The sequence below is a fragment of the Triticum urartu genome, chromosome 3, assembly GCF_003073215.2.
Source record: "Triticum urartu cultivar G1812 chromosome 3, Tu2.1, whole genome shotgun sequence".
NCBI lineage: Eukaryota > Viridiplantae > Streptophyta > Magnoliopsida > Poales > Poaceae > Triticum > Triticum urartu.
The window spans coordinates 453,200,058-453,272,146 of NC_053024.1; the positions used below are offsets into that span (position 1 = coordinate 453,200,058).

Below are 72,089 nucleotides of genomic sequence, written 5' to 3' on the forward strand. Positions count from 1 at the left end.
GGAGAATAATGGTTGTTCTATTTATATGAGTAATATCTTTTATGGTCATGCACCCTTGATGAGTGGTCTATTTTTGTTGAATCTCGATAGTATTAAAGCCAAAAGATACAAGTTTAATAATGATAGTGCAACTTATTTGTGGCACTGCCGTTTAGGTCATATTGGTATAAGCACATGAAGAAACTCCATGCTGATGGGCTTTTAGAATCACTTGATTATGAATCACTTGATGCTTGTGAACCATGCCTCATGGGCAAGATGACTAAGACTCCGTTATCCGGAACAATGGAGCGAGCAACAGACTTATTGGAAATAATACATACTGATGTATGCGGTCCGATGAGTGTTGAGGCTCGCGGCGGGTATCATTATTTTATGACCTTCACAGATGATTTGAGCATATATGGGTATATCTACTTGATGAAACATAAGTCTGAAACATTTGAAAAGTTCAAAGAATTTCAGAGTGAAGTGGAAAATCATCGTAACAAGAAAATAAAATTTCTACGATCTGATCATGGAGGTGAATATTTGATTTATGAGTTTGGTCTTCATTTGAAACAATGCAGAATAGTTTCGCAACTCACGCCACCTGGAACACCATAGCGTAATGGTGTGTCTGAATGTTGTAACCGCACATTATTAGATATGGTGCAATATATGATGTCTCTTACTGATTTACCGCTATCGTTTTGGGGTTATGCTTTAGAGACGGTTGCATTCACGTTAAATAGGGCACCATCGAAATCTGTTGAGACGGCACCATATGAACTGTGGTTTGACACGATACCCAAATTGTCGTTTCTTAAAGTTTGGGGCTGCGATGCTTATGTGAAAAAGCTTCAACCTGATAAGCTCGAACCGAAATCAGAGAAATGTGTCTTCATAGGATACCCAAAGGAGACTATTAGGTACACCTTCTATCACAGATCCGAAGGCAAGATATTCGTTGCTAAGAATGGATCCTTTATAGAAAAAGAGTTTCTCTCGAAAGAAGTGAGTGGGAGGAAAGTAGAACTTGATGAGGTAATTGTACCTTCTCCCTTATTGGAAAGTAGTTCATCACAGAAATCAGTTCCAGTGATTCCTACACCAATTAGTGAGGAAGCTAATGATGATGATCATGAAACTTCTGATCAAGTTACTACCGAACCTCATAGGTCAACCAAAGTAAGATCCGCACCAGAGTGGTACAGTGATCCTGTTTTGGAGGTCATGTTACTTGACCATGACGAACCTACGAACTATGAGGAAGCGATGATGAGCCCAGATTCCGTGAAATGGCTTAAGGCCATGAAATTTGAGATGGCATCCATGTATGAGAAAAAAGTACGGACTTTGGTTGACTTGCTCGATGATCGGCAAGCAATAGAGAATAAATTGATCTTCAAGAAGAAGACTGACGCTGACGGTAATGTTACTGTCTACAAAGCTCAACTTGTTGCGAAAGGTTTTCGACAAGTTCAAAGAGTTGACTACGCCGAGACCTTCTCACCCGTAGCGATGCTTAAGTCTGTCCGAATCATGTTAGCAATTGCCGCATTTTATGATTATGTAATTAGGCAAATAGATGTCAAAACTGCATTCCTTAATGGATATCTTAAAGAAGAGTTGTATATGATGCAACCAGAAGGTTTTGTCGATCCGAAAAGTGCTAACAAAGTGTGAAAGCTCCAGCGATCCATTTATGGACTGGTGCAAGCCTCTCGGAGTTGGAATATACGCTTTGATAGTGTAATCAAAGCATATGGTTTTATAAAAACATTTGAAGAAGCCTGTATTTACAAGAAAGTGAGTGGGAGCTCTGTAGCATTTCTGATATTATATGTGGATGACATATTATTGATCGGAAATGATACTGAATTTCTAAATAGCATAAAAGGATACTTGAATAAGAATTTTTCAATGAAAGACCTTGGTGAAGCTGCTTATATATTGGGCATCAAGATCTATAGAGATAGATCAAGACGCTTAATTGGACTTTCACAAAGCACATACCTTGATAAAGTTCTGAAAAAGTTCAAAATGGATTAGCCAAAGAAAGGGTTCTTGCCTGTGTTGCAAGGTGCGAAGTTGAGTCAGACTCAATGCCCGACCACTGCAGAAGATAGAGAGAAAATGAAAGGCATTTCCTATGCCTCAGCCATAGGTTCTATCATGTATGCAATGTTGTGTACCAGACCTGATGTGTGCCTTGCTATTAGTTTAGCAGGGAGGTACCAAAGTAATCCAAGAGTGGATCACTGGACAGCGGTCAAGAACATCCTGAAATACCTGAAAAGGACTAAGGATATGTTTCTTGTTTATGGAGGTGATAAAGAGCTCGTCGTAAACGGTTACATCGATGCAAGCTTTGACACTGATCCGGATGACTCTAAGTCACAAACTGGTTACATATTTATATTGAAAGGTGGAGCTATCAGTTGGTGCATTTCCAAGCAGAGCGTCATGGCGGGATCTACGTGTGAAGCGGAGTACAAAGCTGCTTCGGAAGCAGCAAATGAAGGACTCTGGATGAAGGAGTTCATAGCCGATCTAGGTGTAATACCTGTTGGAAATATGCCCTAGAGGCAATAATAAATTGGTTATTATTATATTTCCTTGTTCATGATAATCGTTTATTATCCATGCTAGAATTGTATTGATAGGAAACTCAGATACATGTGTGGATACATAGACAACACCATGTCCCTAGTAAGCCTCTAGTTGACTAGCTCGTTGATCAATAGATGGTTACGGTTTCCTAACCATGGACATTGGATGTCGTTGATAACGGGATCACATCATTAGGAGAATGATGTGATGGACAAGACCCAATCCTAAGCCTAGCACAAAGATCGTGTAGTTCGTTTGCTAAAGCTTTTCTGATGTCAAGTATCATTTCCTTAGACCATGAGATTGTGCAACTCCCGGATACTGTAGGAGTGCTTTGGGTGTGCCAAACGTCACAACGTAACTAGGTGGCTATAAAGGTACACTACAGGTATCTCTGAAATTGTCTGTTGGGTTGGCACGAATCGAGACTGGGATTTGTCACTCCGTGTAAACGAAGAGGTATCTCTGGGCCCACTCGGTAGGACATCATCATAATGTGCACAATGTGACCAAGGAGTTGATCACGGGATGATGTGTTACGGAACGAGTAAAGAGACTTGCCGGTAATGAGATTGAACAAGGTATCGGGATACCAACGATCGAATCTCGGGCAAGTATCGTACCGCTAGACAAAGGGAATTGAATACGGGATTGATTAAGTCCTTGACATCATGGTTCATCCGATGAGATCATCGTGGAACATGTGGGAGCCAACATGGGTATCCAGATCCCGCTATTGGTTATTGACCGAAGAGTTGTCTTGGTCATGTCTGCATGGTTCCCGAACCCGTAGGGTCTACACACTTAAGGTTCGATGACGCTAGGGTTATAGGGAATAGATATACGTGGTTACCGAATGTTGTTCGGAGTCCCGGATGAGATCCCGGACATCACGAGGAGTTCCGGAATGGTCCGGAGGTAAAGATTTATATATGGGAAGTCCTGTTTTGATCACCGGAAAAGTTTCAGATGCTATCGGTAACGTACCGGGACCACCGAGAGGGTCCCAGGGGTGCACCAGGTGGGGCTACCTGTCCCGGAGGCCTACATGGGCCAATAGTGGGAAGGGACCAGCCCCTAGGTGGGCTGGGGCGCCTCCCACCAAGGCCCAAGGCGCCTCCAAGAGGGGAAGGGGGCAAACCCTAGGGCAGATGGGCCCTAAGGCCCACCCTAGGTGCGCCTCCCCCTCTCCCCCTTGTGGCCGCCACCCTAGATGGGATCTAGGGCTGCCGCACCCCTTGGAGTGGGAACCCTAGGTGGGGGCGCAGCCCTCCCTCTCCCCCTATATATAGTGGAGGCAAAGGGGCAGCCCAACACGCGATTCAATCTCCTGGTTGGCGCAGCCCTACCCCTCTCCCTCCTCGTCTCTCGTAGTGCTTGGCGAAGCCCTGCTGGAGTCCTGCGCTCCTCCAGCACCACCACGCCGTCGTGCTGCTGCTGGATGGAGTCTTCCCCAACCTCTCCTTCTTCCCTTGCTGGATCAAGGCGTAGGAGACGTCGTCGGGCTGTACGTGTGTTGAACGCGGAGGTGTCGTCCGTTCGGCACTAGGATCATCGGTGATTTGGATCACGACGAGTACGACTCCATCAACCCCGTTCACTTGAACGCTTCCGCTTTGCGATCTACAAGGGTATGTAGATGCACTCTCCTTCCCTCGTTGCTAGATTACTCCATAGATTGATCTTGGTGATGCGTAGAAAATTTTGAATTTCTGCTACGTTCCCCAACAGTGGTATCAGAAGCCAGGTTTATGCGTAGTTTCTATGCACGAGTAGAACACAAGTTGTTGTGGGCGTCGATTTTGTCAATTTGCTTGTCATTACTAGTCTTATCTTGATTCGGCGGCATCGTGGGATGAAGCGGCCCGGACCGACCTTACACGTACTCTTACGTGAGACTGGTTCCACCGACTGACATGCACTAGTTGCATAAGGTGGCTAGTGGGTGTCTGTCTCTCCCACTTTAGTCGGATCGGATTCGATGAAAAGGGTCCTTATGAAGGGTAAATAGAAATTGGCATATCACGTTGTGGTTTTCGCGTAGGTAAGAAACGTTCTTGCTAGAAACCTATAGCAGCCACGTAAAAACTTGCAACAACAATTAGAGGACGTCTAACTTGTTTTTGCAGCATATGCCTTGTGATGTGATATGGCCAAAAGGATGTGATGAATGATATATGTGATGTATGAGATTGATCATGTTCTTGTAATAGGAATCACGACTTGCATGTCGATGAGTATGACAACCGGCAGGAGCCATAAGAGTTGTCTTTATTTATTTATGACCTGCGTGTCAACATAAACGTCATGTAATTACTTTACTTTATTGCTAAAGCGTTAGCCATAGTAGTAGAAGTAATAGATGACAAGACAACTTCAAGAAGACACGATGATGGAGATCATGATGATGGAGATCATGGTGTCATGCCGGTGACAACGATGATCATGGAGCCCCGAAGATGGAGATCGAGAGGAGCAAAATGATATTGGTCGTGTCATGTCACTATTTGATTGCATGTGATGTTTATCATGTTTTACGTCTTATTTGCTTAGAACGACGGTAGCTTAAATAAGATGATCCCTCACTAAAATTTCAAGAAAGGTGTTCCCCCTAACTGTGCACCGTTGTGAAGGTTCGTTGTTTCGAAGCACCACGCGATGATCGGGTGTGATAGATTCTAACGTTCGAATACAACGGGTGTAAGCCAGATTTACACAGCAAAAACACTTAGGTTGACTTGACGAGCCTAGCATGTACAGACATGGCCTCGGAACACGGAAGACCGAAAGGTCGAGCATGAGTCGTATAGAAGATACGATCAACATGAAGATGTTCACCGATGTTAACTAGTCCGTCTCACGTGATGATCGGACACGGCCTAGTTGACTCGGATCATGTTTCACTTAGATGACTAGAGGGATGTCTATCTGAGTGGGAGTTCATTAAATGAACTCAATTATCATGAACATAATCTAAATTGTCTTTGCAAATATGTTGTAGATAAATAGCTCACGTTGTAGCTCCCTGTTTCAATACGTTCCTAGAGAAAGACCAAGTTGAAAGATATTGTAAGCAATGATGCGGACTGGGTCCGTAGTCCAAGGAGTGTCCTCACTGCTACATAGAAGGCTTACATCTTTGATGCACCGCTCGATGTGCAAACCCCTACAACATCGTCTGTGGATGTTGTGAACACCTGACAGACACATCATGATGACTATTTGATAGTTTAGTGCACCATACTTTACGGCTTAGAATCGGGATTCCAATGACGTTTTAAACGCCATAGAACATATGAGATGTTCCAAGAGCTGAAATTGGGATTTCAGGCTCATGCCCGTGTTGAGAGGTGTGAGACCTTTGACAAGTTCTTTTTGCCAACAAGATGGAGGAGAATAGCTCAGCTAGTGAGCATGTGCTCAGAATGTCTGGGTGCTACAATCACTTAAATCAAGTGGGAGTTAAACTTCCAGATAAGATAGTGATTGATAGAGTTCTCTAGCCACTATCACTAAGCTACTAGATCTTCGTGATGAACTATGACATGCAAGGGATGGAGTTGATCCCGGAGCTGTTCGCGGTGCTTAAGACCGCAAAAGGTAGAAATCAAGAAGGAGCATCAAGTGTTGATGGTTTAACAAGACCACTGGTTTCAAGAAGGGCAAGGGCTAAAAGGGAAACTTCATGGATGGCAAACCAGTTGTCGCTCCAGTGAAGGAACCCAAGGTTGAACCCAAACCCGAGACTAAGTGCTTCTATTGTAAGGGGAACGGTCACTGGTAGCGGAATTACCCCAAATGCATGGTAGATAAGAAGGCTGGCAACTTCAACAAAGTATATACATGTTATTAATGTGTACCTCACTAGTACTCCTGGTAGCACCTGGGTATTGGATACCGGTTCAGTTGCTATTATTGGTGACTTGAAGCAAAAGCTACGGACTAAACGGAGACTGGCTAAGGGCGAGGTGACGATGTGTGTTGGAAGTGTTTCCAAAGTTGATGAGATCACCATCGCACTCTCCATCTGCCTTCGGGATTAGTATTGAACCTAGATAAAATGTTATCAGGTGTCTACGTTGAGCATGAATATGATTAGATCATGTTCATTGCAATACGGTCATTCATTTTAAGTTAGAGAATAATGGTTATTCTGTTTTACATGAATGATACCTTTCATGGTCATGCACCCTATGTGAATGGTTCATTGAATCTCGGTCGTGGTAATACACATGTTCACGCCAAAAGATGTAGAGTTAATAATGATAGTACCACTTTCTCGTGGCACTGCCGCTTAAGTCATATTGGCGTAAGATGCATGAAGAAACTCCATGTCGATGGATGTTTGGAGTCACTTGATTTTGAATCGCTTGACACATGCGAGCCATGCCTCATGGGCAGGATGACTAAGACCCCGCTTTCAGGTACAATGAAATGGGCAAGTGACTTGTTGGAAATCATACATGCTGATGCGTGTGATCCAATGAGAATTGAAGCGTGCAATGGATATCGCTATTTTCTCATCTTCACTGGCGATTTGAGTAGATATAGGTATATTTACTTAATGAAGCACAAGTCTGAAACGTTTGAAAAGTTCATGCGATTTTAGAGTGAAGTTAAGAATCATCATAACAAAGAAGATCATGTTCCTACGATCTGATCAAAAGGGGATTTTCTGAGTTATGAGTTTGGCAATCACTTAAGACATTGTGGAATTGTTTCACAGTTGAAGCCACCTGGAACACCACAAGGTAATGGTGTGTCCGGACGTCGTAATCGAACCTTATGAGATATGGTGCGATCTATGATGTCTCTTATCAATCTACCGTTTTCATTTTGAGGTTGTGCGTTAGAGACAGCTGCATTCACTTTAGATAGGACACCATCTAAGTCCGTTGAGACGACGTCGTATGAACATTGGTTTGGCAAGAAACCAAAGTTGTCGTTTCTTAATGTTTGGGGCTGCGATGCTTAAGGCTTCAGCCAGAGAAGCTCGAACCCAAAGCGGACAAACACATCTTCATAGGATACCCAAAGGTGACAGTAGGGTATACCTTCTATCTCAGATCCGAGGGCAAATTGTTTGTCACTAAGAACGGGTCCTTTCTCGAGAAGGAGTTTCTCTCGAAAGAATTGAGTGGGAGGAAGATAGAACTTGATGAGGTTGTCAAACCTTTACTTCAACCAGAGAGTGATGCAACACAGAAAGATGTTTTCTGCGGTGCCTACGTCTGTTGAATAGGAAGTTAATGATAGTGATCATGAAGCTTCAGATCAAGTTGCTATCGAACATGGTAGGTCGACAAGGATATATACTACTCCTGAGTGGTACGGTAATCCTATCTTAGATATCATGTTGTTAGACAACAATGAACCTATGAGCTATGGAGAAGCGATGGTGGGCCCGTATTCCGATAAATGGTTAGAAGCCATGAAATCCGAGATAGGATCCATATATCAGAACAAAGTATGGACTTTGGTGGACTTGCCCGATGATCGGCAAGCCATTGAGATAAATGGATCTTTAAGAAGAAGACGGACGTGGGCGGTAATGTTACCGTCTATGAAGCTTGACTTATGGGAAAGAGTCTTTTCACAAGTTCAAGGAGTTGACTACGATGAGAATTTCTCACCCGTAGCGATGCTTAAGTCCGTCGGAATCATGATAACATTAGCTGTATTTTTCGATTATGAAATCTTACAGATGGATGTCAGAACAAGTTTTCTTACCAGTTTTTGTAAGAAAAGTTGTATGTGATACAATAAAAGGTTTTGTCGATCCTAAGGATGCTAAAAGGTATGCTTGCTCCAGCAATCCTTATATGGACTAGAGCAAGCATCTCGGAGTCAGAATACATGCTTTGATGGAGTGATCAAAGCTTTTAGGTTTATACAATGTTTGCTAGAAACTTGTATTTACAAGAAAGTGAGTCGGAGCACTACAACATTTCTGATAAGTATATGTGGATGACATATTGTAAGATCCGAAATAATGTAGAATTTATGGAAAGCATAAACGGTTGTTTGAAGAGTGTTTTTCAAAGGAAGACCTGGATAAAGCTGCTTACAAATTGGGCATCAAGATCTATAGAGATAGATCAAGACGCCTGATGATACTTTCAAAGAACGCACACCTTGACATGTTTTTGAAGGAGTTCAAAATAGATCAGTCAAAGAAGGGGTTCTTACCTGAGTTGTATGGTGAGAAGTTGAGTTAGACTCAAAGATTGACCACGGCAGAAGAAAGAGGAAGGACAAAGGCCGTCCCCTATGCTCTTGTCATAGGCTCTATACGGTATGCCATGCTGAGTACCGCACCTGATGTGTGCCTTGCCACATGTCTGGCAAGAAGGTACAAAGGTGATCTAGGACTGGATCACTAGATAGCAGTCAAAATTATCCTTAGAGGAATAAGGAAATGTTTCTCGGTTATGGAGGTGATAAAGAGTTTGACATAAAGAGTTACGTCGATGCAAGCTTAACACCTATCCGGATAGCTCTGAGTAGAGATACCGGATACGTATAATGGAGCAACAATTTGGAATAGCTCCAAGTGGAACGTGGTAGCAGCATCTATGATATGACATAAAGTAATGCGAAATACATAGGGATCTGAATATGGCAAGACCCGTTGACTACAACCTCTCTCACAAGCATAACATGATCAAACCCAGAACTCTTTGAGTGTTTATCACATAGTGATGTGAACTAGATCATTGAGTCTAGTAGACTCTTGGATGTTGGTCACATGGCGATGTGACCTGTGAGTGTTAATCACATGGCGATGTGAACTAGATTATTGACTCTAGTGCAAGTGGGAGACTATTGGAAATATGCCCTAGAGGCAATAATAAATTGTTATTATTATATTTCCTTGTTCATGATAATCGTTTATTATCCATGCTAGAATTGTATTGATAGGAAACTCAGATACATGTGTGGATACATAGACAACACCATGTCCCTAGTAAGCCTCTAGTTGACTAGCTCGTTGATCAATAGATGGTTACGGTTTCCTAACCATGGACATTGGATGTCGTTGATAACGGGATCACATCATTAGGAGAATGATGTGATGGACAAGACCCAATCCTAAGCCTAGCACAAAGATCGTGTAGTTCGTTTGCTAAAGCTTTTCTAATGTCAAGTATCATTTCCTTAGGCCATGAGATTGTGCAACTCCTGGATACCGTAGGAGTGCTTTGGGTGTGCCAAACATCACAACGTAACTTGGTGGCTATAAAGGTACACTACAGGTATCTCCGAAAGTGCCTGTTGGGTTGGCACGAATCGAGACTGGGATTTGTCACTCCGTGTAAACGGAGAGGTATCTCTGGGCCCACTCGGTAGGACATCATCATAATGTGCACAATGTGACCAAGGAGTTGATCACGGGATGATGTGTTACGGAACGAGTAAAGAGACTTGCCGGTAACGAGATTGAACAAGGTATCGGGATACTGACGATCGAATCTCGGGCAAGTATCGTACCGCTAGACAAAGGGAATTGAATACGGGATTGATTAAGTCCTTGACGTCGTGGTTCATCCGATGAGATCATCGTGGAACATGTGGGAGCCAACATGGGTATCCAGATCCCGCTGTTGGTTATTGACCGGAGAGTTGTCTCGGTCATGTCTGCATGGTTCCCGAACCCATAGGGTCTACACACTTAAGGTTCGATGACGCTAGGGTTATAGGGAATAGATATACGTGGTTACCGAATGTTGTTTGGAGTCTCGGATGAGATCCCGGACATCACGAGGAGTTCCAGAATGGTCCGGGGGTAAAGATTTATATATGGGAAGTCCTATTTTGGTCACCGGAAAAGTTTCGGATGCTATCGGTAACGTACCGGGACCACCAGGAGGGTCCCGGGGGTCCACCAGGTGGGGCTACCTGCCCTGGAGGCCTACATGAGCCAATAGTGGGAAGGGACCAGCCCCTAGGTGGGCTGGGGTGCCTCCCATCAAGGCCCAAGGTGCCTCCAAGAGGGGAAGGGGGCAAACCCTAGGGCAGATGGGCCCTAAGGCCCACCCTAGGTGCGCCTCCCCCTCTCCCCCTTGTGGCCGCCACCCTAGATGGGATCTAGGGCTGCCGCACCCCTTGGGGTGGGAACCCTAGGTGGGGGCGCAGCCCTCCCTCTCCCCCTATATATAGTGGAGGTAAAGGGGCAGCCCAACACGCGATTCAATCTCCCGGTTGGCGCAGCCCTACCCCTCTCCCTCCTCGTCTCTCGTAGTGCTTGGCGAAGCCCTGCTGGAGTCCCGCGCTCCTCCACCACCACCACGCTGTCGTGCTGCTGCTGGATGGAGTCTTCCCCAACCTCTCCTTCTCCTCTTGCTGGATCAAGGCGTAGGAGATGTCGCCGGGCTGTACGTGTGTTGAACGCGGAGGTGCCGTCCGTTCGGCACTAGGATCATCAGTGATTTGGATCACGACGAGTAGGACTCCATCAACCCCGTTCACTTGAACGCTTCCGCTTTGCGATCTACAAGGGTATGTAGATGCACTCTCCTTCCCTCGTTGCTAGATTACTCCATAGATTGATCTTGGTGATGCGTAGAAAATTTTGAATTTCTGCTACGTTCCCCAACAATACCTATTGCATCGGGTCCAATGAAAAACTTTTGTGACAATACTGGTGCAATTTCCTTGGCAAAGGAATCCAGATTTCACAAGAGAACCAAGCACATCAAGAGACGCTTCAATTCCATCCATGATCAAGTCAAGGAGGGAGACATAGAGATTTGCAAGATACATACGGATCTGAATGTTGCAGACCCATTGACTAAGTCTCTCTCACGAGCAAAACACGATCACCACCAAGACTCCATGGGTGTTAGAATAATTACTATGTAATCTAGATTATTGACTCTAGTGAAAGTGGGAAACTGAAGAAAATATGCCCTAGAGGCAATAATAAAGTTGTTATTTATATTTCCTTATATCATGATAAATGTTTATTATTCATGCTAGAATTGTATTAACTGGAAACTTAGTGCATGTGTGGATACATAGACAAACAGAGTGTCCCTAGTATGCCTCTACCTGACTAGCTTGTTAATCAAAGATGGTTAAGTTTCCTAGCCATAGACATGTGTTGTCATTTGATGAAACGGATCACATCATTAGAGAATGATGTGATGGACAAGACCCATCCGTTAGCTTAGCATAATGATCGTTTAGTTTTTCTGCTATTGCTTTCTTCATGACTTATACATGTTCCTCAGACTATGAGATTATGCAACTCCCGAATACCGGAGGAACACCTTGTGTGCTATCAAACGTCACAACGTAACTGGGTGATTATAAAGATGCTCTACAGGTGTCTCCGATGGTGTTTGTTGAGTTGGCATAGATCGAGATTAGGATTTGTCACTCCGTATATCGGAGATGAATCTCTGGGCCCTCTCAGTAATGCACATCACTATGAGCCTTGCAAGCAATGTGTCTAATGAGTTAGCCACAGGATGATGCATTACGGAACGAGTAAAGAGACTTGCCAGTGACGAGTTTGAACTAGGTACGACGATACCGATGATCGAATCTCGGACAAGTAACATACCGATGATAAAGGGAACAATGTGTTTTGTTATGCGGTTTGACCGATAAAGATCTTCATAGAATATGTAGGAGGCAATATGAGCATCCAGGTTCCGCTATTGGTTATTGACCGGACATGTGTCTCGGTCATGTCTACATAGTTCTCGAACCCGTAGGGTTCGCACGCTTAACGTTAGATGAAGATTTGTATTATGAGTTTCATGTTTTGATGAACCGAAGTTTGTTCGGAGTCCCGGATGAGATCACGGACATGACGAGGAGTCTCGAAATGGTCGATACATAAAGATTCATATATTGGAAGGCTACATTCGGACACCGGAATGGTTCGGGAAGTTTCGGATAAGTTTCGAAGTACCGGGGGTTACCGGAACCCCCCCCCCCTCGGGAGGTTAATGGGCCACCATGGGCCTTAGTGGAGAAGAGAGAGGGCCGGCTAGGAGGTGGCGCGCGCCCCCCTTTCCCAGTCCGAATTGGACAAGGGGTGGGGGCGGAGCCCCCCTCCTTCCTTCTCTCCTCTTCCTCCTTCCCTTCTTCTCCTACTTGGAATAGGAAAGGGGGGACCGAATCCTACTTGGACCATGAGTCCAAGTAGGACTCCCCCCATGGCGCGCCCCCTAGGGTCGGACACCTCTCCTTCCCCTTTATATATGTGGGAGGGGGCACCCCAAACACACACCAAGTCTTCTCTTAGCCGTGTGCGGTGCCCCCCTCCATAGTTACACACCTCGGTCATATCGTCGTAGTGCTTATGCAAAGCCTTGCGCCAGTAACTTCATCATCACCGTCATCACACCATCGTGCTGACGGAACTCTCCCTCGTCCTCAACTGGATCAAGAGATCGAGGGACATCATCAAGCTGAACGTGTGCTGAACGCGGAGGTGTCGTACGTTCGCTGCTTGGATCGGTTGGATCGCGAAGAAGTTCAATTACATCAACCGCGTTACTAAACGCTTCCACTTTCGGTCTACGAGGGTACGTGGACACACTCTCCCCTCTCGTTGCTATGCATCTCCTAGATAGATCTTGCATGATCGTAGGAATTTTTTTGAAATACTGCGTTCCCCAACAGCGCTTGCGTTCCCTCTTTGGGATGTGTGTAACATATATCATGTTCACTGTTTTCACCTCGGGGGGAAACTTCTTTTGTCCCCCTGTGTTCGGAGGGTAGGGCTCATCATCGTCCTCGCTTTGAGGCCCTTTCCCCTTGTGTTCGGTATTTAATTTACTGGCATGTTTAAAAACCCAGCAGTTTTTGTTGGAGTGGTTGGTAGGCTTGTCAGGGGTGCCATGAATCTGGCAAGGCCTATCTAGTATTTTGTCCAAGTTAGATGGACCATCTCTATTTACGTTGAATGGCTTCTTCCACTGACCGAGTTTGGAACCACTGAATCCAGCGTTTATCGCTGTATCCTCGGTTTCTTTGTTATTATTCCGACGCTTGTTTTTGTTATGTCCTGGCCTTCCATTGCCATCCCTGGCCTCAGAGGTGTCGGGGTCACTGGTGCTATTGCTTCTACGAACCAACCAGTTGTCTTCTCCCGCGCAAAAGCGGATCATAAGTGCAGTAAGAGCTGCCATAGGTTTTGGCTTTTCCTGACCGAGGTGTCGAGTGAGCTATTCATCTCGGACGATGTGCTTAAAGGCCTCTAAGGCTTCTGCGTCCGGACAGTCAATAATTTGGTTCTTTCTAATTAAGAACCGAGTCCAGAGTTTGCGGGCTGACTCTCCGGGTTGCTGGACTATGTGACTGAGATCGTAGCGTCCGGTGGCCGGACATAGGTGCCTTGAAAGTTATCTCGAAAAGCATCCTCCAAGTCCTCCAAACTACCAATGGAGTTCTCTGTGAGGCTATTCAGCCAGTGCCGTGCTGGTCCTTTTAATTTTAGGGGAAGGTATTTGATGGCGTGGAGATCATTGCCACGAGCCATATGAATGTGGAGAAGAAAATCTTCAATCCATACGGCGGGATCTGTAGTTCCATCATATGCCTCGATGTTTACGGGTTTAAACCCTTCTGGGAATTGGTGCTGCATTACCTCATCAGTAAAGCACATGGGGTGTGCGGCGCCTCTATAGCGGGCCACATCACGATGGAGTTCGGATGATGTCTGTATTCGGTTCTCGGCCCGAACTTGGTTATGATTGTCGCGCCAGGCTTGATGGTCGTTGTCTCGTGTCGGAGCATGTCCCCTTGATCTGTAGATTGATCTGGTATGGCCGGCTCTATTGTCCAGGTCCTGATGTAAGTCATATGTGTAACCCGGAGCCGATGCCTCTTTGCCTCTACGGCGGGGTGGCACGGGCTGGTATTCAGCATAATTAGTCGTTTTGTCCCGTCCACGTGGTGGTCGTCTTGGTTCATCTGCATTGTGGTATCGTGACGGATTTGGCTGAAGGGCCACGTCGTCGAATTGTGGTAGTAGCCTACGTTTTGGGTAGCTCTTTGTTGGGCGCTCAAGGTCGTATTCTTCGGCGGCCAGGACCTTGGTCCATCTGTCGTTGAGCGTACCCTGTTCGGCTTGAAGTTGTTGGTGTTTCTTTTTTAGGCTCCTTGAAGTGGTGATAAGTTGTCGCTTGAGGCATTCTTGTTTGAGGGGTTCCTCTGGCATGATGAAATCTTCGTTACCGAGGCTAACGTCCTCCTGGGAGGCCGGTAGATGATTGCTATCTTCTGAATCCTCATGATCAGCAAGTTTGTCGGGGTTAACTTGTCCCTCCTCCCACTCATCCTGCTCGGACGCAGGCTCGACGGGGTGGTCGGGGTGTTCGGCATCATCCGGGGTGTTGTTATCTCCGGTGCCAGTATTGCTATCCTTTTCACGACAAGATCATGAGCGGCGCCGCTGACGTCGGTGTTTAGGTGGCCCTCGACGGGCTTGTCCTTAATGGATCTTGAGTGCCATCATCGTCCTTCTTTTCGGGCGTATCCACCATGTACACATCATAAGTAGAAGTGGCCGTCCAATGCCCGGTGATGGGCGGGTTTTGGCCTTGTTCGGCTCCAGCATTGTCGTCCATACCGTTGATGTCTTCGGAGGCGTAGTATAGCATGTCGGTTAGGTCCTCGACAGTGGCTATTAAGTGGGTGGTGGGTGGGACGTAAAATTCCCCGCTCTCAGCCCCTAGTTTAGGCTAGGCGTAGTTCGAAAGAGACGCCTCCGTAATGGTGAGAGATCACATTAGGTCCAGAGCCTTGTTTAGGAGCGAAAGCTGGATAGGTGGTTGAGGATCTGCGGAGCTGGGTCCGGTAATCCCCTCTTGGCTGAGCTCGGTTGACGTAGACCTCAAGAGTTTGGAGTTGACATCCATAGATGAGTCTGGCTTTCCGATGACAAGGCGAGTCATGTTGGACTCAGGGCCCGCTGACAGCATGGTCACCTCTAGGTCTCCGGCATGTAACTCCATAAAAGGGGAGAGTCCGGCGGGGTCTATGCTCCCCTCTTCAGACAGGGTGGCCCGCTTTGGGTTTAAGGCCAGGGCGGGTATGAGGGTCGATCCCTGAGCGGACTCTGATGGTGGATCCGACGGGCTTCCTTCATGTAGATGAGGAGCGGCGACCGAGGATGAGAATCCTTCGAAGATCAAGTCTCCTCAGATATCAACGATGTAATTCAGGTTTCCAAACCTGAACTGGTGACCAGCGCGTAGCTGTCAATCTTCTCAAGGTGACCAGTTGAATTGGCACGCGGAGAGAAGCCGCCAAATATGAAAAGTTGACCAGGGAGAAAGGTCTCCCCGGAAACAACATTGTTACTGGTGACAGGATGAGCCCTCGATCCTTCTGTCGACGACGTAGTGGATCTCTCAATGAAAGCACCAATGTCGGTGTCAAAACTGGCCAATCTCGGGTAGGGGGTCCCGAACTATGCATCTGAAGATCGAGGGTAACAAAGGACAAGGGAGACACAATGGTTACCCAGGTTCGGGCCCTCTTAATGGAGGTAAAACCCTACGTCCTGCTTGATTGTATTTGATGAGTATATGGGTTACAAGAGTTGATCTGCCTTGAGATCGTAATGGCTAAACCCTAGTTGTCTAGCCTCTACGGACTAAACCTCCAGTTTATATACACACCGGAGGGGCCTAGGGTTGTACAGACTCGGTTTGTGGGGGAAGTAAATAACATATCCGGACACTAATCTTGCCATACACGCATAGGGGAGTCCTATGCACACATGGGCGAAAGTCTTCTGCTTGTATCTTCACGGCCCATCAGTCCGGCCCATATCCAATAGTCCAGGCACCCGAGGACCCCCTAATCCAGGACTCCCTCAATGATCTCTTTGTAGCAAGAGCAGGATGGAGACCTTTCGAAGCTTTTTCCCCAATGGAGTCACCAAAAAGTGTGTCAGCACACAAACACGTCATCATGTACCCTCGACGCCGGGGGTCATGCACCACAGTGATACGTCTCCGTCGTATCTACTTTTCCAAACACTTTTGCCCTTGTTTTGGACTCTAACTTGCATGATTTGAATGGAACTAACCCGGACTGACGCTTTTTTCAGCAGAATTACCATGGTGTTATTTATGTGCAGAAACAAATGTTCTCGAAATGACCTGAAACTTCACGGAGCAACTTTTTGGAAAATATAAAAAATACCTGCAAAAGATGAAGGCCAGGGGGCCCACCACCTGTCCACGAGTGTGGGGGGCGCTCCTGCCCCCCTAGGGCGCGCCCCTACCTCGTGGGCCCCCTGGAGCTCCTCCGACTCCAACTCCAACTCTATATATTGTGTTTCGGGGAGAAAAAAATCAGAGAGAAGAATTCATCGCGTTTTACGATACGGAGCCGCCGCCAAGCCCTAAAACCTCTCGGGAGGGCTGATCTGGAGTCCGTTCGGGGCTCCAGAGAGGGGAATTCGTCGCCATCATCATCATCAACCATCCTCCATCACCAATTTCATGATGCTCACCGCCGTGCGTGAGTAATTCCATCGTAGGCTTGCTGGACGGTGATGGGTTGGATGGGATCTATCATGTAATCGAGTTAGTTTTGTTAGGGTTTGATCCCTAGTGTCCACTATGTTCTGAGATTGATGTTGCTATGACTTTGCTATGCTTAATGCTTGTCACTAGGGCTCGAGTGCCATGATTTCAGATCTGAACCTATTATGTTTTCATCAATATATGAGAGTTCTTGATCCTTTCTTGCAAGTCTATAGTCACCTATTATGTGTTATGATTCGTTAACCCCGAAGTGACAATAATCGGGATACTTACCAGTGATGACCGTAGTTTGAGGAGTTCATGTATTCACTATGTGTTAATGCTTTGTTCCGGTACTCTATTAAAAGGAGGCCTTAATATCCCTTAGTTTCCATAAGGACCATGCTGCCACGGGAGGGTAGGACAAAAGATGCCATGCAAGTTCTTTTCCATGAGCACGTATGACTATATTCGGAATACATGCCTACATTACATCAATGAACTGGAGCTAGTTCTGTGTCACCCTAGGTTATGACTGTTACATGATGAACCGCATCCAGCATAATTCTCCATCACTGATCCATTGCCTACGAGCTTTCCACATATTGTTCTTCGCTTATTTACTTTCCTATTGCTATTGCTATCATCACTACAAAATACCAAAAACATTACTTTTACTACTGTTACCTTTTGCTACCGTTACCGCTACTATCATATTACTTTGCTACTAAACACTTTGCTGCAGATATTAAGTTTTCAGGTGTGGTTGAATTGACAACTCAGCTGCTAATACTTGAGAGTATTCTTTGGCTCCCCTTGTGTCGAATCAATAAATTTGGGTTGAATACTTTACCCTCGAAAACTGGTGTGATCCCCTATACTTGTGGGTTATCAAGACTATTTTCTGGCGCCGTTGCCGGGGAGCATAGCTCTATTCTTTGAGTCACTTGGGATTTATATCTGCTTATCATTATGAAGAACTTGAAAGATCCAAGAACCAAGATTTATCCCTCAACTACGAGGGGAGGTAAGGAACTGCCATCTAGCTCTGCACTTGATTCACCCTCTGTTTTGAGTAAGCTTGCGACACCTAAACCTGCTTATGCTATTCGTTCTGATATGTCGCATGTTATTGATGATGCCACTTCTGTTATACATGATACTTATGATGAAACTACTTCTATGCTTGATACTACTGTGCCACTTGGTGAATTTCTTGATGAACAACTTGCTAGGGCTAGAGAGATTGAAAATATTGAATCTGATAATACTGATGAAATTGATGATGAAGACTTGCCCGTTATTCCTGAGGGTTATGTTTTTGATAAAGAAGCTTCTTTAGCTATTTTAGCTTGCAAGGATAGACACGAACTTAAGAGGTTATTAGCTAAATGGAATAAGCAATCTCTATATGCTAGGATGAAACCTGACCCTGCTTTTGCTACTTCACCTATCTGTGTTACCGATAAGGATTATGAATTCTCTGTTGATCCTGATATAATTACTTTGGTTGATTCTGATCCTTTTCATGGCTATGAATCTGAATCTGTTGTGGCACATCTTACTAAATTAAATGATATAGCCACCCTGTTCACTATTGATGAGAGAACTTGTTACTTTTATATCCTTAAAATATTTCCGTTCTCATTAAAGGGTAATGCTAAGATATGGTTTAATTCTCTTGATCCTGATTGTGTGTGTAGTCCCCAGGATATGATTTATTACTTCTCTGCTAAATATTTCCCTGCTCATAAGAAACAAGCTACTTTAAGGGATATATATAATTTTGTGCAAATTGAAGAAGAGAGTCTCCCACAAGCTTGGGGAGGCTTCTCCAATTACTTAATGCTTTGCCTGATCATCCTCTTAAGAAAAATGAAATACTTGATATCTTTTATAATGGACTAACCGATGCTTCTAGAGATTACCTGGATAGTTGTGCTGGTTCTATTTTCAGGGAAAGAACACCGAATGAAGCTGAAATTCTATTGAATAATATGTTGACAAATGAAAATAATTGGACACCTCCAGAGCCAATTCCTGAGCCTATTCCTAAACCAACTCCGAAGAAGAGGGGTATTCTATTTCTCAGTCCTGAAGATATGCAAGAGGCAAAGAAATCTATGAAAGAAAAAGGTATTAAAGCTGAAGATGTTAAGAATTTACCTCCTATTGAAGAAACATATGATCTTAATCCATTACCTATTGAAGAAACTCATAGTCTTGATAACCCGACACAGGTAGTAAAGGTAAATTCTCTCTATAGATATGATAAAGCTGAAATCCCGTTTACTAAATTTGCTAGCCCATGCTTAGATGAGTTTGATAAATTTATGGCTAAGCAAGAAGATTTTAATGCTTATTTTGGTAGACAATTGAAATAAAATTCAAATATGCTTGAACACTTGGGTGATTATATGGCTAATGTCAAAGGTGAACTTAAACTTATTAGTAAACATGCTTCTATGGTTACCACTCAAGTAGAACAAGTACTTCAAGCTCAAAATGATTTGCTAAATGAATTGAATAGTAAGAATAATGATAATGTTGTTAGAGTGGCTACTAGAACTGGTAAAATGACTCAGGAACCTTTGTATCCTGAAGGCCACCCTAAGAGAATTGAGCAAGATTCTCAGAGAAATAATGTAGATGCACCTAGTCCTTCTAAAAGGAAGAAAAAGAAAAATGATAGGACTTTGCATGCTTCTAGTAAACCTATCACTAAAACACCTGAGAATCCAAATGATATTTCTATCTCTGATGCTAAAACACAATCTGGTAATGAACCTGAAACTAGTGATAATGTTAATGATAATATTCATGATGATGCTCAACCTAGTAATGATAATGATATAGAAATTGAACCTGCTGTTGATCTTGATAACCCACAATCAAAGAATCAACGTTATGATAAGAAAGACTTTGTTGCTAGGAAACATGGTAAAGAAAGAGAACCATGGGTTCAGAAAACCATGCCTTTTCCTCCCAAACCATCCAAGAAAAAGGATGATGAGGATTTTGAGCGCTTTGCTGAAATGATTAGACCTATCTTTTTGCGTATGCGATTAACTGATATGCTCAAAATGAATCCTTATGCTAAGTATATGAAAGATATTGTTACAAATAAGAGAAAGGTACCGGAAGCTGAAATTTCCACCATGCTTACTAATTATACTTTTAAGGGTGGAATACCAAAGAAACTTGGAGATCCAGGAGTACCCACTATACCATGCTCCATTAAAAGAAACTATGTTAAAACTGCTTTACGTGATCTTGGAGCCGCTGTTAGTGTTATGCCTCTCTCTTTATATCGTAGACTTGATTTGAATAAGTTGACACCTACTGAAATATCTTTGCAAATGGCTGATAAATCAACTGTTATACCTGTCGGTATTTGTGAGGATGTGCCTATTGTAGTTGCAAACGTTACCATTTTAACGAACTTTGTTATTCTTGATATTCCCGAGGACGATAGTATGTCTATTATTCTTGGAAGACCCTTTTTGAATACTGCAGGGGCTTTTATTGATTTCACTAAAGGCAATGTCAATTTTCATGTTAATGGTAATGATCATACGGTACACTTTCCAAGGAAACAACCTCAAGTCCACAGTATCAATTCTATTGGAAAAATTCCATCGATTATATTTGGAGGTTTTGAATTTCCTCTTCCTACTGTCAAGAAGAAATATGATATTCTTATTATTGGGGATGTGCATATCCCCGTTGAGGTAACATAGTGTTATTCGAAATTTCTCCGGTTCCATGTTATTCGGAATGAGTTCGTTAACAAGACTTGATCAACCTTGTTAGTGGATTCCTTTTGATGATCATGAGATGGATGAAACTAGAAGGCACAACCTTCTGTACCCCACTTTTACTTTCTATTATTTATATTAAATAAAATAAAAATAGATATTTTTCTGTCTGTTATCTGATTATCCGTGCAATATAAAAATACCCCAAAAATTAAAGTTCTCCAAATGCCCTGAAATCTAAATATGTTTTTTCTAGAATATTTGAGAATATTTGGCACTGAGAACATAGCAGGTGGGTCAACCACCTGCCCACGAGGGTGGAGGGCACGCCCTGCCCCCTGGGCGCACCCCCTGCCTTGTGGGCCCACGGTGGCCCTCCTCCACTTATCCTTTCACCCACACACTCCTTCTTCCTCCCCCAAACACGAATATCCAGCTCAAACCCGAGTCCAAGCTCATTTTGCTGCCATTTTCGATCTCCTTGCTCAAAGCACCTCTCACAAAACTGCTTGGGGAGATTGTTCCTTGATATGTGACTCCTCCATTGGTCCAATTAGTTTTTGTTCTAGTGCTTTATTCATTGCAAATTTTTTCTGCTTAGGTGACCCTGTTCTTGAGCTTGCATGTCAAATTTATATGGTCAAAAGTAGTTTTGATGCATGATATAGGCCCTAGGCACTTGTAGGAGTAGTTGCTACCAATATTATTGAGTTTGGTTTACTTTTAGTTTGAAGATACTAAAAATTTCAGAATTTTTCAGAAAATGATGAAGAGACTTTTGAGGGGCTCATCGAGTCGAAGCTCGAAGGAAAAGGCACCGAAGCCCAAGTATAATCTGCCTCGCACCGCGGAGGTTCGGGTGTGTGAATGGCCTTCCAATGATTTCTTGAGAGCAGCCGGGATTTATGAAGATTTTCATGAATTGACTAAGAATGCAGGCCTCGCCGCTTTCCTCCACGACCAATGCGATCAGTATCTCTTACTCACAAATATCTTTGTGCAAAACTTTCATTTCCATTCTAGGAGCTCACCACCTACGGTGGAGTTTTATTTATATGATGAGCATAAGGAGATGTCACTTTATGATTTTTTCGGGTTTATTTGGTCCCTTTCGAGGGCAAGATAGAGGAACCACATCGCGAGGATGTGGATGGGTTTATTGATACTATCACTGTAGGGGAAACAAGGAAGGTTTCCGATGCACGAATCACTAGCATACATTTCCCTATTTTACGCTATTTTGCATTATTTGCTAGTCGTTGTTTAATTGGTCGCGGAAACTGTGGAAACCTTAGTATCCCTGATATTATTATTTTGCTCCACGGTTTATACAGTGATAACTCTGTTAGTATGGGCGGCATTATTGCTAAACGGTTAAGTCTGAACCGCACCAAAGGCCCCATCTTTGGAGGCATCTATGCTTCACGCCTAGCTGCACATTTTAACATACCTATTAGGCATTATGAGAAGGAAGAAAAGGTGCTGCCTCGTGTTTATTTAGATTATAAAAGTATGGTGGCACATGATTTTATTGTTAAGAATAGGGAAGGAGAGCTTAAATACAAATTGTTCTTTGATAAACATCATCCTGAGACTATTACTCTGCCTGCTCCTTCTTTGTTTGATTTATCTGCAGGCTAGTACCTTGTTCCGTTGAAGGCTATTCACGCCTACCGGAACCCTGCACCAGCCATGGAGCCAGAGCCAGAACCACAAGTTGATCCTTCACGACAGTCTAATTACCAGTGGGATCCGGAGATGATCGCCAGCCAGTGGCAATCGGAGTCTTCTTCTTCTTCTTCTCAGTATGACCCCAACTATTATTATGGATATCCGCCAGGCCAGCCGTGGCCATAGACCAACTTAGGCCAAAAGCCTAAGCTTGGGGGAGTACGTATTTCCCACCGACATTACATTTATGTTCACACACTCATTGCTAGATGTCGGTGCTCATACTTTTTCATTTGTATCATCCATGCTAGTTTATTTCCTTTTTATGCTTTCTTCTTGTGTGTTTAATAAACCTTAAGAAAAACCAAAAAAATTTCCTGTTCTTCTTTTGCTTGTTGGGAGCTTTCGCGTGTAAATAGTTTTATTTCTTTTCTTTCCTTTGGGGGTCGATAGGAGAAGACCATAATTAAATTGTTGAAGTGGCTCTTATATACATTATTGTTGATCTGACAAAAGAGCCCATATTGCCTTGTCTTTTCCTGTTTATTGAATGCTTGCAGATTCCAGCTTAGTCCAATGCACGTGCACTATTATTATTATTCACATCATTCGGTCGTGCAAGTGAAAGGCAATTATGACGATATATGATGGACTGACTGAGATGAGAAAAGCTGGTATGAACTCGACCTCTTTTGTTTTTGTAAATATGATTAGTTCATCGTTCCTGATTCGGCCTATTATGAATAAACATGTTTGCAATGACAACTAGAGATCATAGTTTCTTGTGCCATGCTTGATTAGCTATGAGTTATAATGGTTTACCTTGCGTGCCAACATGCTATTAAAATGGTTGTGATGTGGTATGATAGGGTGGTATCCTCCTCTGAATGATTTAAGTGACTTGACTTGGCGCATGTTCACGCATGTAGTTGAAACAAAATCAACATAGCCTTCACGATATTTATGTTCATGGTGGATTATATCCTACTCATGCTTGCATTCGGTGTTGATTAATTTTAATGCATGTTCATGACTATTGTCGCTCTCTAGCTGGTCGCTTCCCAGTCTTTTGCTAGCCTTCACCTGTACTAAGCGGGAATACTGCTTGTGCATCCAATCCCTTAAACCCCAAAGTTATTCCATATGAGTCCACTATACCTACCCATATACGGTATCTACATGCCGTTCCAAGTAAATTTGTATGTGCCAAAATCTAAACCTTCAAATAAATATCCTATTTTGTATGCTCGAATAGCTCATGTATCAACTAGGGTTGTCTGTATCTTCCATGTTAGGCGGGTTATTCTCAAGAGGAGTGGACTCCGCTCCTCACTCACGAGAAAGTGGCTGGTCACCGGGATGCCCAGTCCCATGCTTTATGCAAACTAAATCAAAATAATTGCAAACAAAACTTCCCCTGGGACTCTTGTTAGTTGGAGGCACTCATTGTTTCGAGCAAGCCATGGATTGATGCTTGTTGGTGGAAGGGGGAATAAACTTTACCATTCTGTTTGGGAACTGCCTATAATGTGTGTAGCATGGAAGATATCGCCATCTCTTGGTTGTTATGTTGACAATGAAAGTATACCGCTCAAGATATTATTCATCTCTATTTCAAAACCGAGCTCTAGCACCTCTACAAATCCCTGCTTCCCTCTGCGAAGGGCTTATCTATTTACTTTTATGCTGAGTCATCATCTTCTTATTAAAAAGCACCAGTTGGAGAGCACCGCTGTCATTTGCATTCATTACTGTTAGTTTACATTGAGTATGACTTGACTGGATCTCTTTTACCATGAATTACAATGTCTAGTCAGTCCTTGGTCTTTAAAGGTGCTCTGCATTTATGTTTTGCAGTCTTAGAAAGGGTTAGCGAGATACCATCTTGTTATATCATATTATGATTGTTTTGAGAAAGTGTTGTCATCCGAGATTTTATTATTATTGCTCGCTGGTTGATTATGCTATTGATATGAGTAAACTTGAGACCTGAGCGTTATTGCGAATGTGGTTAGTTATAATCTTTGCTGAAAACTTGAATGCTAGATTTACATATTTACAACAATAAGAGCAAACAGAGTTTATAAAAGTTTTTCTTTATCACTTTCAGTTTGTCAATTGAATTGCTTGAGGATAAGCAAAGGTTTAAGCTTGGGGGAGTTGATACGTCTCTGTCGTATCTAATTTTCCAAACACTTTTACCCTTGTTTTGGACTCTAACTTGCATGATTTGAATGGAACTAATCCGGACTGACGCTGTTTTCAGCAGAATTACCATGGTGTTATTTATGTGCAGAAACAAACGTTCTCGGAATGACCTGAAACTTCACAGAGCAACTTTTTGGAAAATATAAAAAATACCTGCAAAATATGAAGGCCAGGAGGCCCACCACCTGTCCACGAGGGTGGGGGCGCGCCCCCCTACCTCGTGGGCCCCCTGGAGCTCCTCCGACTCCAACTCCAACTCTATATATTGTGTTTCGGGGAGAAAAAAACAGAGAGAAGAATTCATCGCGTTTTACGATACGGAGCCCCCGCCAAGCCCTAAAGCCTCTCGGGAGGGCTGATCTAGAGTCCGTTCGGGGCTCCGGAGAGGGGAATCCGTCGCCATCGTCATCATCAACCATCCTCCATCACCAATTTCATGATGCTCACCGCCGTGCGTGAGTAATTCCATCGTAGGCTTGCTGGACATTGATGGGTTGGATGGGATCTATCATGTAATTGAGTTAGTTTTGTTAGGGTTTGATCCCTAGTGTCCACTATGTTCTGAGATTGATGTTGCTATGACTTTGCTATGCTTAATGCTTGTCACTAGGGCCCGAGTGCCATGATTTCAGGTCTGAACCTATTATGTTTTCATCAATATATGAGAGTTCTTGATCTATCTTGCAAGTCTATAGTCACCTATTTTGTGTTATGATCCGTTAACCCCGAAGTGACAATAATCGGGATACTCACCGGTGATGACCGTAGTTTGAGGAGTTCATGTATTCACTATGTGTTAATGCTTTGTTCCGGTACTCTATTAAAAGGAGACCTTAATATCCCTTAGTTTCCGTAAGGACCCCGCTGCCACGGGAGGGTAGGACAAAAGATGTCATGCAAGTTCTTTTCCATAAGCACGTATGACTATATTCGGAATACATGCCTACATTACATCAATGAACTGGAGCTAGTTGACTATTACATGATGAACCGCATCCGGCATAATTCTCCATAATTGATCCATTGCCTACGAGCTTTCCACATATTGTTCTTCGCTTATTTACTTTCCTGTTGCTATTGCTATCATCACTACAAAATACCAAAAACATTACTTTTACTACTATTACCTTTTGCTACCGTTACCGCTACTATCATATTACTTTGCTACTAAACACTTTGCTGCAGATATTAAGTTTCCAGGTGTGGTTGAATTGACAACTCAGCTGCTAATACTTCAGAGTATTCTTTGGCTCCCCTTGTGTCGAATCAATTAATTTGGGTTGAATACTTTACCCTCGAAAACTGTTGTGATCCCGTATACTTGTGGGTTATCACACAGCTCACGTCTAAGCAGACTCGACCTGAAGTGCGGTACGCAAGCATTTCCCGCGGGCGCTTTGTAGACCCGAAACCCCACACGCCCGGGTGGGACCCCATCAGGGCACGCGGTGGCTATGGGCTACCCTAGGACGACCTGATCGCCCCTAGGGCCTTGTTGATCGCTTCCCTTCAACACGAAGAATGAACAAAGAACGATGAAGAACAAGAAGAAGGGAGAAGAAAAAATAAAGGTAAAAGTGGTAGATTGATTTGTTCAATTGTATGTTGTTCAATTGGCCATCACCTCTCATCTATTTATAAGGCAGCTAGACTCTCTGTACAAGAAAAGACTCCAAATCCCATCCAAATCCTTCCAAAATTTACCAAACTCGGATTTAAGTAAGTCTGAGACAACAGTTCGATTTTTGGGACTCATAGGACATAAACTACCTCAGATGGAGACGAGCCCAAAAGAAAATTTAACCGTTTCGACAAGATAAGAAACTTTCATGTTGAATATTTTTCGATTCGAGGCCATCTTCATGTCCTAATCGCCCCGCAATCATTATATTCGTGGAGATGCGTGATTTCGGTTTGGACCGGACTATACGCTCGACCGGACTAGTCTGTCCGGTCACAACAGGAGGTTTTGACGTTTTTCTCGGTCCGGACCGGACAGTCTGGTTCAAATTCTAGACAGTCTAGTCATCCAATTTTTTATGCACTGTTTCGACTATAACTTTTGCATCCGACCTTCGTTTTGGACCATCTTTATATCTATTTTGATCTTCTCGGAAGGGGGCATCCAATGGTGACTTCCGCCCACTTCACCAATCAACTCCATCGATGTTGAGTCTGCCTTTCAGCTCGACAAAACTAGCTCCTCCCACACTGCCTCGACAAAAACAACTCCTCTCACACCACTCTTTGTTCCTCGTCAGCCGCTCCACCTAGCCGCGCTAAGCTCCATGCCCCACAACTTCTGGCAGCAAGAAGAAAGACTCTTACTAGAATCACTAGCTTCAACCTCAACCCCTCCAACCCATGACTTCGAGCCAAGAGAAGGGTGATACCGGTTGCGTAGATGGCTAAAAGGTTACCCTGTCAGCTCATCGGTATAGTTGACGAGGGCCAATGGATCACAGAGGAGGCAACTGGTAAGTTCGTGGACATGTTCCAGAAAAGGCTGCTAGGCATGGTGATCACGACACTCCATTTGCTCTTGAAGTTGGACTGCGACCTGGCGATTACAGTCGAAAATGCTTTGATCAAGCATGGTGGTGAAGTTGGGCCTTAGATTCAGGCTTCTGGCAGCGATGTCGTTTTGGCATCGGAGTGAGCAAGCTCTTGTGGGTTCCATTGACGTAGCTATGTTCTTCAGGGAATGTATCTGGTGCACCAGGGCAATTGGTGCTACCGGTGCACCGATCCCCTGTTACACATTCAAAAATGTTCAAAAAAATCCGTAAAAATTTTAGTGCATTGGCACAACATCAATGTATGTTGTCATAAAAATTCAAACCAAAATTTGAAACATTGCTCGAGATACAAAAATCATAAATTTGACACTGAATAGTACATAACACAGGTTGGGCTTCAGTTTTGGCCCATTAGCACATTGATGTCAAATTTGTCATTTTGTTATCTTGAGCAATGTTTTGAATTTTGATTCAATTTTTTGTGACAACTTACACTGATGTTGTGTCAATACACTAATTTTTTTCGGTTTTTTAACATTTTTTTAGTATGCAACGGAGTCCGGTGCACTGGTAGCACCATTTGCCCCGGTGCACCAGATACATTCCCATGTTCTTCATGTTAGCTTCCATCTTGATATGTAATAAATGACTCGTTTCGCCATTGGTGCAAAGACTAACTGCAGCCTGGAAGATGAGTGAACTATTTGAGATATTTTTTCGAACTGTCTACAAATGATTATATTCGTACTGCGTTTGTATTTGCCCTGACGATATTTTACGAATGATCCGCAAAGGGAAGAAAAATAAATTAAAGCATAATTCTTATTTAAATGATACATTTGAGCTTTTGAAGTTGTTTCAAACATGATCTGGAAAACTAGATGTACTATATTGACTCAATTGACGTGGTATTTGTACATGTGCGGTCAAATGCGCGAACAAATACAAAGTATACGTGCATTATGTTCGTGCCAGTATGATGTCACCTATAAGTGGTTTCTGGGCCGGCCCAGTAACCATGAGGCTGCGTTATGTTGATGTCACCTATGTATTTTCTCACATATTTGTTTTCATTTTTTTCTTTACTTTTTTTACCATTGCTTATATTTCAAAAAATCTAATATATACATGCATTTGAAAAAGTGAAATGTGTATAAAAACATAAATCATGCATACCAAAAAAAGTTGTGACATTAAAAAAATTTCACACGTTCAAAAATGTACGTGATATTTAAAATAATGTTTATACAATGTCAAAATGTTTGTGTAATTCAGAAAAAATGTATGTTACATTAAACAATATGTTCACAACTTTCAAAAATGTGTTTGTGACATTTGCAAAAAAGTGTATACAATGTGAAAAATGTTTACATAATGTAAGAAATTTTTAGTACCATTAAAAAAATATGTGACCTTTTAAATAAAAATTTCCAGTGATTAAAAATTATTTGTGGGTTTAAATGTTTATACAATGTAAAATAATGTTCCCGTAGGTTAAAACATATTTATTACCATTGAAGAAATGTATGGGACTTTTTAAAGAAATATTCACATGTTTCCACAAAATGTCCATGAACTTTTAAAAATTTCTAAACAATGTAGAAATGTTGTTTAGTTTTATGGATTTTTTTATTACCATTAAAAAATTACAACGTGCATTTAAAAAATGTTACCATGTATTCAAAAGAGTGTTCAAAACATGTATTAAAAATGCACATCATGTATTTGATAATGTACAAAGTGTATCAAAAAACTATTCACGTGTGCGCTAAAACTGTACTTCATGTACTAAAAAAAGTAATCATGTGTTAAAAAGAAAGCGAATAAAACCGACAAAGAACAAAAAGAAAAATGTAAAACAAAGAAATTAATAAAAAAAGTATAACGAAGAAAGAGAAAACCGAACAAAACCAGTGAAAACCCAAGAAAAACAAGTATAACAAACGAAAAAAAATTAGAAACCAAGGAAACCCATTAAGAACAAAGAAAAACCTAAGGAAAAAAAGGAGCGGTCGAGCGAACCTACAGTGACGCATGATGACAGCAAGCGATTGCGCTGGTAGGCCGGCCCGGTGACTCATGACATGTAAAATATTCAAGAAATTTAATCATCTTCCTACCATTAAAAATAATATTCATGATATTTAAAACATATTCACCGATTTAAATTTATTCATGACATGTAAAAAACATATTCACATCATTAAAAATGTATTAGTGTAATTTTTAAAAAGCATATGTTAGCATTAAAAAAGCTTGATAATTCAATAATATTCACTTGTCATGAAAATGCAAAAATTATTCACACAATTCTAACTAAATGTTCATGAAGTATAAAAAAGCGTCCGTCATTGCATAGTTGAAAAATATCAACATGTATTTATGAAAAGAAAAGCAACAAATGAAAAAGAAATAACAAACGAGAAAAGGAAAAACGAAAGATAGTAGATACAGAAAGGTGAAGAAAAACCATAAAAGACAATAAAAACAAAAGACGAACAGGAAAAACAAGAAATAGAAAAACCAAAAAGTAGACCAAAACACATTAAAAGCTTAAAATTAATTAAACAGCCGAAAGGTTTGTAAAACCACTGTTGCACTTCCTAAAACCACATGTTGGGATGGCCACACGATCCGTCTATCTAGCAATAAGTGAGACATAACAATTAGGGGAAATGCCGCGTCGAGCGAGGAAGAAGCGGGGGCTATATTTCACTTTATTGTCAGATGTAGCCCTACATTGCCTCTAGCACCCCACTAAATAGGCCGACACAACACCGTAGCCCCTCGAGCGATTTTGGGAAGGTTCCAGGAACCGGTTCGGACCGGTTTTAACAACACCCTGTTTGGTCTTCCTTCTTTATTATTTATTTATATGTGTTATTATCGGTTTTCTTGGTTATTTCAGGTCTTTTTTTTTCTTTCGGCATTTCCTTTTGTTTCCTTTTATTTACAAATACGGGTTAAATTATTCAATGCGTGTCCAACTTTTTTTGTATAAACGCGTAACAAATTTGATACACGTTGAACATTTCTCAGATATGACGAACATCTTTTTACATTATAAAATATGTCCCGCACATATTCACATTTTTTTGAGTGCTCTGCATCATTTTCAAATTTATGCAGACAAAATTTTTCATTGTAAAATCATATTAAATAAATGCCCTGAAAATATTTTGAAATGTCTGACCCTTTTTGAAATGCCACGGACATTTTCTTGAAAGGTAAAAATTATTTTCTAAAATTATGCTAACATTTTTTACATTGTACATACTTCTTATGAAAATACTAGAAACAATTTTGTGAAACACGTGACCATATTTTTAATGTCAAAAACACTTTCTGGATGATACGAGCCTCTTTTGAAAATGGCACGAATATTTTTTATAGTGCATACATTTTTCAAATGCAGGATGAATGCTTTTAAACTTTTTGAACCGAACGCACCCATGTCAGCCGGTGCTAACTCGTGGGGGCAGCGGCGTCCATCTTCTTCCTCCTCAAACGACAGTGCGCAACGGGTTGGCGGTGGCCAGGAGATCTCCGGCGGCCGTTTGACGGATGAGATTTGGCTGTGATGAGATCTGATCTGGGCCCGAGGGGTTTAGATTAAGATCCACTCAGGTTGCTGTTGGGGTCTACGGTAGGGTGCGTCGACTGCAAATTAAAATTTTTCTATGCGTAGAACAACCAAGAACATGCTACAGGATATGGATCACAGATCGTTACCAGTAGATGCGTAGTGCCGTGCAGTGAAAGAAGAGTTGGGGCAGCGCGTCCACGTGGACCGTCTCCTCCTCGTCCGATCTCCCTCGAATAGCCGGTCGTCGGTTCCCACGTACAGGTTCGCCGGAGCGGCGCAAGTGCACCGCCTCTAATGGTATCCGTGCGTGCAGGAGGAACGTCGTGCGGCGGACTGCTAGGTCCGATCACACAACCGGTGGCGAGTGGAGGTGTCTATTCGCAACACATGCAAACCCTAGTGACAACGCCGAAGCGATCAACATGATTGTGCCGCACCCCCACTTTATATAGGCGTCCGTCGCGGGCTCAACACTTGGGCCTCGCACGGACCCTAAAGCCCATAGGTCTACTCGGCCACAATCCGAATACAGCTCGGATCACATCCGACCACTGTCCTCGGATCCGACCTCATAGGTTCCTTCCCTTAAGCGCGCGACCCCTTAGGTTCAAGCCGGCTTGGCCGCAGTTCGGATCACCTCCGAACTGCACGGTTGGCAACCGCCCCTAGCAAGGCATGTCGAACACCAAGCAGACTATGAAGCTGGTTAGGCGAACCTGTACATCATACTTTCATTCATTTTGTCACACAATATATGTTGTCGGGCTCAAGGCGAGTTTGTCATCCTTGTTCTAGCCCGACTTCTTTCTCGTTCCAGTGATGCCGACCACAAACCAGATTCTCTCATAATTCTTGTCGCATGGCCATGCTTATCCTGTTCGGATCACACGAGGGGTCCAGAGTATGTCTCTCCTGATCGGAGGGGCAAATCCCATCTTGCTCGGCCATATCTCGCAGCATGGGTCTGGACAAGCCCGAAACCTACCTTTGTAACTACCCAGTCACGGAATAGCGTTTGGTTGGCCCAAAGCAAGTCTGTCACCATCCCGAGTACATGCGCCAGCGCAGGTCTTAGGACATAGAACGGATGTTGTACTAGAGACTCACAGATGACATATCGCTGCGTCTCATAGTTGGGTCTGTCCGACTCGGACCTTATCTCAACTCGGATCCGACTACGTCGAATCCGACCAGATCCTTCCAAGTCCATATTATCCGGTTAGCATCCAATGCTCCATGGCTAGTGAGACCAAGCCATCGACCGTGTCATATGCTAGTCTAGTCGGCTGCGCGTCCACACAATCCTTTCGACTAGGGACCTTTTAGGACAGTCATCATACAATGCATAGTACCACAAACAAGTCACGTACTTACTGATACACATCATTGATAATGTCCAAGGACTATCTTTATTCATAAACACATAGGAAATATCATCATACATGATTGCCTCTAGGGCATATCTCCAACAGCTGCGCCTCGTCTCGACAACGGCAAGAGGAGATCCCCCCTGGGTAATCTTCGCGGCACGAGGACGTCCGGGTATCTTGGCCCGGGCATGGTGGCGGTTGTTGCCTTCTCCACCGAAGGCGGCTGGCCAGACTGATAGTGACGGATCTTGGATCCCACTATTAGCACTGGCGGCGAGTTGGGGAGACATGGTCACCGGTGAAAACCGAGCCGACTCTGGTCATGGGGGGCGACGGCGGTGTCAACGTCATTACCTTGATGAAGGCATCGTCAAGTAACTATCGTCAACCTGCTTGTGCCGCTCCGGGAGAAATCCTAAGATCTCCGGATCGGATGATGGCGGTGTTGCGGTGTCGTGTTCCCTATTGGGGGCATCGTTTGTGGAGCATCGCCGGATGGAAGAGGCGTGAGGTGGTGTGACGTGCCTTCTCTCACGTCGACGACGGCGGGTCTCGGCGGCATGAAGCAGCGGGGTCTTATCGGTGGGCATGTGATGATGGACGAGCACAGGATGGTGGCGTTGTCTGGCGCCGTGGTGGCGCCGACGGCAGCTAGAGCGGGCAAGGTAGATCCAACAGTACATCACTAAAGATGGATTGGTGGCAGATGGCTGCGGTGGCTTCGTACCCGGCAGGCGAACTGGTTGAGGAGTGCGTCCGACTGGTGGGTGCCTCATACCCGGCAGGCGTCCTGCTTGGGATCTCAGGTCTTAAATGTTAGGTTTGGCTACGAGGTCTGTTTGATATTAGGCCCAGACTATCAACATCCCTACATCAACTAGATAGGAGTAGCGACAGATGTTGCATAAATGGTAGCTTTAATCTTACTACTATATGACTTTATAAAGTTTTATGTGAATAATTAATAAAATGACTGCATGTGGCCAAAGGTCCTCCTTCATTTCTAAAAAAACACAATGTCAACAGTCTCGTTATAAGAGGGACAAAGCCAACAATCCCTTAACCAGCACCGTAAGTGCCGGTTAAGGACATTTTTGAAGAGCTCTTATTGGACGCTCGCGGGAGTCAACAGTCGAGCGTTTGATGAAAGCTCGCGCAAACGGCCCGGCTCATAACCAAACGAAAGAAACAATAAGACGTATAATAAAAACGAAAGCAACTAATTGAGAAGTCTCGGGTGGCCTGACAGCGTGTCACGCTTTCATCCGCCGCCATGTGTCGCACTCTGGTGCTTTCTTCAGATTTTTTTGTATTTTTCCGCAAGTGTTTTTGGCATTTTAGATGATTTTTTTTCCAAATTTTTGGCTTTTTGTTTTTTCACCAATCTTTCTTAGCTTTTCAACAAAAATAAAAATAAAAAAATTACGCGAAAAACATGTTTTTCTCTTTCGCAAGAGGCATGAATTTGCTTTAGCAAAGAAGCACGGCCGTGCCTCTCGAAAGCGAAAACACACACGTCTTTTTGCTTCGGCGAGAGACACGACGGGGTCTCTCGGAAATGAAAAAAACGTGTTTTCTTTCCTTCCGTGAGAGGCATGATTTTGCTTTCGCGAGAGGCACGGTTTTGCTTCTCGAAAGTGAAAAAAACGTGTTTTATCTTTTTTTCCTTTTGTGAGAGGCATGGTTTTACTTCCGCGAGAGGCATGATTTTGCTTCTGCAAGATGCACGGCCGTGCCTCTCAAAAACGGAAAAAAATGTCTCTTCCCTTCCATAAGAGGCACGGTTTACTTCCACGAAAGGCATGGATTTGCTTCCGTGAGAGGTAAGGTCGTGCCTCTCGGAAAGGAAAAGACATGCTCGCGGTTCGGTATTTTCGTCCTTTTTTTGCCCCGTTTTCTCGTGAGAAAAAAAGTTTCTCAAAACCTATCAACATATTATCTAGTTTTGAAGGTTTCGACACGAGTAATCCAACGGTGAAAATGGTTTAACATTTAGACGCACGGTTTAAGAGATAAAACATTTTGAATAAATGAATCTACGGAAAAAATGAAAACTCTCCGGTTAAAAACAAATGACGCATGTGCACCACTTGTAGTAACCTAAGAAGATGAGAGTGATCTTTGCAAGAAGTACTCCTCTAGTGATTTCAAACCAAAGCGTACGAGTCGACCACCCCGACCTTATGCTGAGTAGCAGCGACGCCAACCACTGGAGCGCACCTGAGTACGGCCTAATTGCAGCACCAATGTTAAAGTACATGTACATTGATAGATCTGTTTTTTTCTCTCCAAAATTTTGAACAATTCTTGGAAAAAATGTGAACGATTTTCCTTAAAATATTTGAATAATGTTTGAAAATTATGAATAAATTTTGAAATTTGAACAAAATTTTAAACCTAGGGAATTATTGAAATGGTGATTTATTTGAAATTCCAAACATTTATTGAATTTATATATATATGATGAATTTTTATGAATATACATTAACCTTTTTTTTACTAGTTGAGCCATATAAAAATAAAAAATTAACATGTTTTGATATACACTGAACAATATTTAAATACACGGTGAACAGTTTTTAATATATATTTAACATTTTTATAATATATCTTTACCTACTAATAAAGCACATATAGCGTCTGGTCGTACGTCGCCGCCGTTTTTGCAGAAAAGTCCCTATAGTTTTTCGTATTCAACCCGCACCTCCTTTTTTAAGTGAAAAAACGTTTCGTTCGACAACTTTGCAAATAAATCCCTATACTCAACCCGCGGACCAGGACGGGCTCTCCTCTCTCTCCCTCGCCTCCCGATTCCAGCCGCAAGGAGGCGCCCACCCCGACGCTCATCCGGTGCCGCGCCGGCCGACGCTGGCGAGCGCAGAACCCTGCACCACCGTTAAGCCTCAGATCCTCCTCTCCTCCGCGCGCCCGAGCTCCTCGCTGTGCGCCGCCCGGGAGGGCTCGCCGCTCGACCAGAGCCTCCGCCAATCGGTCGTCGTTGTACTTGCCGGCGACCTCGCCGTCCCCTCTGCGCCGCCGTCCATCTCAACTGAAGGTTAACGTGGCTCGACTGGGCCTAGCTGGGGCGGCTGGGTATCTCCTGTTCGAACAGAGAGAGAGAGATAGATAAGAGAGAGCACGGGATGGAGGAAGGGGAAAACGAGAGGAAGGAGAGGAAGGAAGGGTGGCGCCTGTGAAGCTGGTTCTGGCAGGGCTCGCCGACGTCGAGGTGGCGAGGCGAGGCAGGGATCGAGCGCTGGCTCTCCCGATCCCGATCCGGAGGGGATCGAGGCTGGGCGTGGGCGGCCGTGGCTGAGGGCCGCCTCTCCCTTGTCCCTTTCTCTCCATCTTCCAATCTCCTCTGTTATGAAGTTCTAATAGTACATCAACACAAGCAACTCTTTTCAGATTAATTAAGGAATCAATCTCCCATGGTGGATGCTTGATGCAGCAGAGGGGGCCAGCTACGGCAGGACATGAGGTCTTTGGCTCCAAGTTCAGCGTGAGGAAGAGGAATAAACTAAATACAGATGACAAATACTGCAAGTCGTGAATTTTTACAATATCTAACAAATTGCATAAACATCTATTCATGTATCCGTAGGCCAAATACTGCAGGCCCGAATGAGACAACTTCCAGCCTTCACAGACTACCAACACAGCTGCTGCTTCAGCTGATGTAGTGATTCGTTTTACTGATATTTATATATTTACTTGTCATCTAATCTACTTCAGACTTAGTGGTTCTAACATTTACAGTGTTTCCTTTCATCATATACCATCACTCTGCAGTTATGCAGAAAGCCAAACACCTTTTTTTCAAGAACAAAAGCCAAACACCTTGAATAGTGTTGGCACGCCACAAACTGTTTGAGATTTTCCTTTTTGCTTCTGGTTTGGAAATACCTCTTAGAGGCATTAGGTGTTTCTGTGATACTACACTACACTGTGAGACTCCTACAAAGACGAATTTTATTTCAGTTTCGTAATCTACAAGACACAACTTCTAGCATGCTATGAGTATCTATCCAAACTGCTATGCTTAAAGCACCACCAAGAACTATTGCGTTCTGTGGTTCATTACTTCAATCTGCTATGCCTATGTGGATGATTACTTCAGTCATAACGAACCATTAGAGGATGTAGTACAAAAGCGTGTAGAATATGCAATGTAAGTGCTTTTGTTTTACTAATAATGTAAGTGCATTTCTATTGGCAGCAGACTAAAATCTTACAAACAAACTCCTTTCTTTAATTTTCTTTGCATGCAAACAGTACCAATGCTCACATTAGATACTTGAAATGATTTTAGAAGTACATCCGAATATGACCTAAGAAGATATGTCTATCACCAAACAGTGTTGTGTACATTGTAAGGACAGGTTATGGAAGCAACAAAAGAAAGAGTGCATTTGACTTTCATACCACATGAGCATGAATTCGCTCTGTCACTTTGTTTCCTCCAAGATCATAAATACATATTGACTCATTGCTGTTTCCAACAACAAGTTCACGGCCATCTTTTGAAAACTTTATTTAAAAGATTCCAAAGGAGGATTCATCATCAGCAGCAGAAAAATTCAAACCCTCATGAATGTCCTGCAATATGATAAATAAAATAAATACTTGTAAGGAAAACAAGATATTGTGAAAAAAACTGGTCAAAATAATTGGTATAAGCATTATTTTTTTGCCAAGATAAAGCACATTCATTTGGTAATCATGCAAATGGCAGGCAAGATGTGTTGAGTTTCTTCTTCATTTACATTGGTAAAATGATACCAGAAAGGCATAAATTGAGAAATGCCTTCGAACATTAAGTTTTAGCTATCCAAAGTACTACAGAAAGTACGGAATATGGTACAATTTAACAAAAAATACTTTTCATCAAACAATTTCCCTCAGTGCAACTCGACGGCTAGCTGTTTGAAAAGGGAGGGACAGATGTTATGTGGGGCCAGACCTACAAGTGGGCCACGGCTGTAACTTAAGGGGTAAGTATGTTCACGTTTTCTATTGCTACAATACAATTTCAATCATCCAACTCCATACCAGTGCTCTGGAATGATTTTTTATGGATTTTACAACTTCAGCAGGTTGAGCATTTTTCTGAAACTTCTATGCACAGGGAAGACTAGCCTTATTCTGAAACTGTGAGGAGCAAGTGAATTAAACTGTACTGAAACATGATCATCTCTCTGTACAGAGGTGAATCTAAATCCGGCCATCTCCCTGCACAGACGTATAGTAGAACTTTCTTTCTTTCTCTCATCTACCCGCAGCTCAAGGCCAGCAGCAGCAAGCCACGAAGGCAAGCAGCAGCGGCAAACAAAACAACCAGCAGCAGCAAGCCGCAAAGCAAGCAGCCAGCAGCGGCAACAACAGCAAACAGCAAAGCAAGCCAGTAGCGAACAATAGCAGCAAGCAGCCAGCAGCAGGCAGAGACGACTCCTCACCTTGTTGTTCATGGCGGCCTGGTCGGACGGATCAGGGAGGCGAGAGGACGGATGGCAGGGAGTTCCGGACGACGTCAATGGCGGTCAGTGGTCGAGGAAGAAGTAGGAGGGACCCGCGGCTTCGAGTCCGTTGTCCAGACGCAGAGCCCGTCACGGTCCCTATAGTTGCTCGGGGAGGAGGATGACCGCCGCGGCGTCGCAACGGCGGCTGATGGAACCGAGAAAGGCAGCCTTGGTTCAAGAGGTTCTTGCACGCCGGCGCCGGGAATCACCATTAATGGGATGGCAGGAGCAACAATGGAGCTAGGGAAACTACCGAGGAGCAAAAACTCACCGGAGAAACGAGGTGGTTCACGGCGGTGTCTAGCAGGCGTGCATGCCGGAGCCGGAGGCGTGGACGTCGATCCGGACCGACGGCTGGCGGATCCCGCTGGTCCCTGCGGCTGGCGTTGCAACGGCGAGCTTGACGAGAGAGGGGATCCAGGGAGGGAGGAAAAGAATGAGGAGTGAGGTAGCGGAGGGGGGAGGAGAAAGATCAAGAGACAGCCGGGCAGGAGGCGGGCGCGTGTCCCTTGCGGTGCTGGACTGATCCAGACCCACTGGTCAGTGGCAAAGGAGGAGTTGAAAGAAAATCAAAATAAAGTTTCCTAGAGTTTTCGGAGAGTATTTGACTGCCCATTTTTGAATTCGAATTCAAATCTGCCCCAACTTTGAATTTGAACTACAAATAGGTGATATAAAATTCCAATGCTCATGAAATGTTTACTAGACATATGACCTCCATTTATAAGTTTTCATGAACTTTGAATAAGGGAATCATCACCGAACAAATATATTGCAGTTCTGCCGTTTTCTTGAATTTGAACAAAAGCACCTGATTCAAATACCATAACTAATTCAAAAAAATCAGGATATAAGATATGGGTGAAATATGACATGTAGGAGCTAAGATAACATCCAGGTTAAAAATTTCGGTGACTAGGCATGTACTCATTCAATTAGGATCAGATTTGAGCATAAAGGCATCTCCAACGACAACCTGCAAAATTTCTTCCGCATCCGTCGGCAGACAGGGGAGACCAGTCCGCGGACACAGATGCCGAAGGCCGACATCCAACGCTAACCGCATACATCCGACCAACAATACGAACCAACTTCACGAAATTCAATTAAGCCGAGCGGATTTCACTCAAATTCGAATATAATTTACATAAACGGGCGATATTTGGACCGTTCTACTAAAAAAATATTAAAAACACTAAACCCTATATCAGATGAGCACCTCCTAAGCTTGGCCGCCCTGTCCTGCCGCACCGCCGTCGGCATACGTGCCATCGGCGGCGGCGGCGTCGTCGTGACTGATGCTCGCGGAGGAACTACTCCGCCTCCTGTTGCGCGATGTGAAGGGTCGCCTTGGCCACTACCGAAGGCGCTGGCGGCCCCCTGCCGGCAGCCTTGCCCCTGCCGGTGTTGGCGGAGCAGTCGCTAAGCGACCACTCCTCGCCGATTTTAGCAAGCTCGCTGTCAACATGGCGGTGGCGCCTGGCGGCTGTCTTTGTGGTGGTGATGGAGTGGTCGAGTGCCCACGCCGCGGTGAAATCTGTGTCATTACTGACCCATCCTGGCGCCACGTTCGTCTTGACAAGCGCAGGGTGGCGACCGACATTGCGCCGGTTGTACCTCGCCTGCTGTCGCGCCGCGCACTCGACCTCGGACACCATGGCTTGAGAGTCGGAGGCACCGCCGTAACCACCGCCTCTCAGGTAGTGGAGGATGTGGCCACTCGCCTTGGAGGATGTAATTTGATTAAGCTTTCGAAAAAGATTGCCAATGAGAGAAAATTCCAAGGTTTAGAAAATAATAATCATCTTTCAATTCTCGGTCAGGGAATCTGTCACAACAATTAACCTAATGAACCTCAGGTCCTTCTCTCACACACTACATATGTTTCACATTAAGTATGGACAATTAGTACACCTTTATGGGTGTATAGCACCTGAAATAGTGGAAGTTGGAATAAAACTATGGAGGTTACAAACCAGATAATGCATACATTTCTTACCCATTTGCAAAGATGGTTTGGCTTAAATTATATTTATTTTTTCATGTTGGATAAATCATCACATCTGTGTTTTAGGCCATTATTATTCGGTAGGAGTATCATTGAGTTTTTCTTCTCCCGTTGCAACGCACGGACATGTTTACTAGTGCTAACTAATTTTTAAATACAAATTGAACATTCTTGTGATATGCGTTGAACCGTAGTTAAATTTACATTGAAAATTTTGGTGATATATGCTGAATAATAACGTTTTCTGGAATTCAGATCTAAATTTTAATTTGAGCACAAGTATTTGAAAACGGAAAAGGAAAAGAAACAATAAAGGAAAGAGAATAAAAGAAACAGAGAAAACAGCGACGTCTACGTGTGCCAGCCCAACTCGGAGGGCCTGCAGCAAAGCCCGGACGTTTGGACGCCCCATTAATAGGATCCACCACGGGGACCTCCTATACAGCGCTGCCGGCGCCGGTTGCTGCAGCTCGCAGCAAGCGTCTCGGTGGGCCGGCCCACGAGCGCGCAGCGCCAAAAAAACCCCGCAAAAAATGCCTACGGACCAGGATTAGAATTCGTGTCAGCGCCTTTGGTACAGCGAGCTAACCAATCGACCAACTAAACTGCACGTGGATATTTACAGTGCGAAACCTTAAAGAACAGAAAGGAAGACGCATTATTTATTGCGTGATACACTGTAAAATTAAATTTTCCAATTATTTGAAAAGACGTTCACAAATTTCAAATGACGTTCACGAAATGCAAAAAAAGTTCGTGTATTGAAAAAAAGTTCACCAAAAATAAAAAATGTTCATGTAATCAAAAAAAGTTCACGAATCCAAAAGAAGTCTATTGCTTAAAAAAACGTTCAATATATTTCTAAAAAAATTGCAAACTCGAAACGAGTTTATGAATTTGAAAAGAGTACAACATAGAAAAAAGATTGTGAGTTTGAAAAAAAGTTCATCAACTTGGAAAAAAAAGTTCATCAACTTTGAAAAAAAACTTCATCAAATATGAAAAACGAGATTTGAGAAAAGTTCATCGAATTGGAAACAAGTTCATGAAATTTGAAAAAAGTTCATCAAATTGGAAACAAGTTCATTGATTTAAAAAAAGTTCATCGAATTTAGAAAAAGCTCATCCAAATTGAAAACAAAATCATCAAATTTTTAAAAAAATTCATCGAATTAGAAAAATAGTTCACGATTTTCAAAAACAGTTCATCGAATAATATGAAAATAGTTCATCAATTTGAAGAAAAACGTTCACAATTTGGAAAAAAATTTAATTGAAATTGAAAAAAAATTCATTCATTTTGAAAAATAATAATCTAGTTTGAAAAATTCATCGATTTAAAAAAATCATCTATTTGAAGAAAATGTTCACGTATTTGCAAATAATTCATCTACCTGGAAGAGAAAATAAAAAGGGAAAACAGAAAATGAAAAGGGAAAGGGAAAATAAAAAAGGAAAAGGGAAAAGAAAGAATTAAAGAAGGAAAAACTTAAATTTACCACATCCCGCGTGGAGGCTCGCTGGTTCTACCATCGGTACTGTGTGAGCCAGGTTCGAACCACGGGATGGTTTAGTTAACACGCACACTTTTTGCGGATTGTGCAGCGCCGGTTTGCAGAAACACTATAGTAACCAAACAGCCGCGCGACGCACGCACGGAATCCCCGACTGGGCCGGCCCAAATAGTGGGCGCGCCTGCTTGTACAGTAACGCTGCGATGTTAGTAGGAAAAAAAAGCAAGCCTGCAAGGATTCGATATCTGGGGTCGCACGCACGGAATCCCCGACTGGGCCGGCCCAAATAGTGTTCTGGGTCAAACAGCCGCGCGACGCACGCACGGAATCCCCGACTGGGCCGGGCCAAATAGTGGGTGCGCCTGCTTGTACAGTAGCGCTGCGATGTTAGTATGAAAAAAAAGCAAGCCTGCAAGGATTCAATATCTGAGGTCGCACGCACGGAATCCCCGACTGGGCCAGCCCAAATAGTGGGCGCGCCTGCTTGTATAGTAGCGCTGCGATGTTAGTATGAAAAAAAAGCAAGCCTGCAAGGATTCAATACTGAGGTCGCACGCACGGAAATCCCCGACTGGGCCAGCCCAAATAGTGGGCGCGCCTGCTTGTATAGTAGCGCTGCGATGTTAGTATGAAAAAAAAGCAAGCCTGCTAGGATTCGATATCTGGACCTTCATGTTGCGTCCGATATCTGGTTAGTTAACACGCACACTTTTTGCGGATTCTGCAGCGCCGGTTTGCAGAAACACTAGTAACCGGTGCTCATGCACGGAATCCCCGACTGGGCCGGCCCAAATAGTGGGCGCGCCTGCTTGTACAGTAGCGCTGCGATGTTAGTATGAAAAAAAAAAACAAGCCTGCAAGGATTCGATATCTGTACCTCCATGTTGCGTAAGAGGAGCTAACAGATAGACCTAACAAGCCTTGGTGCTAAATATGAAGCGTGCTGGTATAAATGAAGAATCCGGACAATTTTTTGAATTTTTTCGAACTTTTCTTCGAAATTGTGATTTTTTTTCAACAAACGAGCAATGTATCAAAATACGATAATTTTTTTAACAACTTGAACATATTTTCAAATTCCGAAAAATTAAACAAAAGATGTGAACATTTTTTGACAGATTTAGTTTTGAAATTCGTGAACATTTTCCGAAAGCCCGGACATTTATGGAATTTTGAGAACAAAATTTTCATAATGGGAACAATTTTTCTTAAACACAAACAGTTTTTGTGAATAAAAAAGGAACAAAATTGAATACAAGAACATTATTTGAAATTGTGAACAATATTTGAAAAATGTGATTACTTTCAAATTTGTGATTCAAAAAAATGGAACATTAGAGGAATGTAAAAAAATAAATATAAAAAGAAAATGATAACATTTTTAAAATTTGTGAACAAAATGTTTTGAATCTGTGAACAATTTTTGAAACATGAGAACATTTTTGAAACATGAAAAATCTTTGGAAAGTTGGAACACTTTTTGAAATACCCGAATATTTTTGGACTTTGTGAAAAAAATTCGTTATGGGAACATTTTTCGAAATTCAAAAAGAAATTGGGATTTGTGAACAAAATTTTGAAACGAGAACATTTTTTGAAATTCCATAACAATTTTTTGGATTTTATGGACAAACTGTTTGAAAATGCAAACATTTTCTTACTTTCGGATTTTTTTTTTGGATTTGTGAACGATTTTTGTAAATCCGAACGTTTTTTGGAAAATAGAAAAATGAAAACAAAGAAAAAATAAAAAAGAAACGGAAAAAAGGAAGATAAAAGAAACAAAAAAGGAAACAGAAAAGTAGAGAAAAAACCATATGAAGAACTTTCTAGACGTTTCCCAAAACCAGAAAAACCACTGGGAACCTTCTAGGAGTTTCGCAAAATCGGAACTGCAAGCGATACGAACAGTAGTTGATGGGCCGGCCCAAGTTCTCGTGCGCCTGTTCGATTGCCCAACTCTTTGACGCAGTAAGCGTCAAATAGGGTATTCTGGGCTCCGCCGCCCCATGTACGCTAGTTATTAGCAGGGCGGCCAAGATGCTTTTGATTTGATTTTTCGAAATCACTAATTGAGTAGTACTCCTTTTAAAGATAAATCTCACCTTCTTAGATTGTGACAAGTGGCGCGTTGCATGTGCGCCACTTGTCGCAACCTGGGAGTTTTTTCCTTTTTCGTAGATCCGTTTTATCTCTTAAACTATGCGTTCAAATCTCGAAATATTTTTACATTGGATTTCTCGGGTCGAGATCTTCAAAACAAAATCCCACATTGATAGATTTTGACAAACTTTTGTTCATAAAAAAACCGGATGAGAAAACCGAACCTGGAGCATGTGTCTTTTTCCTTTCCAAAAGTCATTTCCGAGAGGCACGGCCGTGCCTCTCGTGGAAGCAAATTCATGCCTCTCGGCAAAACAAAACCGTGCCTCTCATGAAAAAAGAAAGAGAAAACGTGATTTTTTTTTTGTTTCCGAGAGGCACGAACATGCCTCTAGCGGAAGCAAAACCATGCCTCTCACGGAAGAAGAAAAAGGTGAACATATTTTTTCCCATTTCCGAGACCGTGCCTCTCACGAAAGAAAAAAAAGAGAAACACATAATTTCTTCCGTTTCACATAGGCACGGTCGTGCCTCTTGCGGAAGTAAAACGATGTCTCTCACAGAAAAAAAATGCGTTTTCGCGAAAAAAATTTGATTTTTTTTGTCAAAAAGCTAAGAAAGACCGATGGAAAACCGAAAAGTCGAAAACCCCCGAAAAACCCATTTAAAAAGCCAAAAATGTGTGTGGAATAATAAATAACAAGATTCGGAGGGACCGCCAAGAGCGCGACACGTGGTGGCGGCTGAGAGCATGCCGGCATGCTCTCAGCCAATCCCATGTGCTCTCTTAATTTTTCGACTTTTTTCATGCTGGGTTTTCTGTTTGGGCTTTTTATTCTTCCTTCTTTTGTTTATTTTTGATTTTTGTTTTCTTACATTTTTGGAAAAAATCAAGGATTCCCCCCCCCCAAAATTGTCAACCTTTTCTAACCTACGAACATTTTTGCAAATTCATGAATGTTTTAGCCCATGAGCTCTTTTCAAATGATGAATTTATCTCATAAATATTTTTTAGTTTTTATTTTTAAAACAATTTTCTGAACTATTTAGAAATTTCATGAATTTTCCCAACTCATGAACTTTTTCAAATTCACAAACTTATATCTCGTGATTTGTTTGAAATTTAGAAATTCGTATTTTTTCAAAATTTTATGAACTTTTATTAAAATTCTTGAAGTTTTTTCAAATTGAGAACTTTTTCCAAATTGTCATACTTTTCTCAAATTCGTGATTTTTTTCTTTTTCGCAAACTTTTAAAGTTTGTACGAACCTTTTTCAGATCTTCAATTTTTCTCAAATTGATGAACTTTTTTCATTTTTGCAAAGTTTTTTCATTTTGTACGAGCCTTTTTTGATTTCGTGATTTTTTTCAATTTTTTTGTGAATTCTTTTTTCAAATAATTTATAATGGGTATATAATACCAGTTAATGTGGTGGGTCCTGGCGCACATACCTCCGCCGCCGCTCCCGGCGGACATCGACGTCATCACTAGCATCTGCACGTAGCCACACGTCATCGACGACATCATCACCTCGGCATCGGAGAAGAACGGTATCTTAACCGTTCGGTCTGCCTACCGCCTTGCCATGGACGAGCGCGAGCGTCCGTCGGCTACCACACGAGCAGGGCACCGGATGGTTGTCGCGCCATCTGGAAAATCATATGGGGGTGCCCTGCTCCCCCTAAGATACGCGTGTTTACATGGAGAGTTGTGACTAATTCACTCACTACTTGGGCCAACAAAGCCTTACGGCGCCTTGAGCTTACTGACGCCTGTCCCCTCTATGTTGTGGAACGTGACGACGGATTCCATGTGCTTTGCAGGTGCTCATTGGCTAGAGAGTTATGGCGGGTCATGGACGTGGACTGGAATGTTCCCAACGTGGAGTCTATCCGCAACATAGGGTCAGAGTGGTTATTCAAACTACTGGAACCCCTGGATGAAACGGCGAGGCTGGTCGTGATCATGATCATGTGGAGAATCTGGCATGTGCGTAACGAGATCACACATGACAAACCTCCACCCCCTACTGAGGTGTCTCGACGCTTCTTGCATGGCTACATCACTTCACTCCTGTGCATACAATAATGCCCAGGTGATAATCTAGAGAAGGGGAAGATGGTGGTCAGTTCTACTCAGCCAAGTGTGAGGGCGAGTCTGGTAGAAAAGGTGCGGCCACACTGGACCCCCCCTAGCTGGGGTTGGGATAAGCTTAACACGGACGGGAGTTTTGCCGCGCCCGCAGGTTCGGCCGAGGAGGGATGGTCTTATGGGATGATAGAGGTGATATCATCTATAGCGCATGCAGGGAGCTCCATACATGTGATAATGTGCTGGAGGTTGAGCTCTTAGCTTGCAGAGAGGGCCTGGATCTGACCTTAATTAGACCGGACCACATTGCCTATCATCATTGAGATGGATAGTGTGGAGGCAGTGTCAATGCTCAGAGCACCCACGACAAACAGGTCGCATCATCGTACACTTGTAGAGGAAATAAACAGATTAGTTGAGCTAGATGCCAGGGAGATTTTGTTCACCCATTGTAGTCCGTGGCAGAATAATGTTAGCCATCGAGGCGCTATCCGAGGCCCTGGCGGCCGAGGAACTGACTACTCTGCGCTCTAAAGTGGACAAGGACGATGTAATCCTCGACAAGAGGCCCAAATCCACTTCCTTTAAACCAGCAGACGAAATAGTAAAATTTCAAGTGCACCCAACGGATCCTAATAAAACTGCAGCCATTGGAGCACAGCTGGATCCAACGATTAACATCGCCTTAAGAGTGTGTTTACACGAAAATTGGGACATCTTTGCCTGGCATACTTCGGATATGCCAGGAATCCCACACGGACTGGCCGAACACAACCTCAATTCAATTAAGGGCTTTAAACCAGTCAAGCAAACGTTGTGGCGCTTTTCCGAACCCAAGCGACAAGCCATGGGGGAATAGCTAGCCAAACCACTTGAAGCCGGATTCATTAGAGAGATCAAACACCCGGACTGGCTAGAAAACCTGGTCATGGTGCCAAAGAAGGATAAGTCCTGGCGCCTCTATGTCGATTTCAAAGACCTAAACAAGGCTTGCCCTAAGGACCCCTTCCCACTTCCCTACATTGACCAAATCATTGATGCAACCGCAGGGCATGACTCACCGTGCTTCCTCGACGCATACTCCGGTTACCAGCAAATTAAGATGAAGGAATCCGATCAGGCCGCGACGACATTCATCACTCCATATGGGCCTTTTTGCTTTAACACTATGCCTTTCGGGCTCAAAAACGCCGGTGCCACCTACCAACGCATGATCCAAACATGCCTGAAAAAACAAATTGGCAAGACGGTGGAGGCATATGTAGATGATGTAGTCATCAAAACCAAACATGTCGAATCATTGGTGGACGACTTGCGCCTCACATTCGACAACCTCCGAACATATGACATATGGCTCAATCCAGAAAAAATGTGTTTTCGGCGTCCCGGCCGGAAAACTGCTCGGGTTTATTGTTTCCAATAGAGGAATCGAAGCAAATCCGGCCAAAATCCGAGCCTTGTCGCAATTGGTGACACCAACAGACCTAAAGCAGGTCCAAAAACTAGCTGGGTGCGTGGCAGCCCTGAGCCGCTTTATCTCCAGACTGGGAGAAAAGGCACTACCACTTTATCGCCTACTCCGACGTACCGATCACTTTGAGTGGACGGACGCGGCGACGGCCGGGTTGGAAGAAATAGAAAATTTGTTAGAAAACAACATAATCCTGGCCGCATCAAACGTCAGCGAACCCATGCTTCTGTACATATCAGCAACTCACCAAGTAGTGAGCACTGTGCTCGTTGTCGAACGAGAGGAAGAGTGACACAAATTCCCACTCCAAAAACCAGTATATTAAGTATCGGAGGTCCTTACACCATGAAAATCCCGATACCCGCACTATCAAAAGATAGCATATGCGGTCTTCATGGCATCTCGAAAGTTGCAGCACTACTTTCAAGAGTGCTCGATCACGATGGCCTCTGAAGTACCACTCAATGATATCATAAACAACCGAGACGCCACCGGCCACATTGCCAAATGGGCTATAGAGCTCTTACCATTCGAAATAACATACAAGCCACGCCAAGCTATTAAATCTCAGGTGTTGGCTGACTTTGTCGCCGAATGGACAGAAGCCGAACTCCCTAAAGAGTACATCACATACTCTAACTGGGTGATGTACTTCGACGGCTCCAAAATGTTAGCCGGACTGGGGGCTGGTGTCATCCTAATATCCCCTACAGGGGACACAGTCTATTATGTATTACAAATCATGTATACGGATTCCAATAATGCAGCCGAATATGAAGCGCTCTTGCATGGACTCCGGGTGGCCGTTTCTATGGGCATATAACGCGTCAAAGTGCGTGGGGATTCGAACCTCGCGATATCCCAAATAAATGGAGAATTTGACGCAAAGGATCCAAAGATGGCGGCCTACCGCAATGCCATACTTAGAATAACTGCTCGATTTGAGGGGCTCGAGTTTCATCATGTGGCTCGAGATAGTAATCAGGAAGCGGACATCCTTGCCCGTCTGGGCGCTAAACGCGACCCCATCCCGCCTAACACCTTTCTGGAGAGGCTTTTCAAACCATCCGTTGTATGGAAGGATGAGAACGGAAATAACAGTCCGGCGCCGATTATACCCCCGGACGCCGAACATGATTTGGATATCATCATGATCTCGAGCACCAAGCCAACACCTTCCGCTCATGTAATCATGGCGGTTATTGCTCCATGGACCGAACCTTTCTTGGCCTACCTTAATAGGCAGGAGCTCCCTAATGATCAGAACGAGGCCCGTCGCATAGTCCGACGCTCTAAGGCCTATAAAGTCCACGAGGGAGAGCTCTACAATAAAAGCACCACCGGAGTCCTTCAAAGATGTATCTCCGAAGAGGAGGGGCGACGACTCTTGGCCGAAATACATCCTAGCCTCGGTGGCCATCACGCCGCAGCCCGGGCCCTAGTAAGTAAAGCCTTCCATACAAGATTCTTCTAGACCACGGCCCGAGCAGATGCACAGAACCTTGTTCAGCGCTGTGTAGGATGCCAGCTCTTCGCTAATCAAAGCCATATGCCGCCCACTGCCCTAAGAACTATCCCCATTACCTGGCCTTTTGCGGTCTGGGGGTTAGATATGGTCGGACCCCTTAAAGGGGGAAGCCATAAGAAAAAGTACCTGCTGGTCATGGTGGATAAATTCACTAAATGGATAGAGGCCAAACTAGTAAAAACAATTGAATCTGGACCAACGATAGATTTCATATACGGCGTCGTACACCGTTATGGTATCCCACACAACATTATCACTAACAACGGTTCTAACTTTACAGCCGAAGAGGTAAAAAATTGGTGTGCTAACCTGGGCATCAAGCTCGATTATGCCTCCGTATATCATCCTCAAACAAACGGTCAAGTCGAGCGGGCTAATGGCCTGATAATGAGTGGCATCAAACCCAGACTAGTATGATCCCTAAAGGAGTCGGATAAACACTGGGTCGAGGAACTCGATTTCATACTCTGGGGGCTGCGGACCATGCCCAACCGCACGACTGGATACACACCATTCTTCATGGTGTACGGGGCAGAGGCTGTCTTACCCTGCGATACTATTCATGATTCACCTCGAGTGCGCATGTATGAAGAGAGAGAGGCCGAGCTCGATCAGTAGGATAATTTGGATGGCCTAAAGGAGGAGTGCGATGTCGCCAAAGCTCGTTCCGCATTCTATCAACAACAAGCTCGAAGATACCAAAGCAGAGAAGTGCGGGCAAAGACTTATAACATCAGTGATCTTGTTTTACGCCTCCCATAGAAGAAAAAGGACAAGATCAAACCAAAATGGGAAGGTCCCTTCATTATAGATGAAGTTCTGACGGGAGGAGCCTACCACCTTCCCAATGCATCGGATAATCACTTAGAACCAAACCCTTGGAATGCTGCTCGGCTCCGAAGATTCTACTCATAAGCATGGCCATGCTTCTTGTTCGTTCTCCTATCTCCTTTAAAAAATCATTTTTTCTATATATACATTTCCGATGATGTGTTCAGATATGTCGGACACTCAAGGGGTACACATCCTTAAATGTATACACTCCGCCAAGACTAGGGGCTTCTGTAAATAGAAGCTTATTATTATATGAAGCCTAGAGCTCACAATACATGTGTCGTTTGTGGATATACATCCTTTCTTGCCATTATATGCACCTATATGACTTAAGTTTTTGCCAAGCTGGGTTGCCTAGCTCCAGTGCTTATGCCCTACGTTCCCGCTTGTTCGGCTAGGGCATAAAGGGAGCACCTCTGCGATTGGTACAACCGGGTTATCCGGACATGTACCTCAGACGGGTGAAGCCGAAAGCTAGCGTTCTTAAGAGAATAATTGGTCGGTGAACAAACGACGAACTACCTTCGTTGCAATATAAAACTCCCAAAATATAAAGCTTCCTGTGATTTTTCAGCGTCACAGCTTAGGCATGCATAAATAACACATGATGACCCAGGGAGAGGAACCCTTAACGGAACTATTCTCTCTGGAAGATGTTTCTTACGTTAAAGAGTAATATAACATAACTCCCCGAATATAGTTTGTCTGTTCAAGCACCATGACCGGATTGCCTGGTTTCTGAACTTACTTGGTGTTTACCACGGGTATAGTATTCGGAAACACTCCAACCCTTGGGTTTCGGAAGTTGAAGCGGAAGGTCTGCCATGACAATCTTTTCAAGTTCGGCCGGAGATAAGTTTGGTGATAAAGTGCATTGTTACATGGAATCAAATGCCTACTCTTCATCTATGCCATCTATAAGGCTTTCTACTTTACAGTCCTGTTGTGAAAATTTGGCGCCTGTCTTTACTTGCTCATACACCAAACTAACCAGAATTTCTTGTCCGTCTGGCCCCCGAGGTCCGACCCGGGCCATATGATTCGAATCAAGTCCAGTATACTGCGTTTTCACCATGGCTCAGGCTTCTCATGCACCTTCTTGACATGCTGATGCCTTCCATAGTTCAAAGTGGCGTCGAGCTCCCTTGAATAAATTCACAAGCTCCTCCATAATTTCTAGAGAAGAATCGGATGGCCACAAAGCCTTAACCATGTTCCTCATGGCTTTCTGAGCTCGCTCGTGCAGCTGGGATAGCTCTTGCAGCAAGTCGCCTTGAAATCTGGACACTTCTCCTCGGGCCGCCCGGTTAACAAACCTACATGAACAATTTCGTAAAACTTTCCATCAGGGGACCGTATGAAAGTCAAGATAAAGGACATACTGAATATGCCGCCTTTCAATTTTCTGTTCTCCTTCAAGGCATCCGACAGTTGGGCTCGTACGTCCTTTAACTCTTCGGCTTACTTGATGTTTGCATCCTGTAATTTGTTCTTCTCATCAATGGTCCATGTTAATATACGTTGACCAGCAGCTTCTTACCCTTAGGCATGTTGTTTGTCCGCCTGAGCAGTCCTTAGCCTCTCCTCCAACTGCTCTGCCGACCTTGCCGCTGAAAACAAAACAATGCATATTTAAAAAACATTGTTGACACAGAATCATATTTTCTGGACACTATTGTGCTTACCATCAGGTGCCTTCTTGGAATTCTTCAGATTTTCCAGTTCGGCGGTGACAACAGTTAGCTTAGTCCGATATTCTTCAAGCTCCCTGGACAATGTGTTATTTTTCTCAATGAGTACCTGATGATATAACGACCCTTAAATCAGTTGGGCCAACTGATTCAAGTCTCGTGGGCTACTGGCATACGACCATGCAAAATTGTGTCAAACTTTACCTGTATTTTCATTAAGAACAATTGTATAACTCCGGCAAGGCCGTCTCGAGCGGCTCGGATATAAGAATCTGTCAAACTTAGTGCGGTGAATTCTTGTTCGGACAAGGCCGGAGCACGCATAGCTTCCTTCAAGCGAAGGTGATTCATCATGCTCTCCACTTAGGAATTCGTGACCGGCACATCATCTGAAGCCTCTTGAGGAGGCGGAATGGGTGCGACATTTGCTTGCGTCCTAGCCGGCGAGTTCGGCACCGGATTAGTGGGCATTTGGCTAATTGGGCATTTTCCCACCATTTGTCGCGTACTCCTCCTAAAAATAAAAAGGGGGAGACTCTTAACAATCCAGACTCATGCCTAGGCATGCATTAAATACACATACCTCTTGGAATACTGTGAAGTCTCCATGGTACTCCCGGTCCCTTTCCACTTTGAACGACAGCCTTGTGTGGGGGCCGCCCTCGAGGAGACATAGTCCCTGGAGTGCCGATCCTGTTAAAGATCCAGATCAGTACAATGGATAAGGGTACAGATGGGGACCTCTTCTTAAGAAGCCTCTGGATACTCACAATGCAGAATGGGTAAAGGCGAGGGTAGTCGGCGATGATGGCCACTTCCGAACCGTCAAGGCTCGCCTGATAGAATACCCCATCGTCAAATTCTATATATATATATATCCAGATCCTCGCAAAAGCTAGGATATTTTTTCGCGATTATGATCCTCCGGCTGGGGAGCTGGACAGTGGACGTCCTCGATCATCCTCCTCCATGACTAGTTGGTGGTAACAAAAAGTACATTCGATTAGTATCTGTAATGCAGTAAAATAAGCACAGACAAATCAAAATATTACCCATTCGATAGGGGTGTACATGGAATAGGCCTCTCGACAGTTTAACTAGAGGAAGTCTTCTTTTTCGCCCTTGTACAGATCGGCCAAAATTGAAGCCAGTTCGGCTGGGGTATCCAGACCCTGCCGTCTGTAATGGGATGCGTCGTCTTCTCCGTTGTAACATCATAAAGGAGTTACTCTGGATTGAAGAGGCTGCACACACCTCTTTATTGCGATCGCCATGACTTCTACTATTGAGAGTTCAGAATGGGCCAGCAACCTGACCTTGCTGACCAACCTTTGTATCTCCGCACTGTCCTCTTCTTTGGGACTTCGGGGAAATGCCAGTTGAGGCACTTCTTTAGAGGAGCACTGGAAAATTCAGGGAGACCGCGCCTAACTGGATCCGGCAACGGAACATCATCCATATAGAACCACTCCGAAGACCACTGTGGGTATGCTTCTTCGGGAGTTCCTATGGGGTATCCAGATCCGACAATGCACCATACTTCGATGCCTCCCACTTCAAATATAGAACCTCCTTTGTGACAGGGAACAAGGTAGAAGAATTTCTTCCATAAACCGAAATGGGCCTTGATGCCTAGGAATAACTCGCAGAGGGCAACAAAGCCTGAGATGTGCAGAATCGAACCTGGGGTGAGGTTGTGCAGTTGGATGCCGTAAAATTCCAATAACCCCCAGAGGAAGGGATGGATTGGAAATCCTAGGCCCCGTAACAGGAACGGGACGAAGCACACCCTCACCACCTTGTTGGGGTTGGGGAAGTCCTCGGCCATTGAATCATTACCGATTGAATATAGTCCCGCTCAAAGGGGAACTAGATCTGCGAGGGGGAGGTAGCCCTGCGTCTGAAGCCGGCTTAGTTGAAGATGAGGCACGGAGCAACTCTGCCAATCGCCCTCTCGAGGGCCATGGGGGCGCGAGGAGGAGCCTGGGGCGCTGGCCATGATGGAGGCTTTGTTTTGTGGCTAGACTTGGCCGTTTTTTCCTTCTGCACGGTGTGAGATGGCCTTAGGAGATCCATATTCCTTTATATAGGCACCACCCGAGCGTGGAGGAGGGTTTATTTGTGAAAAAACACGGACCATTCGTATTCACCTTGCGCGCAAAAATCGAAGCGCCGTTAGGGGGGAATTGTAAAAGACCTTGAGGTTATCGTCGAATTATTATTGGTCTGGATTATGATGAAGAACCCGCCTTGCAAAGCTGAAGACATGGGCCGAATATTTCATCGTCATTGAAGGCAAGTTCAGGGGCTACTGAGGGAGTCCTGGACTAAGGGGTCCTCGGGTGTCCGGGCTATTTGATATGGGCCGGACTGATGGGCCGTGAAGATACAAGGTAGAAGACCTTCCCCCGTGTCCGGATGGGACTCTCCTTTGCGTGGATGGCAAGCCCGGCCTCCGGATGTATTATTTCCTTTCTCTGTAAACTGACCTTGTGTAACCCTAGGCCCCTCCGGTGTCTATATAAACCGGAGGGTTCAGTCCGTAGAGATGATCAGAATTCATACAGGCTAGACATCTAGGGTTTAGCCATTACGATCTCGAGGTAGATAAACTCTTGTAACCCCATATACTCATCAAATAAAATCAAGCAGGACATAGGGTTTTACCTCCATTAAGAGGGCCCTAACCTGGGTAAACATCATGTCACCCTTGTCTCCTATTTCCTTCAGTCCTCAGATGCACAGTTCGGGACCCCTACCCGAGATCAGTCGGTTTTGACACCGACAATGAGCTGGCCGCGTATGGCCGTAGTACCCCACGTATGGTAGTCTAGTTTACTGTTGGGCCAGACTTTGTTGTAAACTTGGCTATAGCTGAGAGCCCCCCTTGAGTAGTGAGAATTTTCTTTCCCCGGTGTTGGGGATATAACCCCATGGTGTGACCCGCCCGGGAGGGGCCGGGTTACACTGTTGGCGACTTAGCAATGAAACCTGAGAAGGCCCGAGAAGCCAAGAAATGAAGCCTAGAGGCGGCTTACGAGGCAGGTCGACTGAAGGCCCAGGACCCGGAGATGGCACATGACCCGGAGGTGTAAGCCGCCCGATGGCGACTTGCTTAGCAAGGCAAAGCGACTTAGAATCAGGGTCGGTCATAGAGTATGACCCGACCTGGACTCTTGTAAGCCCAGGGCCTCGACCTGTGTATATAAAGGTGAGTCCCTGTGGTGGGTTAAACTTAAGTAACAATGAATCGATAGCTAGGTTAAGTGATTCCGCTCCCTTGTAATCGATACTCAAGCAATACAACTCAAAGCAGGACATAGGCTTTTACCTCGATCATGCGGGGCTGAACCTGGGTAAACTATTGTCTCTCGTGCCGCTCAACCCCTTTAAGCTAATCACCGTAACCATGGCCCCGCACCTAAGTCCTTTCACGAGGGCATCTGCCGTGACAAAACCACGAAAGTTGGCGCCCACCGTGGGGCTAGTGCATGGTGGTTTCGAGTTCTTGAAGGCCTCTTCCCAGGGATTGAGGGATGCGTCGTTGGCAGGATGACCAAGAGTCGCCGCAACAAGCTTTACATCGACGACGCTAGCTGGGGCCCTGAGGCTGACTCAATCAAGTACGGGTACTGGGTCCCCTTCGGTAGGAGTCATGTCTTCATCGACAAGATCAACGGATCTGAGCCTGAGCCGGACACCTTCACCGACCTCATCCAGTCGGCTCGGCGCACGCAACCCGCCCGGGTTCAACCCGGCCGAAAGCATGTTTTTCTCAGTTTTGCACATGGCATGGATCTGGCGGAGGATTCTGTATCTAGAGGAGAGACTCTCATCTATTCAGGTGATGAGTCCTCGACCGGAGAGACGAAGTCGATTTATCAGCTTCCAGACGGCAGGCTTGGGGGATATTCCGATGGTGACAGTATTCCGGACCCCTATGAGCCGTCGTGTCGGGCTACTATCACTGGTACATCGACATGCTATACAAACGGTTTTTAACCCCTTTCCGCGACGACATTTGGAACCGTCGCCAAGTGAGTGTGGGCGATAGGGGGGGGGGTCCTTCCCACATGACCCAGAAATCGTCGGGGATAGGCCCTCCTGGGACACAGGCTGGGGCCGTGTGCGATCGGGCGAGGCATCGAAACCCAGTCATTTCCGTAGGTATGTACATCCCACATGGTAATCCTAGAAAAACATTTTCGTAGGTATGTACATCCCACACGGTGAATCCCAGAAAAACATTTTCGTTCGTATGTATATCACACACAGTTCTTTGTGTGGGAACATTTGCGCGAGGTGGCCTAACGCAGTTTACTGCCAGAAGCCGCGTGTGATTGTTAGTTGATCAAACACGCCTACTTCCTAGAAACTGCGTGGGTTGTTTGAGTTCATCGTCCACGGTGCTGTCTGAGTAACCGTCTGCAATAGAAAACCCCAATAAGCAGGGTAATTAGCCTATTATTGATAACCCATGTACTAATCAAATTGATATTTCTTATAAAACACACCAGATATTTCATATTCGTATAACAGCAACCAGGATTTCATAATTGAATTACATCAGATAGCTTCGGCACTCAGTTACGCCATTACACAATAGCACCAAGTTTCACATGCAGCATCAAAAACCTTTAGAAAGTAGCATCATACACAGTAAATAGATAGATGAATCTCATATGGGAAACTGCAGAAGCGGAAGGAAAATATTGAGCCTTCAGTGACGTTGAATGTCCTTGCAACTTTAGGCCAGTGGCTATGGATGATTGCCCGCCCAACCTTCGTCCTCTTCAGCAAGACTTCAATATTGTACCATGGGTGTTGAATGAATACCTTCCTCGCCTCTTGACCATGCAGGTGGTTTGAGAGGTAATCATCGGTGAACCGCTTTGAAAAGTACTGGAAACAAAGCTATGCATAAATTGTTGTTATAAATTTTGAAATGGCGCAAGGGGTAAAAAAAGGTAAAAGAGTTAGTACCATCCTATAGTTGACTGATGTCTTCTTCATTATGCAAACAAAGATCTTGCTGTTATTCGTCACAAGTTTCTTCATCGTAACAATCTTTCTGAGTTTCTTGACTTGACTCACATTCATGGACATCTCATTTCCCCATATGCAAAATGGGTCAAACAATGGGTCTAAGCCTCTGACAGCAGGACCTACATGTGCAAGACCAAATTATAAGAAACCTAAGTATTAGAGTGATTCCTGCAACTGCACAATAATGTGCTATTAGCCAAAGGACCCTGCTTGAACAAACCTCGATGGTAAACCGCAGTGTCTCCCATTGTTTCCCTGCAACACACATAAGGAAGATCTTGATCAGGTTAACTGAGAGTTGCCATACTATCAGTAGAATATGTATTGAGTACAACCAAATTCGATTGGTGTCACATGCATAACAATACAAAATTGTACCCACATAAAATGAAAATCAAATTGTAGAACTGAAGCAAACAGTTAAATGGACAACAGACCAAATGAACCAAAATAGTTAACTGAGCATGACATTGCAGAATAGAAACATGTACTAGAAGATAAGACAGTTAACAAAACAAAGAATGCTTGAGAACAATACTACGAAATGTAGCAATTGTTGGACCAAAGTGTTAACTGAACATTACATTTCAGAGGACCAAACTGTTAACTGAACATCAGATTGCATATTAACATTACAGAGGACAAATCACTAGAAGGCACTGGCGGTGGCTTTGAGAAAACAACACGAACTGTATTTTAAAGTAGACAACCGCGTGGCGGTGTCGATGGTGGCCTCGAAGATGAGGTGCCACTCCAAGATCTGGCAGTCGACACACATGGCAGCCATACGGAGCTCGTGCACGTGTGCGGCCGCATGCTATTGAGCTCCACATTATACTGCGTGCAAAATGGCTGTGGGCGGCACTTAATTGGAGGGGGGGGGGGAAGTGATTTCGGTGGAAGGTGTCGCGCCGTCGGTTGGGGCATGTGGGACGGGAAAGGAGGAGGATGGTGAGGGTGGGGTGTGGATTACCTGACCATATCGATGAGGCCACGCAACAAGAAGAAGGGTTGGCAGCGAGTAGGCCGCGCAGCAAGAAGAAGGGTCGCAGGCGAGGAGGCGGCGCTGCAAGAAGAAGGGTCGCCGGCGAGGAGGCGGCGCTGCAAGAAGAAGGGTAGCCGGCAAGGAGGCAGCGCTGCAAGAAGAAGCATCGCCGGCGAGGAGGCTGAGTTGCCAGTAAGCAGCAGTGAGGGTTTGAACTTGGAAAGCAAGGAGGAACAGTGGAAATGTGGCTTTTGGTGGGAGGGAGGGGGGGGGGAGGTAGATATTTCCGCGGTGGCAAAAAATATTTGCTCGGTGCCGCGAGAAACTGGCGCGCAAGTGTGGTTCAAGCGGGAGTGGTGCACTGTAGACAACGAAGCTTCCTGCGTAAGCCAGACAAGACGGTGCACCAAGATATTTTATATCGCATCCCACACAATTCTTTCTACTAAACTGTTTGTGGTATACCTGATTTTTTCATTATGTTTTGAAAGACAAAATGGTGTTACGGAGGGAAAGGATAGTGTTTGAATTGCTAGAACATTTACGTACAGTGAACATGCAGCTAGTACATGAGTGTCGTGTTTAAATTTGGAATTATTTCGGGTTGGTTTGGCATTTTTATTCATTAATTGAGTTTTTGGGAATTTAATGTGTATGATTCAAATTTGAACTACAAGCACGTGCTCCAATGCACCAAAGTTTGTTGATAGATCACATGTGTGTCTTTGGGTGAATTTGTAGGTCCCATGCAAGAAATGGGAATGAAATTCAAACATGTGGGCATCGTGGCTCGGCCGGAAAGATTGAGAAACTTGGTTTTTTAATTCCTGTAACTCCAAAACACGCCTGAAAATCATGGAACTTGGCATGGTGTCATGACATGGCACCAACATGTTGCGGTAATTTTTTTGGCCGAATTGGGACAAGCTTTGGTGTAAGCTTCTTGCAAACCGGAGCTTCCCTCAAGAAGGCTCGTGGTTTCGAGAGGGAACGTGTCACCTCCGTGTGCAAAACGACATACGTACACTGCCTTCTCTCGCCTTAATTTCTTTACATAGGCAGATTAGACCAAATAGAAGTATCGTGCTAAATTTTGGAATTATTCCGGGTTCGTTTGGCCTTTTTTATACATTAATTGAGTTTCTGCGCATTTATGTGAATAATTCAAATTTGAACTACAAGCAATTGCTCCAGTGCACCAAAGTTGGTTGAAAATCACATGTGTGTCCTTGGGTAAATTTCTAGGTCCCATGCAAGAAATGGGAATGAAATTCATGCATCTGGGCGTCGTGGCTCGGCCACAAAGATTGAGAAATTTGGTTTTTTAATTCCTCTAAATCCAAAATACGCCTGAAAATCATGAAACTTGGCATGGTGTCATGACATGGCACCAACATGTTGCGTTAAATTTTTTGGCCGAATTAGGACAAGCTGTGGTGTAAGCTTCTTGCAAACCAGAGCTTCCCTCAAGAAGGCTCGTGGTTCTGAGAGGGAACGTGTCACCTCTGTGTGCGAAACGACATACGTACACTGCCTTCTCCCGCCTTAATTTTTTACACAGGCAGATTATACCATATAGAAGTATCATGCTAAATTTTGGAATTATTCCGGGTACGTTTGGCCTTTTTTATACATTAATTGAGTTTCGTCACATTTAATGTGCATAATTCAAATTTGAACTACAAGCACATGCTTCAGTGCACCAAAGTTGGTTGAAAAATCACATGTGTGTCCTCGGGTGAATTTCTAGGTCCCATGCAAGAAATGGGAATGAAATTTAAACATCTGGGCATCGTGGCTCAGCCAGAAAAATTGAGAAACTTGATTTTTAATTCCTGTAAATCCAAAACATGCCTGAAAATCATGAAACTTGGCATGGTGTCATGACATGACAACAACATGCTGCGGTAAATTATCTAGGTATGATCATGTATATAGGCATCACGTCTAAGACAAGTAGACCGACTCCTGCCTGCATCTACTACTATTACTCCACACATCGACCGCTATCCAGCATGCATCTAGAGTATTAAGTTCATAAGAACAGAGTAACACCTTAAGCAAGATGACATGATGTAGAGGGATAAATTCATGCAGTATGATAAAAAACCATCTTGTTATCCTCGATGGCAACAATACAATACGTGCCTTTCTGCCCCTACTGTCACTGGGAAATGACACAACAAGATTGAACCCAAAGCTAAGCACTTCTCCCATTGCAAGAAAGATCAATCTAGTAGGCCAAACCAAACTGATAATTCGAAGAGACTTGCAAAGATAACCAATCATACATAAAATAATTCAGAGAAGATTCAAATATTGTTCATAGATAAACTTGATCATAAACCCACAATTCATCGGTCTCAACAAACACACCGCAAAATAAGATTACATCGAATATATCTCCACAAGAGAGGGGGAGAACTTTGTATTGAGATCCAAAAAGAGAGAAGAAGCCATCTAGCTAATAACTATGGACCCGAAGGTCTGAGATAAACTACTCACACTTCATCAGAGAGGCTATGGTGTTGATGTAGAAGCCCTCCGTGATCGATGCCCCCTCCGGCGGAGCTCCGGAACATGCCCCAAGATGGGATCTCGTGGATACAGAAAGTTACGGTGGTGGAATTAGGGTTTTGGATCCGTATCTAATAGTTTGGGGGTACGTAGGTATATATAGGAGGAAGAAGTACGTCGGTGGAGCAACAGGGGGCCCACGAGGGTGGAGGGCGCGGCTTGGGGGGGGGGGGTAGGCGCGCCCCCTACCTCGTGGCCTCCCTGTTGGTTGCTTGACGTAGGGTCCTAGTCTCCTGGATCATGTTCGATGAGAAAATCACGTTCCCGAAGGTTTTATTCCGTTTGGACTCTGTTTGATATTCCTTTTCTTCGAAACCCTACAATAGGCAAAAAACAACAATTCTGGGTTGGGCCTCCGGTTAATAGGTTAGTCCCAAAAATAATATATAAGTGGATAATAAAGCCCAATAATGTCCAAAACAGTAGATAATATAGCATGTAGCAATAAAAAATTATAGATACGTTGGAGACGTATCAATGACCCACAAGTATAGTTGATCTATCGTAGTCCTTTCGATAAGTAAGAGTGTTGAACCCAACCAGGAGCAGAAGGAAATGACAAGCAGTTTTTAGTAAGGTATTCTCTGCAAGCACTGAAATTATCGGTAACAGATAGTTTTGTGATAAGGTAATTCGTAACGGGTAACAAGTAACAAAAGTAAACAAGGTGCAGCAAGGTGGCCCAATCCTTTTTGTAGCAAACGACAAGCCTGTACAAACTCTTATATAAAGGAAAACGCTCCCGAGGACACATGGGAATTATCGTCAAGCTAGTTTTCATCATGCTCATATGATTTGCGTTCGTTACTTTGATAATTTGATATGTGGGTGGACCGGTGCTTGGGTACTGCCCTTCCTTGGACAAGCATCCCACTTATGATTAACCCCCCCTCACAAGCATCCACAACTACAAAAGAAGAATTAAGGTAAATCTAACCATAGCATGAAACATATGGATCCAAATCAGCTCCTTACGAAGCAACACATAAACTAGGGTTTAAGCTTCTGTCACTCTAGCAACCCATCATCTACTTATTAATTCCCAATGCCTTCCCCTAGGCCCAAACAATGGTGAAGTGTCATGTAGTCGACGTTCACATAACACCACTAGAGGAAAGACAACATACATCTCATCAAAATATTGAACGAATACCAAATTCACATGACTACTTATAACAAGACTTCTCCCATGTCCTCAGGAACAAACATAACTACTCACAAATCATATTCATGTTCATAATCAGAGGGGTATTAATGTGCATAAAGGATCTGAACATATAATCTTCCACCAAATAAACCAACTAGCATCAACCACAAGGAGTAATCAACACTACTAGCAACCCACAGGTACCAATCTGAGGTTTTGAGACAAAGATCGGATACAAGAGATGAACTAGGGTTTGAGAGGAGATGGTGCTGGTGAAGATGTTGATGGAGATTGGCCCCTCCCGATGAGAGGATCGATGATGATGACGATGGTGATGATTTCCCCCTCCCGGAGGGATGTTTCCCCGGTAGAACAGCTCCGCCGGAGCCCTAGATTAGTTCCGCCAAGGTTCCGCCTCGAGATGGTGGCGCTTCGTCCCAAAATCTTCCTTATGATTTTTTCCAGGGTAAAAGACACCTTATGTCGGGGGTATGGGGTTCCGGCAAACCCTTAAGGTTCGAACACTGGGGTGCGCGCGGAGTCTTTCCCTTCAACCGATCTACGCTCTAGCTCGCTAGGATCTCGCGGACGAACTTGACGAACTCACAACACAGAAGGACACAGGGTTTATACTGGTTCAGGCCACCGTTGTGGTGTAATACCCTACTCCAGTGTGGTGGTGGATTGCCTCTTGGGCTGATGATGAATGATACAAGGGAAGAACGGCCTCCTGAGGTTGAGGCATTCTTGAGCTCGGTGAGCTTGTGTGTGTGTGTGTTGGGGGGTGGTCTCTCTCAAGCTAAGATCAGATGCCTCCTCTCCGATCCTCCCTTTAACTGCGGTGGCTAGTCCTATTTATAGAGGCTCTGGTCCTCTTCCCAAATATCGAGCGGGAAGGGAGCCAACAATGGCGGGCTAATTTGAAGGGGGACAGCTAGTACAAGCTATCATGACAAAAGTAGTCTTCGCCTGCACAAAGTTCTGGTGGTGACGTTGTTCAGGGCTCCATGATGACCTCCATCTTGCATTCCATGGTCTTGGTCTTGTTGCACCGAAATGGCAACCTTTGCTTGAGGCCTCGGTACTCCGCGACTGCGCTTGCCCCCTTTGCACCAAAGAGGAAACAAGGACGTTGTGCGCGTTGGCGCCCACCTAGTGTCGATCGTCATGGCTCACGTCACGAGAGCCTTGTGAGGTTCGCCCCGCCTTGATATCTCCACTCCTCGTGAGCCTGCCTAGCTAGGCCACTCCGGAGGAGGTCTTGCGTCATCTGCCTCGCGAGGCTTGGCCCCTCGCGAGGGTCTTGGGCGCTTTGTTGGTGAAGATGGGTCGTACGGCCTGCTAGCTTAGCCACGCCGCGGGCCGCAGGCAGGCAAGTCTGGGGACCCCCGTTCCCAGAACGCCGACAGTAGCCCCCGGGCCCAAGGTGCGCGCGGGCTTGGCTTCGCGGTGAAGCCAAGGGTCAAGCTCGGAGCACCACGGGCCCCAAAAGCCTGCGACCTCGGTTGACGCGTGGCGGTTGATTGGACGTGGGCATCTCCGCTTCCCCACGCTGCCTTGACGACTGCACGACTTGACAAGTCCTTGCGACATGCAAGGGAAACCATCATTACCTGCAATCGTGGGGGACGTCGGTTGGCCTTCTCTTGCTATAAATGGGGAGGGGGGCGGAGCCCCTGTTGCCCATCTCTCCCTTGCTTGCTTCCTCCTTCTTGCTCCATTGCTTGCAGTGCCTCCGATGGCGCCTCAAAGGAAGTTCTCTGCCGCCGAGAAGGGTATGGCCCCTCGCGAGGGCCTTGGTTCCCCGATGCCCAAGCGCGGTCGCGGCCGCCCGCGCAAGCACGCTGTGACCCCCGCCATGGCCAACTGTTGAGGCGGCGCCATGGCACGCGGAGGGGGCCGTACCAACCATGGCGGTCCAGTCGACGGGGGAGGTGCGCGATGGTGGTGAGGCCTCCCCGCCCGCGCTTACATTCAGCGGAGGCGTCGCCGGAGTTTGTTGTTTGGTCAGAAAACCTGGCCAGCAACTGGCTCCAGCTTCCGCGCCTCTTTGTTGCTAAGCTGCCGGCCCCTGGTCCAGGGGGGCTCTGGTTGCAGGCGGATGGTTGCTGCAGCAAGGCCTCCTGGGTCACGGTCGAGACTTCTGCCGCGGGCAACATAGCCCTGGCCAGCGGCTGGCAGACGTTCGCCCGTGCACGCGGCCTGGGCAGGCGGTGCACGCTCCACTTCAAGTATGAGGGCGGGTCGACCCTCTTCGTGAGGGTATTCGGGGAAGATGGCCACCGCGCCGGATGCTGCCCCGAGACGAACGATGGCGAGGAGGTGCTCGGCCTTGGCGACGGTCGTGATGAGGGTGAGGGCGAGCCTGCCCTCAGCAGCGACCGCATCTCCTCCAGCTACGGCGGCTCTCCCTCCTGCGACAGCTCCAGCAGCAGTGGCTACGATCAGCCGCCGCGCCGCCGCGCTCGCTTCAAAGGAGGTAGCGGGTCATCTCGTCACCGCGCCTCCATGAAGCGTGAGGAGGGGTCTGGCTAGGCTTGGGCATCGCTAAGGGCCTGCCCCCGCAGATTGTTGAAACGCCGCTTTGTTTGGTTTTTCCCTTTCTTTCCCTACACCAGAAAATGAAACCAGTATGGGCCCAGAGGGGCGTGTATCGAACTGTGGTTCTTGGTTAATGCAACGTGCGTGTTATTCCCATGCAATGCTGTTATTTTGCACAGAGATAACCTAACCTGGCATGTTTGGGACGCCCCTTCCTCCACGAGATATCTGTGTTTGCTCAGGAATGGCAAGAATTTGTTAGGGGGTGCGCTAGAGGATTTTGTCGTTCACCCGAACCTTGACTTGGCGGTTTGCATCGCGGTACCCGAGGGGCACGGATTTAGGAGAGTTGCGCCAGCTTCCAGGCTCGAACGAGTGTGACTCACAAGAAGGCAGAGAGAAGGAAAAGCTCGCGAGGGCACCTTCCTAGCCCCCTCGCGAGGTATGCGAGAGAGAGATCACGGGTAAACCTGAGCCGAAAAAACGCGGTAAAAGGCGAAGGAACCAAATCAGCAAGGAATGCCAAAGGCAAACTCGATTAAGGAAAAGCAAGCCAACTATGGAAAGCAAATGAAAAGCCGCGTCCGGCACCTAATCCAGTCTTCGAGTCTTCTCACCAGCGCGGAGCTAAGTGCTGTCCACTAGGCGTGGGAGGGAGCCCCAGGGCCTGAGGCCAGCGCTCCTGAGACTCCGGGGCGTGTACAACCCCAACTCATTATTATGTGAGAGTGTCACGGGCGGCGATTCTTCACAGGCACCGGGCCTTGCTTCATAGGCACTGGGCCTTGCTTCACAGGCTCTGGGCCTTGCTTCTCAGGCTATGGGTAGAACTTCCGGAGGTGCTGGATGTTCCAGGCGTTTTGGATAGGTGTCCCCTCTTGCGTCTCCAAGCGCACGAGGCCAGGCCTGGCGATGTGAATGACCCTGAACGGGCCCTCCCACATGGGTGAGAGTTTGTGCAAGCCTTCTCTGGAGAGGACCCGCCTCAGGACTAGGTCACCCGTCTCGAGCGTCCTGGAGCAAATGTTGCGGCAGTGGTAGCGCCGCAGCGCTTGCTGGTACCTTTCCACCCTTAATGCAGCTTCGCGACATCGTTCCTCCCCCAGCACGAGATCCATCCCCCGCATGGCGTCCTGCTGCGTTTCATCGAACGCCAGGACCCGCGCGGAGCGATGCCTGACCTCGTGAGGGAGGAGTGCTTCCGCTCCATAGATGAGGAAGAACGGAGTCTCGCCCATTGGCTTGGTAGCGGTGGTGCGGATGGACCACAGCACGGACTGGAGCTCGTCGTGCCAGCCCCTGCTGCAGGGCTCTAGCTTCTTCTTGAAGGTCCGTGTCTTGAGGCCCCTCAGGACCTCAGCGTTGGCGTGTTCGGCCTGACCATTGCTCCTGGGGTGGGCTACCGAAGCGTAGCAGATCTGCGTTCCAAGGTTAGCACAGTAGGTTTTAAAGAGGTTACTAGTGAACTGTGAGCCGTTATCTGTGATGATGCGGTTGGGGACCCCGAAGCGGCTCACGAGGCCCTTGATGAACTTGACAACAGAGCCGGCTGGAATGGTTCGGACGGCTTCCACCTCTGCCCACTTAGTGAACTTATCGATGGCGACGTAATGATAGCGGTAGCCCCCTGGCGCTCGCGGGAACGGGCCTAGGATGTCCAGCGCCTAGACCACGAACGGCCACGTGAGTGGGATGGTTTGGAGGCCCTGAGCAGGCTGATGGATTTGCTTGGTGTGGAATTGGCAAGCTTCACAGGACTTCACCAGCTCAACTGCATCGTTAAGTGCTGTAGGCTAATAGAATCCACTGCAGAAGGCCTTGCCGACGAGGGTCCGTGATGACGAGTGATGTCCACAGTCCTCGCCGTGTATGTCAGTCAGCGGCTCCCTCCCTTGATCACTGGAGATGCAGCACAGCGTGACGTCGTTCGGTCGTTTCCTGTACAACTCGCCGTCTTGAATGCAGTATGCCGCGGCCTGTCAGGACACGCGCTCCGCGTCCTCTTCTTTCTCCGGCAGTGTCCCATGCATCAGGTACTCCCTGAACTCCTTGGTCCAGCACTCCTCCTGGGGCTCGAGCGCCAAGAGCAGCCAAACTCCTGAGGTTGGGCCGCAATCTGGGGCTCTCGAGGCCGGGGGCTGAGGGAGATCCTCCCGAGGCTGAGTCGTGCTTGAAAGAGGCGGCGTAGCTGACGGCTTGAAGAGCCGCTCTTCGAAGACGCCGGGCTCTTGCGGTTGCCGCTTGGATGCTCTCTTGGCGATGTCGTCGGCTTCCTTGTTGGTGCCCCGGGGCACGTGCTGCAGCTCCAATCCTGCGAACTACTTTTCCATTTTGCGCACCTCAACAAGGTAGGCCTCCATGTGCTCGTCCTTTGGCTCGTACACTTTGTTGGAGAAGTTGACGAGGAGCTGCGAGTCGCCCTTGACGATAAGGCGTCTCACCCCCATAGCCGCTGCAGCCTTCAGGACGGCTATGAGGCCCTCGTATTCTGCGATATTGTTAGAGACCTTCTCGCCGTGCTGAAAGTAGAGTTGCACGGCGTAGCAAAGCTTGTCTCGAGTGGGCGAGATGAGCACTGCTCCAGCCCCCGCGCCCTGGTGCGCAAAGGCGCCATCAAAATACATGACCCAGCCGTCTAGCGCCTCACTTCCTGGGGAAGTGGACCGGTCTTCTCCTTCCTCAAGAGCCGAGGCATCTGTCCATTCTGCCACAAAATCGGTAAGCGCGGCTCCCTTGATAACCCTGGTGGTGCTAAACTCCAGCTGAAATGTTTGCAGCTCGATGTTCCATTCAGCGACCCATCCGACTGAGTTTGGGCTCCTGAGTATCCTCTCCAACGGGTAAGACGAGACGACCTTGATGGGGTGCCCCTGAAAGTAGTGCCACAACTTGCGCGAGGCCACCAAAAGTGCGAGCAGGAGCTTCTGCGGCATGGGGTAGCGCTCCCTCGCGTCCCACAGTACAGTGCTGACAAAGTACACTGGGTGCTCGACGAGGGCCGGTACACCGTTAAGGCTTGGGTCCCGCGTAGATTGCGGCATATCTTGAGGTGATGGGTCTCCTGAGACCTGACCGCCCTCAGGAGCCTTCGTGATGTTGCTCTGCTGAGCTAGGTCCTCCGCCGCTGATGGCTTTGTTGCACCCCTCTGTCCCGGTGCTGTATCAGCTCTACCCTTGTCTTGGCGCTCCTCCCGAACCACCACCAACGCTGCGCTGGCAGAGTACGGGGTGGCGGGAAGGTAGAGTAAGAGAGGATCGAGAGGCCGCGGTGCCACCATCACCGAGGGACTGGTGAGGTATTTCTTGAGGTCTCGGAAGGCCTGGTCGGCCTCCGGGTCCACTCGAAGGGGCCTTTCTTCTTCATGAGCTTAAAGAAGGGAAAGGCGCGCTCGCCTAGCTTAGAGATGAAATGCCCTAACGCGGTCACCCGTCCTGCCAGTTTTTGCATCTCCTTGAGGGTCTGTGGTGGGCTCATGCCTTCGATGGCCTTGATCTTTTCCGGGTTCGCCTCATCCCTCTGTGGGATACGAGAAACCCTAGCAACTTGCCAGATGGGACGCCAAACACACACTTTTCTGGGTTAAGCCTCAAGTTCACTTGGCGCAAGCTCTCAAAGGTCTCCTCCAAGTCTTGAATCAACGTCCTCGCCTCACGAGATTTAACCACTATGTCATCAACGTAGGCCTTTGTGTTCCTGCCGAGCTGCCGCCCCAAGGCGATGTGCACCAGCCGCTGAAAGGTTGCGTCCATGTTGCGTAGGCCGAAAGGCATGCAGGTGTAGCAGTACACCCCACATGGTGTCAAGAAGGACGTCTTCTCCACATCCTCCACCGCCATCTTGATCTGATGGTATCCAGAGAACGCATCCAAGAAACACAGCAGGTCGCACTCGGCGGTGGAGTCGAAGATTTGATCGATGCGCGGAAGGGGGAACGGGTCTTGGGGGCAGGCTTTGTTTAGGTTGGTGAAGTCGACGCACATCCGTTCCTTCCCTCCTTTCTTCAGCACTACAACGGGGTTCGCCAGCCATTCGGGGTATCAAACTTCCCGGATTGTACCTGCCGCCTCCAGCTTGCGTGTCTCTTGGACGATGAAGGCCTGCCTCTCAGTTGACTGCCATTTTGCTCACTGCTTCGCGGGGCGTACGTTGGGGCACACCTTTAGATGATGCTGGATTACCTCTCTCGGGACCCCTACCAGTTGATCAGGCTCCCACTCAAATATCTCCTTGTTCGCGTGCAAGAACCTCAACAAAGCTTCTTCTTGCCCCAGGTTAAGGCCGGTTCCTATGGTGAAGGTGGCTCCTGAAGACCCATCCTCATTGACCGACACCTGCTTGGTCTCTGCCTTGTCTTGGGTGAACAACTGCTTTTTCTTGGTGGGCACGACCTCCTTGGCCTCCGGCGCACCTGCGCCGGCTGGCTGCGCTGCTGCCGCGGTCTTGAAGGCGAGCCTGAGCGCCATCACGGCCTCCTTAGCGTCCCCTTGGATGGTAAGGACGCCCTTGCTCCCTGGCATCTTCATGAGGTTGTAGGCCGGGTGAGTCTGAGCGAGGGCCGGGTACCCGAGGATGGCATTGTACGGGAGACCGATGCGGACAATGTCAAAGTCCACCAGCTCGGTGCGATAGTTATCCCGCGTGCCAAAGGTGACAGGGAGGCGGATCTGTCCTAAGGGGTGAGCAACTCCACCGCCCACCCCTGTGAAGGGCTTGCTGAGGCCGAGCCGTTCGAGCGGCACATGAAGAAGGCTGAAATCTTCCACGGAGAGCAGGTTGAGACCGGCGCCACCGTCGATGAGGGTCTTGGTGACGGCCACGTTGCAGATGGTGGGTGAGGGAGTCCTGGATTAGGGGGTGTTTGGATAGCCGGACTATACCTTCAGCCGGACTCCTGGACTATGAAGATGCAAGATTGAAGACTCCGTCCCGTGTCCGGAAGGGACTTTCCTTAGCGTGGAAGGCAAGCTTGGTGATACGGATATGAAGATCTCCTACCATTGTAACCGACTTTGTGTAACCCTAACCCTCTCCGGTGTCTATATAAACCGGAGGGTTTTAGTCCGTAGGACAACGTACACATCAACAATCATACCATGGGCTAGCTTCTAGGGTTTAGCCTCCTCGATCTCGTGGTAGATCTACTCTTGTACTACCCATATCATCAATATTAATCAAGTAGGATGTAGGGTTTTACCTCCATCGAGAGGGCCCGAACCTGGGTAAAACTTTGTGTCCCTTGTCTCCTGTTACCATCCGGCCTAGACGCACAGTTCGGGACCCCCTACCCGAGATCCGCCGGTTTTGACACCGACATTGGTGCTTTCATTGAGAGTTCCTCTGTGTCGTCGCCATCAGGAAGGATGCCTCGCCCCGTCTTTAAAGATGGCACCGTTGCTAAGGGAGCTTTGGCTGTCGGCCAAACCCTCCGGCTAGGTGGTTTTCTTATGACTGCCTGTTCGGCTTCTGCGCCGATGATGACCTCTCGAGCCATCGAAAACAATCTTCATGTCAGCTCGGAACTTGCCGAGCAGTTGGATCCAATGGAGCTTTCCTCCATAAACGAGCTCTTGGATCGCTTCGCCGCCCTGGGAGTCGCTACGGATTACGACCAGATCGGGCCTAAAACCGATCTGAGAGAGATTAACTCTCCCCAAGTCACCCATCACGTTGCCGTGGTAGAGGGACAGTGTGGTGACCCTTCATCTATCTTAAGGACTCGCTACGTCCGGATTCCCGATCCCTCCAAGCCGGATACCCGCGGAGGGGAGGATATCACTCAAGACCTGAACTTAGAGTTAGGCGACGGGCTGGATTCATTAGACAACATCCAGGAATCCAAATTTTCGAGTTCAGAAATTCCTCGGCATCTGAGCCTTAGACGGGGTGAGGCTTCGGATTTAATTCCACCCACCCACCCCAACATAAGCGATCTATCCAAAATCAGGCAAGAACCCGATGAAACAGTACATCATTACTGGCCCAGATTCCTCCTGGTTAAGAACAGGCTAAGGGACTGCCGCGAGGAAGACGCAATCTCAATCTTCTGCAATAATTGCATAGACAAGGGAATACTCAATGCCATAAGTCGCCGTGATATTACACGCTTCGCTGACTTGGCGTCCATTGTACGAAAGTACTATGCAATGGAAAGCGCCTGGAAAACCGAAATAAAATTTTGGGACAATCCGGCCCTGAATACAAACCCAGTCCGAAATAAAAGGGTGCATCATCACCAGTCACCCGGGTCAAGAACTAAAAAGCAAAAACCCTCTACAGGGCAGGGAACCGTACTGGAAGGATGGCTTAATGGACCCTGTAAAATTCACAGTACAGAGGACGCCACACCAACTCACAGCCTCAGAGCATGTTGGATACTCCGGCAGGTGGCCAAAATTGGCGAAAATCTCCTAATTCCGGAGGCCACAGAAAGCCACCCCAGAGACACCAATACGGTACTAACAGTCTTCGAGACTTTCGCATCAAATAATATGCGAAAAAGGACACTCCGCAGCCTTGCCGAAGTCTACCAAGTAGCAACAATAAACCCATGGAGTGACACGGCTATTACCTTCAACGCCAGTGATGAACCTAAATTCCGAACAGCCCGAGCACCAGCCGCATTGGTCCTCAGTCCAATAGTGGACGGCTTTCGTCTTACCAAGGTACTCATGGACGGCGGCAGCGGATTGAACCTCATTTATGAGGAGACCCTTCAAAAAATGGAAATAGACTGGAACCGCATTGAGCGAAGCAGCACAACTTTAGAGGAATAATCCCCAGTCGGGAAGCGTGCTGTACAGGAAAAATCACACTAGATGTGGTGTTCGGCACGCTGGATAATTACAGGCCCGAAGAGGTCACATTCCAGGTGGCTCTGTTCAGCAGCGGTTATCACGCTTTGCTAGGGCAGGAAGCGTTTACAATCTTCCAAGCAATACCCCATTACGGGTACATGAAGCTCAAGATGCCCGAGCCTAACGGGATCATCACTCTCGCTAGTGATCCGGACATAGCACTCCGCGCCGAAAGCAAGACAGCCGCACTGGCCCTCGAGGCACTATCCGAAGCCCTAGCGGCTGAGGAGCTGACTGCGCTGCGCTCTACGGTGAATAGGGACGATGTGGTACTCGACAAAAGATCCAAGTCCACCTCCTTTAAACCGGCGGACGAAATAGTCAAATTCCAAGTCCATCCAACGGATCCCAATAAAACAGCTTCCATCGGGGCACAGTTAAACCCTGATGTCGACGCCGCATTGCGAGAGTTCCTACGTGAGAACTGGGACATTTTCGCCTAGCACCCTTTAGACATGCCAGGAATCCCACGCAGGCTGGCCGAGCACAGCTTAAATATCCAAACAGGATTCAAACCTGTCAAACAGGCTCTTCGGCGTTTTTCCGAACCTAAGAGACAGGCCATGGGAGAGGAGCTAGCAAAACTATTGGAGGCCAGATTCATCAGAGATATAAAACATCCGGACTGGCTAGCAAACCTGGTGATGGTACCAAAGAAGGACAAATCCTGGCGCCTGTGTGTTGATTTTAAAGACCTTAACAAGGCTTGCCCAAAGGATCCCTTCCCCCTCCCCCGCATTGATCAAATTATTGACGCTACCGCAGGACACGATTCGTTGTGTTTCCTCGATGCATATTCTGGCTACCATCAAATCAAGATGGCAGAACCAGACCAAGCCACAACGGCATTTATCACACCATACGGGCCATTCTGCTTCAACACGATGCCCTTCGGGCTCAAAAACGCCGGCGCAACATATCAGTGCATGATTCAGACATGTCTGGCAAGCCAGATCGGCAAAATAGTGGAGGCATATGTAGATGATGTGGTCGTCAAAACAAGACATGTTGAATCTCTAGTAGACGACTTGAGGCTCACATTTGATAACCTCCGAACATAGGACATCAAGCTCAACCCGGAAAAATGCGTTTTCGGCGTTCCAGTCGGAAAGCTCTTGGGCTTCATTGTATCCGGTAGAGGAATTGAAGCAAATCCAGCCAAGATCCGAGCTCTGTCGCAACTGGATATCCCAAAGGACCTCAAACAAATACAAAAGTTAACCGGATGCGTCACGGCTCTAAGCCGCTTTATCTCCCACTTAGGAGAAAAGGCCCTACCCCTTTACCGCCTCCTTCGGCGCACCGAACACTTCAAATGGACGGATGCAGCCACGGCCGGACTCGACGAAATAAAAGCCATACTGGCAACAAACCCAGTCCTGGCCGTGCCAAACATTGGCGAACCAATGCTATTATACATTGCAGCAACACATCAGGTTGTAAGCGCAGTGCTCGTTGTCGAATGAGAAGCGGACGGACACAAATTCCCCCTTCAAAATCCGGTCTATTATGTGTCCACTGTCCTCACTCCCTGCAAATCACGGTACCCGCATTACCAAAATATTGCGTACGCGGTATTCATGGCATCCCGGAAGCTATGACACTACTTTCAGAGTGTTCAATAACAGTAGCCTCGGAAGTATCACTTAATGATATTATAAACAACCGTGACGCAACGGGCCGGATTGTAAAATGGGCCATTGAGTTCCTCCCGTTCGACATAACTTATAAGCCACGACGAGCCATCAAGTCACAAGTCTTGGCCGACTTCGTCGCAGAATGGACGGAGGCCGAACTCCCTAAAGAGTATGGCACATATTCAAATTGGATCATGCATTTCGACGACTCCAAGATGTTGGCCGGACTGGGGGCTGGCGTTGTTTTGACGTCCCCCACAGGAGACACAGTTCAATACGTACTGCAAATTATGTACACGGACTCCAACAATGCAGCCGAATATGAGGCCCTTTTA

The 72,089-nt window shown here is 45.8% G+C and overlaps 1 long non-coding RNA gene across 3 annotated transcripts; it reads right to left on the minus strand.

Moving 5' to 3' along the window:
* Positions 1–34,865: 34,865 nt before the first annotated feature.
* LOC125544300 lies at positions 34,866–38,357 on the minus strand. 3 transcript variants are annotated; one of them, XR_007299371.1, is made up of 4 exons: positions 37,996–38,357; positions 37,662–37,908; positions 36,631–36,804; positions 34,866–35,566 (listed from the first exon to the last, which is right to left on the minus strand). It is a non-coding gene; the product is annotated as an uncharacterized LOC125544300 (long non-coding RNA). The 3 variants fall into 3 exon arrangements; XR_007299370.1 differs by having other exon boundaries at positions 34,866–35,579; positions 37,996–38,355; XR_007299369.1 differs by having other exon boundaries at positions 34,889–36,804; positions 37,996–38,343.
* Between the last annotated feature and the right edge of the window lie 33,732 nt (positions 38,358–72,089).